Source organism: Eleutherodactylus coqui, chromosome 11 (assembly GCF_035609145.1).
Source record: "Eleutherodactylus coqui strain aEleCoq1 chromosome 11, aEleCoq1.hap1, whole genome shotgun sequence".
NCBI classification, from domain to species: Eukaryota; Metazoa; Chordata; class Amphibia; order Anura; family Eleutherodactylidae; genus Eleutherodactylus; species Eleutherodactylus coqui.
In genome coordinates this window covers 82,630,138-82,701,883 of record NC_089847.1, presented here as the reverse complement: position 1 = coordinate 82,701,883, position 71,746 = coordinate 82,630,138, and the positions used below count along the sequence as shown (strand labels likewise).

The 71,746-nt window shown below is 44.7% G+C and overlaps 3 protein-coding genes across 6 annotated transcripts; 1 reads left to right on the top strand and 2 right to left on the bottom strand.

Moving 5' to 3' along the window:
• Positions 1 to 12,397: 12,397 nt before the first annotated feature.
• Positions 12,398 to 26,008, bottom strand: PRDX5 (peroxiredoxin 5). The gene is made up of 6 exons (XM_066582835.1): positions 25,866 to 26,008; positions 22,546 to 22,680; positions 20,665 to 20,796; positions 16,872 to 16,910; positions 15,337 to 15,401; positions 12,398 to 12,630 (listed from the first exon to the last, which is right to left on the bottom strand). Exons 1-6 carry the CDS (start codon positions 25,956 to 25,958, stop codon positions 12,525 to 12,527), a joined length of 570 nt encoding a protein of 189 aa, XP_066438932.1. The 5' UTR covers positions 25,959 to 26,008; the 3' UTR covers positions 12,398 to 12,524.
• Positions 26,009 to 26,144: 136 nt separating this feature from the next.
• Positions 26,145 to 39,108, top strand: TRMT112 (tRNA methyltransferase activator subunit 11-2). The gene is made up of 4 exons (XM_066582834.1): positions 26,145 to 26,315; positions 34,425 to 34,526; positions 38,733 to 38,825; positions 38,912 to 39,108. Exons 1-4 carry the CDS (start codon positions 26,241 to 26,243, stop codon positions 39,011 to 39,013), a joined length of 372 nt encoding a protein of 123 aa, XP_066438931.1. The 5' UTR covers positions 26,145 to 26,240; the 3' UTR covers positions 39,014 to 39,108.
• A 63-nt stretch (positions 39,109 to 39,171) lies between these two features.
• Positions 39,172 to 65,354, bottom strand: ESRRA (estrogen related receptor alpha). 4 transcript variants are annotated; one of them, XM_066582831.1, is made up of 10 exons: positions 65,126 to 65,354; positions 63,918 to 63,982; positions 63,360 to 63,460; positions 61,125 to 61,260; positions 55,038 to 55,355; positions 53,048 to 53,164; positions 52,373 to 52,498; positions 51,774 to 51,941; positions 50,655 to 50,924; positions 39,172 to 47,905 (listed from the first exon to the last, which is right to left on the bottom strand). In XM_066582831.1, the coding sequence occupies exons 4-10, from the start codon at positions 61,159 to 61,161 to the stop codon at positions 47,658 to 47,660; spliced, it is 1,284 nt and encodes a 427-aa protein (XP_066438928.1). In that variant the 5' UTR covers positions 61,162 to 61,260; positions 63,360 to 63,460; positions 63,918 to 63,982; positions 65,126 to 65,354; the 3' UTR covers positions 39,172 to 47,657. The 4 variants fall into 4 exon arrangements, with proteins under 4 accessions (XP_066438928.1, XP_066438926.1, XP_066438930.1 ...); XM_066582829.1 differs by lacking the exon at positions 63,918 to 63,982; XM_066582833.1 differs by lacking the exon at positions 61,125 to 61,260 and having other exon boundaries at positions 65,126 to 65,352.
• Positions 65,355 to 71,746: the final 6,392 nt, after the last annotated feature.

Genomic DNA, 71,746 nt, shown 5'->3' with positions numbered 1-71,746 from the left:
ACGCCGGCCGATATACGGCGTCTCTCTCTGCAGGGGAAGGAGGCTGGAAGAGGCGGGAGCAGTGCACTGAGCTTCCGCCCCCTCTCTGCCCCTCTGCACTATTTGCATTGAGAGGAGGCAGAACGGGGTGGGGCTAAGTTCTGGGAATTAGCTCCGCCCCGTTCCGCCTCTCCTCATTGCGGTCAGCGCTCCCATAGAGAAGAGCGCAGCTGCAACAGAAAAAAAAATTCACATGCTGCAGCCGGGGAATCCACGGCGCAGCGCGGGCCTTTGACAAGTCTGGTCCACAGGGCTGGCTAATCCCGGGATTAACGGCCGCAGGCAGACTTGTCGCTGCGAAATTCCAGATGGAATCTCTGCGGCAAATTCGCCCCGTGTAAACACAGCCTTACAGCTCTGTCTGCTCAATCTTTTTTTAGCATTAGTTAGATACGAAGGATATACAAGTTATTTACTAATACAGACATACCAGGGGAGCTGACAGGTCCTCTTTAGTCCCTTTAGTCCAGTTTTTGCTTTAGTTTTTCTCTTTTGACGGAAGAAAATAGGTAGCAATAGGAAATGTTTAATATAAAATATGCATATTTTTAGGCTTGGCTTGAATTGGCCCACTGGGGAGTTGGTGGATTCCCCAGCGGGCCCCTGAGCCAGGCGCATGGGTATCTTCTAATGAGGCGCTTTATTAATTTTACAGGGCAAGTGTCTGTGCCGAAAGTCTGGAGAGTGGAGGGGCCATGAATATAAGAAAGCCTCCCCACTTACTTCCACATCCCCCGGGCACATGGCAGCGATGTGTAGAATAAGGCCAAGCTCACACGGGCGGACTGGATTCTGCATGCGGGTGTCCTGCAGCAGATTCTGGCTGTGAGCCCGGCCGGTCACCACGTGTACCTGTTATTTCTGTAATGCGGATGACTGCGGCAGCTCACCGTCGGTTATGTGCAGTACAGTTTTTTTTTCTTTTCAATATTTGTATTTCCTGCGTCTTCGCTAAGCCGCCGTCGCTGACTGGGTACCCACAGCCCATACGCAATGTTAATTACCACTGATGCTTGACAGCTTTTCACACTGCCTGGTAAAAGACTTATTGAATGCAGCAAAAGTGATTTGAAAAAAATCCATATGCACCCCCAAAATAAAAACTACAGCTTGTCATGCAAAAAAAACATCCCTCACAGAGCTCCATCGATGGAAAAACAAAAAAGTTATGGGAATTTAAATGTAGCAAGGCCAAAAAGTTTTTAAAAAGGGGTATTTACTGTGCAAAAGTAAAAAATATTTTTTTCTCCCTGCCCTCCAAAAAAAATCAAGAAGAGTAATACAAAACATTATATGTACCCAAAAAGGTAACAATAAAAATTACAGTTCGTCACACAAAAAACAGAAAAATTAAAAAAGTTGCAGCTCTTAAAAAGTGGAATAGAAAATCCCCCCAAATATCGTCACTTGCCAAAATAGGCCATGTCACTAATAGATTTCATTTTCCATCAATTTAGCCAGTATGAAAGCTAGTTTTTATGAGAGTTGGCGGAGAGGGGAGCTCAGAGCACTGCTCCTGGCTCTTCCTGCCTCCTCCCTCTGCAGAGAGAGACGCCGTATATCGGCCGGCGTGAGTACCCGGCCGATATACGGTCGTCTGAATAAGCCCTTTTAAGTGATGGAACGGCTTTCTTTCTTTCTGTTTAGGTCCCTGACAGTCATCCTGTGTAAAAGGACCCTATGGGCGTGTTCCACAATTATCTTATACCAGCATAAGCAAGGCGCTCAAAATTCATAATCCAGTTAAGACCAATCATACATAAACATTCCACATGTATAATCAACAAAAAAAAAAACAAAGCTGATTGAAACATTCTAATCTAAACAGGTCAGTGGTTCCTAAATGGTTAATACAGAGTTACTACAATTAGGTATGAAAAAAAAAATATGGGGTTGTGTCGGGGTCATGGTCGCAAGTCTTTAGGGGCATAGAATACGAGCTGTGTAATAGGTATTGTCGAAATAAATGATCTACTCAGTTTAGACTTTATGCAATTCTCACGAGACGCTCTATCCTCTATAATGCATTTTCGATCATTTTGAAGCTATTTATATGCCATATGTCACAACATTTTGCAAAAGAAAGACATTTTTCACACCCCAATTTTTTTCACTTGAATAACTCACTGAGACAATTCAAACAACACCTCACATGACATGGTAGCATGCGGAGTCCAGGTTGTGTCATGTACGCCAGGTGAGTCCTGTCCTGTGTGTTCATTTTTACAAATATTGCTCTATACTACTGGTAAAGGCACTGTCCTGACAATTTTTAATCATACTGCCCCCATTGCTGGTGTGATGGTCTGGGGGCCATCACATATGACAGTCGGTCCCCCCTAGTAGTGGTACGAGGGACAATGACCGCTCAGCGATATGTTCAGGACATCCTGCAGCCACATGTGTTCCTCTCATGGCGGCTTCCAAGAGGCGTCCAGCAGAATAATGCTCAGCCGCACACACAAGGGGGTCACAGGAATGTCCCCACAACATTGTTACACATCTGGGGCTGCCCAGTCGCCAGGTTTATCACCAATAGAACATGCCTGGGACTGTTTGGGATGCCAACTTTGACAGCCCACTAGTTTGCACGATCTAGAGGCTCAGTTACAGCAAATGTGGAGCGATATGCTACAGGATACCATACAGAACCTGTATGTCTCCATGCTGCCTGTATCACATCTTGTATCCAAGTTAGAGGAACCTAACGGGCTACTACAGCCTCTATGCCCACCAGTATCATATCTTGTATCCAAGCTACAAGCAGTACAACAGGGTACTAGAGCATCCATTCCCGTATCTATCTTGTATCCAAGCTGGAGGCAGCTCAACAAGGTACTAGAGCCTCCATTCCCGGCAGTATCACATCTTGTATCCAAGCTAGAGGCGGCCCAACAAGGTACTAGAGCGGCTGTGCCCACCCGTATCACATCTTGTATCCAAGCTAGAGGCGGTCCAACAAGGTACTAGAGCCTCCGTGCCCACCCATATTACATCTTGTATCCAAGGTACAGGTGGCTCAACAAGGTACTAGAGCCTCCATTCCCGCCAGTATCACATCTTGTATCCAAGCTACAGGTGGTACAACAGGGTACTAGAGCGTCCATGCCTGCCCGTATCACAACTTGTATCCAAGCTAGAGGCGGCCCAACAAGGTACTATAGCCTCTGTGCCCACCCATATCACATCTTGTATCCAAGCTAGAGGCGGCCCAACAAGGTACTAGAGCCTCTGTGCCCACCCGTATTACATCTTGTATCCACAGTACAGGTGGCTCAACAGGGTACTAGAGCCTCCATGCCGACCTGTATCACAACTTGTATCCAAGCTAGAGGTGGTACAACAGGATAGTAGAGCCTCCATGGCCACCTGTATCACATCTTGTATCCAAGCTGGAGGAGGTACAACAGGGTACTAGAGCCTCCATGCCCCCTGTATCACATCTTGTATCCAAGCTAGAGGTGGTACAACAGGATAGTAGAGCCTCCATGGCCACCTGTATCACATCTTGTATCCAAGCTGGAGGAGGTACAACAGGGTACTAGAGCCTCCATTCAAGGATTCATTTTTCTGCAATAAATTCTCCTTTTGCTCTGATATTGTAATCACTTATATCAAAGTTACAATCACACAGAGAAAGTTTCATTTGATTCTGACAACTCCTTCTGGGAGGGGATCTTTTTTGGACAATGTATAATACCAGACTCACTCCAAGCAAAATTCACTTTAATTTACAAACAAAAGTAAAACAATGGCAATATTAATAACCCTGAAGTGAGGGCTTCCTCCGGCATAAAAATACAACTAAGACTCCATATACACTGACAGATGATCACTCAAAAGTTGCTGAAACGCCAGTTTGAGTGACAGCTTTGAGCGATCATCTTTGCATATCTTATAGTACAGCTGTATTGTTCTGCACGCTTACAGCCCGTGCCCCAATGTGAATTCACAGCAGGACACAGGCACAGAGTATCTTATCAGCGCAGCTGGCCGTCTTTTGAGCGATTCTCGTTGTGTCTGAATGGGCAATAAGGCCTCCTGTCCACAGGCGATATTGCACTGTGTTACCTGTGCTGATAATATGCATGCGGGCAACGCAGTGAACGCTTTCCATAGCATTAACTATGGAAATCGCAGCCTGATGTACATGAGCGGAAAATCGGAGTAATTTTCCGTTCGTGTATAAAAGTCGCAGAATGCCGCGATGTGCCACGATGAACCTATCATAATAATAATAATTTTAAAAATTATATTAAAACAATAGAAAATTTGCATATCCGCTCAAATGAGCGGACAGCAATTTTGATTTTTACTTGCGGGAAAAAAAATGGCAGCGTATTCTATTTTTGTGCGGATTTCACATGGACGACTTCAATGGAAGCCATCCGACCCGCGGGCCCATCCGCAATTGACATTTCAGATAGGTCGCGGGTACCCGCGTCATCGCCTAGTGACGGCGTGGGAAAAACACAGATTTCAAGAAAAAAAAAGCTGTTCTGCTCGGACCAGCGGCGAACTGCTGCAGTCATCCGCAATACATAAAATCAAAGGTACGTGCGGTCGCTAGCTGGGGACAGGGCTCTCGCATGCGGAATCCGATCTGCCTGTGGTAGACCTGCCTAAAGAAAGGTAGCCCACAATCAAATAAGTGCACGAGCAATGGACACCCAACACAATAGTGCCCCAGACTGTTCAGCCGTCAACACAGTGGCGGAGACCGCAAGGCGAAAATTCTGAGCATCTCAGTTGCCCAACAACCATGCTCTCTCAAGTCACACTGCATCTTAGATGGTTAGCCGGACAGTTTGCAGACTGCATTCACATCTGCATGTTACAGAAAGGACCAAAACATAAACCGAGGGACCTGCAGTCTTAGGGCTCCCACCCACTAGCGTTTTTTTACTGCGAAATTCGCAGCGGTTTTTTTTTCTGCAGGGGTCTTTGGGCTATGGGAGTTGTAAAGCTAAAATCGCAATTGCGCAAAATTGCGATTTCGCGGTAAATCGCGATTTTGCGCGATCACGATTTTAGCTTTACAAGTCCCATAGACCCCCTGTAGAAAAAAAAAACGTGCGAATTTCGCAGTGAAAAAAAACGCTAGTGGGTGGGAGCCCTTATGCCCAATATAAACACATATAAATCTCACCCACTCAGAGGGAACGTGGAAAGGTTACAGTTGAGTAGCAGCACACAACATAAAAGCCACGCAGGTTTCAGTTTCCTTTTTGTGAATTGCTTAAAAGCAACAAGAATTATTGCAGCAGAATGGAAGCATCTCTTCAAGACTAAGACCGGATTCACATAGGCGATATTCTTGTTTGAGATTTGTGCGTTGCGAGCTGCACAAATATGAACCCCATTTAAAAGAATGGGGTTAATAAGGGAGATGGAACAATACCTCTGCAGTGCCACCTATTGGAAGGCAGCGTTCCTGCAAGTCAATTTCAGACTCTATGTAACAATGACTGGAGTCATACACATGAACAATTTCTTTCCTGCATTGCACTGCGATGCGGGAAACAAATTGCAGCACGTCCTATCTTTGTCCGTGCTGTCGCATCTTCTATTGTTTTCAATGGGTCTCTCAGCAGCATTGTGCCACTTGCTAGGACGTCATGTGAGGTTTCCCTATTCAAAACATTGGGAGAAACTCCACATTCCTCCGCCGCGGCTCAGTGATGTGAGGCGGTTTTGAGATAAATGCTAAGTGACAAAAAAGAAAAAGCCAAAAATAGGGGAGTGACTGATCAATACATATTCAAATGTTGAGGCCCTCCAGACTGATTTTCTGTATGCTATAAGTCCAGTAGGCCTCACGCCTATTTAACAAACTAAGAGGGGGTGTAAAAAATGTGGACTTAAAAGGCGTAACCCTCAAATAAAAATATTTCAATGAATTATATACCTGGTTCTTCTTTATTAAGTGATTAACAACAGCCAATAAATACTATAACGCATTTTGGGGACGCTGCCACTTCTTCAGAAATGACTGTAAGGAGCACAGAATGTGTCAAGGATTTCTCCTGTCTGCGCTGCAAGTCAGAGGAACAGGGGATGTTCACTGAGTAGACCAGGTGCGATATTTCACTTTTGTTACACCTCCTCTTATTCTGTAGGCTATGCTCCATTGTATATGGTTGGCGACAGTGGACAGGTAGCACCTCACCCTATTTCCTATAAGGATTATTCACATGGCTGAGAGCGAGTTGCTCCCAAGATTCTACAGTGCAACTCAAATTGGAGAGCAGACGGACACCCCATCTGTGTGCTGTCCGATGTGAAGGTCACCGCACATCCACATATACTATTCTCATCTGAGAATCAGACCAGAATAGGACATGCAGCAATTTTTCAAACTGGGTCTATCGGTCTAAATGAAAACCAATTGTGTGAATGAAGCCATTTAAATAAATGGGTCCTTTTTAGAGATGCGCGAGCGTACTCACTAAGGCAAACTACTCGAGCGAGCAGTGCCTTATGCGAGTACCTGCCCGCTTGTCTAAAAAGATTCGGGTGCCGGCGGGGGAGAGCGGTGAGTTGCGGGAATGAGCAGGGGGAGTGGGGGGGGGGGGGGGGGGGGAGGGGACAGAGTGAGAGAGAGATCTCCCCCTTCGTTCCTCCCCCGGCTCTCCCCCGCCGACACCTGAATCTTTTGAGACGAGCGGGCAGGTACTCGCATAAGGCACTACTAGCTCGAGTAGTTTGTCTTAGCGAGTACGCTCGCTCATCTCTGGCCTTTTTCCCATGCGAGTTCTGTCCATCTCTGAATCACACAGAACTCCTAGTGTGAACAAAGCCTAAAGTCTGTTTTCTGTTCATTACATGTGTAGATATTTGTTCAATGGGAGTAACCTTAATCACATGATTGGCACATAAGTGGCTAGACAGGCTTTGGTGGAAGGAAATTTTGTCCTTGTGTCTGTGGTCATTCATCCGTGCTCACAAGCTCCGGCGGATGCGGCCCACAGACTGAAGGCTACAGATACAATCAACCAAATAGATGGCAAACTGTGAATCACAACTCAAAGGTCTCGTCAACTGAAATTCCTCTGGGTTATCATGTGATGTGAATACTTGAGAACATTGTGAGCAATATTATAAAAGAAAAAAAGGCATTTTGGTTTATTGTATCTGAAGGATGTAGAACAGTATGGGGTCCTATGGGGATTAACCCTTTCCAATCCACTGACATCTGAAGACATTCTAATTGAAGGCTCTACAGCTCTGATGTCGGAAGATGTCCAGCAGGGTATTCTTACTGTATTTTACTGGCTGCTCTGTTGTCGGGGGCCTCTCCAGCATGTCCTATACCACAGTACTGGCTCTAGCCAGTAGACGGTGCCATTATATAATGGCAGAAAGAGAAAGCCCCCTAGGAAACCCTGAATCCAAAGTTGGATTGCAAAAGGTTAATAGTAAGAAAACGTTCTAAGGAAAAGGGAGGAAACAAAAATAAGTAGGAAAACCTTAGCTCTGCCCCGTCCCGCCCCTCCCATTGTAAATAGTGGCAGGGGCAGACAGGGGGCGGGAGCTCAGTGCACTGCTCCCGGATTTTCCAGCCTCCTCCCCCTGCACAGAGGGACACCGCATATCAGCTGGGCATGAAAACCCAGCTGAAATACGGTCGTCTGCAGCCGCCCTAAAGGTGATGACATTAATACGTTGTTTGGGGGCGTTTGACACGCACAAGCTGCCCCGTCTCAGCACCATGTCCCCATGAAGCTATCACAGTGTGACTCTTCAGCCAACTCCCTTATTTGCATATTACCCAGAGGAGCATGAATGGCCTTATGAGTCTCCTCACTCACCGTCTAGGTGCTCTCCCTAAGGAGAAAAGATAGTGTATCTGATCTCTATGGTAGAGCATACACAAAATGCTGGCTGAACAGTCAAGCTGTGTGAGTGTGTCAACTTCACGGGGACACAGAGAGTCCCTGTCTATAGAAGTAGTTTTTGGGGTGTTTCTTTTAATACACCTAATTATAGTAACTATGCATTAACCATTTAGCTTTCACTGACCTGTTTGGTTTAGAATGCTAGGTGCAGCTATCAGAAAGACATTTGCTCTGCTTTTTGCATCAATTACACATGTGGAATTTTTATGCATGATTGGTCCTAATTGGATTATGAATTTCAAGCACTGTGCATTCCTTGGTAAAAGATAATTGTGCAACACGCCCTTAGTGTAGCTCACAATAATACAAAGTACTGCTGAAATGTGGTCGTTTTGCAAGTTAAATATGGTTTCCCTCTGATAAGGTGTAAATAAAATCACAAAGTTTATCTCTCATAGGATTGCCCAACGCTGCAAAATCTTTTAGAAACCTATACATTATTATGTATCGTACAATACTTTATAGATGTTTTACAAATAGTCCTTGATACTGTTTTAATATTGTTTTATTAGCACATGGTTATTACATGTTACTTGCATTTATTTACTCTTGATTCATCTTAAAGGGGTTATCCCGCGCCGAAAGGTTTTTTTTTTTTTTTTTCAATAGCCCCCCCCGTTCGGCGCGAGACAAACCCGATGCAGGGGTTAAAAAAACAAAACGGATAGTGCTTACCCGAATCCCCGCGTTCCGGTGACTTCTTACTTACCTTGCAAAGATGGCCGCCGGGATCTTCACCCTCGGTGGACCGCAGGGCTTCTGTGCGGTCCATTGCCAATTCCAGCCTCCTGATTGGCTGGAATCGGCACACGTGATGGGGCGGAGCTACGGGGAGCCGCTCTCCGGCACGAGCGGCCCCATTCAGAAGAAAGAAGACCGGACTGCGCAAGCGCGTCTAATCGGGCGATTAGACGCTGAAAATTAGACGGCACCATGGAGACGAGGACGCCAGCAACGGAACAGGTAAGTTAATAACTTCTGTATGGCTCATAATTAATGCACAATGTACATTACAAAGTGCATTAATATGGCCATACAGAAGTGTATAACCCCACTTGCTTTCGCGGGACAACCCCTTTAAGTGTTTATATTGATTCTTAAATATTGTGCCAATCTTGTTTATATTTTCTTTGACTCTTCCTTTGGTCGAATGCAGATGGCCGGGTCGGATTCCGACTGCGAGATTCTCGCAGCAGGATGCGACCGGTGACCCACGGCTTACCTGTCCGGCGTCTTCGCTCTGCTTTTCAGATGTGCCGGCTGGTGCACAGCCGCACATGTGCGATGAAATAGGAGATTTTTATGGCGTGAGTTTTCCGCGATCAAAATCGCGGCTGTCTACATGGGATTGCATAAAGCAATGCAATCCTATGGCAGCGTGCAACGGCAGAAATTTTGCCCTTTCATATAACCACACTTGTGTGTATCAAGGTTTTTCATTACTTTATAAATATACTTTCCCATCCAGTTGCCTGCTGAAGAGGCCACCACAAAACACATTACCCGCTGCTTTACAATAAGGCCAATCTCACACGAGCTCCTGGGTAAAATTCACCTTTTTATTTCAATTTAAAAGCAAAAAGAAGTCTCCACCACTTCCCTCATTATTAGGTATCCTACATATACAAGAGTTATTTTACTGCGTAATATGTGGCACTACAAAAAAAAGTTGTAACATCAGCTTGCATGCAAAAAATGCATGTATACACGCACAAAAACGCAGCTCTGCATGCAGCAAAACGCTGCATGAGAAACACTCATGAACAACATATGAATCTGGCAAAAACATCAATAGAAAGTTGGTCTGGGTGAGAATGTGGGTAAGTAACCGGCTCAGTGATAGGAAGCAGAGGGCGATTATAAATGGTACATACTCTGATTGGGTCACTGTTACTAGTGGGGTACTACAGGGGTCTTTTTAATATATTAATGACCCGGTAGAAGGATTGTGCAGTAGAATATCAATATTTGCAGATGATACAAAACTATGTAACGTAATTAACAAGAGAGGACAGAACAGGGCTACAAATGGATCTAAATAAGTTGAGGGCTTGGGCAGGAAAGTGGCAAATGAGGTTTAACACTGATAAATGTAAGGTTATGCATATGGAAATGAGAAATACATGTCACCAGTACACACTATATGGGAAACCACTGGGTAACACTGATCTTTAAAAAGGACTTGCGGATTTTCAAAAACTGTAAGGCTGGGTTCACACTAGCCGTATTCCCGTCGGAAATCTCGTGGTTTGGTCGCAGCAAAAACCGCGACATTTCCGCCGGGAGAACCGCCGCGGTTTAAGCCGTTGCGGCCAGCGCTCCATAGAGGAGAGCGCGGCCGCGACGAAAATAAACAAAAAAAAAAAAAAAGTAAATAGACATGCTGCATCTTCTGAAACCGCAGCTGCGGCGGCCGTTTCAGACGGACTTACCGCAGCGGATTGGCCGTCCCGTGTGGACGAGATTTCTGAGAAATCTCGTCCACATGGATGGCTAATCCCGAGATTAGTGCCCTGTGTGAACCCAGCCTAAGCTTAACTGGAGCAACCAGTGTCAGGCAGCTGCTGCCAAGGCAAATAGGATCATGTTGTTAGCAGTTTAGTCGTTAATGACCCTCAGAGACCCAAAAGGTGAGCTCCCTCCATGTTTTTCGGTTTTGCATTGCTTCTTTCAGTTGTCTGATATCCATGCTAGTATCAGCTCTGACAGTATCAGCCATCGTGTCCTTTGATGGGCTGATCTTCTTTTGCCACTGATCTGTCCAAGCATTATAGATTTTTCTAGCGGCTTTGCTCGCATTACATGGCCAAAATACGTGAGCCCGGTCATCTTGCCCTCTAAGGATATATCGGGTCTTCTACGATTCAGGACTTTTCTGTTTGTTACTCTCACCGTCCAGAGCATACGGAGCAGCTTTTACCAGCACCACAGCTCAGAAAGAAGGATCATGAGATGCATCAAAAGAGGTCTAGAGGCTCATGAAAAGAACATTGTTCTTCCTCTTTATAAGTCACTGGTCAGACCACACATAGAATATTGTGGACAGTTTTGGGCACCGGTACTCAAGAAGGATATATCAGAGCTTGAGTGGGTACAAAGGCAGGCAACTAAAGTAATAAGTGCAAGGGACGGACTACAATACCCAGAGAGGCTATCAAAATTCAGATTTAGTTTAGAAAAAAAAAAAAGACAGATAAGAGGTGACCTAATAACTACCGGTATGTATAAATATATCAGGGGACAATATAGAGGTCTCTCCCATCATCTATTCATACCCAGTACTGTGACTGTAAAGGAGGCGCCCTCTACATCTAGAGGAAAGAAGGTTTCTACATAAACATAGAAGGGGGTTCTTTACTGTAAAAGCAGTGAGACTATGGAACTCTCTGCCTGAGGAGGTGGGGATGGTAAACTCACTAGAAGAGTACAAGAGGGGTCTGGACGCCTTTCTTGAGCGATACAATAATGTTAATCATTAATAACTTCTGATGTGGCAGTGATCCAGGGATTATTCCGAATGACGTCATGAAGGAATTTTTTCCCCTTAAATAGGGAAAATTGGCTTCTACCTCATTGGGTTTTTTTGGCCTGCCCCTGGATTAATATTGGGGGGGGGGGGGGTAATAGGCTGAACTGGATGGACATATTGTCACATCTGTCTCCTGAGATCTGTTGTACTACAGGTTCTCTAGAGTTCTCCTGCTCAGCTGTGGGGTATTGTGCTGGCTGGGCGTGTGTCCTCAGTCAGCTAATCACTGCAGGTCAGTACACATAAAGCTGTCTTTCCAGGTGTGAGTGTGGTTAACTTTCTCTGTTCTCATTTCTCTCTCTGTGTGGTGGTTGCGAAAAAAGGTTTATGTCTTGTGGTTTTGTTTGGTTATGTCGCTGGACTCCTGGTTCCTTGGTCATCTTCCTTTGTAGAAGATAGGGAGTTGTGTTAATCAGTGGTTTGTTTCACCTGGTGTTCCCCCATCATTGGTAACGCTCATGTGGGCACGGTGCTCACTAGCCCACATGGACATAACACATGCCTTTTTTCAGCCTTACATACTATGGTATGTAGTATGCAATCAGTGTGTACTGGAATCATGCGGCAATTGCATGACTAGTGAGATATTGTTCTTTTATGTAGGCATAAAATGTAAATAGGCATTAGGTACAGAGAACAAGCACAAAGAAGAAAAGACAAGCCCTCTGTTAACTGAGAGAAAGTATAAAAAAGGGAAAAAAAAAAATTAGCTATTGCTACTGAAATATCGTTTGAATGTTAACAACTCTCTAGGTTCCTGATCGGCACTTGGTTTTACCAATCTATTGTGAAATGTAAAATGACTATAAGTGAAATTCTTTCTATTATTGTCTTTAAATCTACAAACCATAATAGTAAATAATGAAGAGCCCCTACACAGCACAGACGCCCCCTAGTGGTACACCCCATACAAACAGACAGAACACTCAGGCAGAAGTATTGTCTTTATTGTGTAGTATGGTCTATTTCACCATTTATGAAGACACTGGTCATTGTGTAACGCTACACAGTATTACTCCAAGCAGTTAAACATATACCAGCTCATGTGCAATTCCAACTCAAAGCTGAGATGTGATGTTTCCAGCCAGACTGCATGTCAGGCCCGTCCCATCTTCTTCTACATTAATTGCTTTCACCTTCCCACCGTCAACAATCAGAGAGAACCTAAGAAGAAAATGAAAAGGAACATAAGTGGTTGGTCAAGAACCAGTTAACGGTGTACCCCCAACTATGTCACATACCCACAGAATATACCATAAATGACTGAAAGCTGCAGGTGCCAGAGGTGCGACTCACACCCATCACCGAAATAAGGATGCCAAAACTCTCAAAAAATGAACCACCCCTGTATTCATTCAACGGTCTGTCATGGGACCCACACTCTAGAGACGGGTGGCAGATATGGGATCGCATATGCTGCAATTTTGGTGGAGATTTCATAAATCTCTATGATGTGAATAACACTTTAATATGGCAAATACAGCTAAAACTAAAAACAAAACTTGCATATTCATCATCTATAAATACATTTATTTTGCCATTGCTGCATTCATAGGCCCAGAACATTTATACTTCTGTGACCACGGAGCTGTGTGAGGGTTTGCGGGACAACTTGTAGTTTTCATTGGCTTCATTTTGGGGTACATACAACTTTATCACTTCCTATTGCGTTTTTTGGAGAGTCAGATGAGCATCAGAATAACGAATCATAGAACATTAAATATATGAATTTGGTGGGCGCAATTTTGGCTCCTTCAATCAAACTATCTTTCATAACGGACTGCTTGCTTCTGCAGCCGGGAGATCTCCACGCATAACCACTAAGTTCACTGGAATCTTTTATTTGTGAATCTTCCCGTTGACAGGGAGCACATTCTACCTTCCTGCGTAGAATTTTGTGGCTGCGCAAGTATTCAATAGCTGATAAATCATTCTTACAAATCCTATTCATTTCAAATACATTCATTTTCGCTTCTGCACACATTTTTCTGTCACTATGGTACTTAGGTTCCCGCCCAAGCGATTGCCTCATCCAAGCCCCGCCCCAAAGCACGGTCCACCAATCCCATGATAGAAAACGCCGCCCCCAAAGCTCCTAACCCGACCCAATTCCCAGCTTCAGTAGAGCCAGCCCCGCCCCCTCGCAGGTTCTTCAACCACGGTCCCCTATACTGCAAGTATGCCATGCAGGGTCAGGGTATATATAAAGGGAGATCGCGGGGCGACCGCTCTTCATACAGCACGGGGGTTAGCTGTTTATTACAGCTGACACCCGCGGGCAATAGCTGCAATAAGCCACACGGCCGATCGCGGCTATTAACCCTCTAAATGCCCCTAACCCTTTAAAATCCCCCAAACAATGATTGGAGGTCCTGTACAGGCCCCTGCGATGGGATCGCAAGGAGCTGTGCAGGTGTCATGGCAGCTGGGATCCTTCTGAAAGAACCCAGGGCTTGATAAGACTGCCTGTCAAATCGTAGTATGATGTCATGCTATAGCATGACCTCACACTGCAGGAGCGATCAAACCATCGCTAGTTGTGGTCCCCCAGGGAGGAAACAAAATACAAAAAAAATAAAAAATCAGATCAATAAAGTTTTACTTGTTGAAAAAAAAAAGGAATAGTTCAAATCACCCCCTTTTGCCATATTTATAATAAAAAAAAAAAAAATCTAAAATCTTAAAACAAAAAGACATATTTGGTATTGCTGCGTCCGTTAAAGTACTATCTATTAAAGTAGCGCATTATTTACCCCCGCACTGTGAACGTCGTCCAAAAAAAAAAAAAATTTTTTTTAAATACCAGGAATGCACTTTGTTACCCTGTCTGCCAGAAAAAAATTCAATAAAAAGCGATCAAAAAGTTGTATCTCTTTCGAAATGGTACCAACGTAAACTACAGGACTTCCCCCCCCCAAAAAAAATGAGCCCTGGCACAACTATGTTGGCGGAAAGATAAAGACGTTATTGCGCGCAGAAGATGGCAGCAGAAAATGTAAAAAAAAATGTTTTTGAAAAAAAAATAATAGTACAGCAAAAAAAAACAAACTATACAAATTTGGTATTGTAGTAATTGTACCGACCCATAGAATAAAGGTATCATGTCATATTTGTTGTAGTTTGTGCGCCGTAGAAACAAGATGCACTGAAAGATGGCGGAATGTCTTACTCCACTTAGAATTTTTTAAACGTTTTTCAGTACATTATATGGTATGTTGAATATCACCATTGAAAACTACAACTCGCCCCGCAAAAAACAAGCCCTCATACAGTGACATCGATGGATAAATAAAGGAGTTATGAGTTTTTTTACAAAGGGGGAGGAGAAAACGAATTTTTTTTTTTTTTTTTTTTTTTAAAGAGGGCCGCATCATTAAGGGGGTTAAAAACTGAATTAAAGTCACAAATCACTTGCAGAACAGTAATGCTAGGGCTATACAACAACTTTGGCCATGACAAAGATCACAGCGCCGCTCTGCTTTCCTTGCATACAAAGCAAGTGCGTGCGGCCACACAGCGACTCGCAACTTTCTACCACATGGCATCTGCAAGAAATCTAAAGTTGTTGGATTATTTGCCGTTAGCGGGTTGTGGTAACTCACAAGTAACATGCAAACAAGGAAGCATGACGCGTCACAGCTGAAGTTGCCTGGTGACCCTAGTGTATATAGATCATATGTCCACACACAATAAATGATAGTATACATGGAGCAGTTTATAAGCTCTATGCTGTGCAGTCAGATTACCATCCTCTTGTACTGTGCTCAAAGTTTTACATTAAAAAAGTCGATGCTCCATAGTGATAGGTTAAACAAAAGTGAAAGACCCCCTTATATTTTTAGGCATTTTCTAAATTCCTGACAGACTCACCTTTTGCAGCGCCTATTTCCAAAGAGATCTTCCAGCTCCTTTTTGTCCAGCAGTAATCCAGAAGCCTGAGAACACAATATATGGTTAAGCCTTACAGGCCTGCAGCGACAGAACACTGCAGAGGTATGAATATACAAGTCCATGCAAGTAAACACTAACAAGAGATAAACCTTCAATGACATGGCCTGCCAATGGATATGGCCCCTTTTACACAGGCTGCTAAATAGAATTCAGCGGTAGGGCTCCCGTTGCAGGAGTACCGCATTTAAAAATGCAAGTGCCCGCAAGCGATTGCATAATTCCGCTGCGGAGATCCCGAGGTCTCCATTAACACAACATTAATGGAGACCTCCCGCAACTGACAAATGCGGCGAATTAGAACGATTTTTTCCCGTGACAGAAATCCGCAGCAGAATCACGCCTGTGAGCACTGAGCCATTGGGTTCAATAGAACCTAACAGCTGCGTTATTCCGCCGCAGGAAACGTGGCAGAAATCTATCCATGGGAATTAGCCCGTAATCTGAACAATTAACAGTTTAATTCAAATGCATGCGCCGACTTCTTGTTCGTTGGTCAGTTTAATGCATGCAGAAAATGAACAACAGATAGACCCGTGACACCTGAACGGCCCGCTTATGGCTCATATCCATGGGCGGGTTTGCATTCCGGGATCCGCGTGGGGCACCAGCGCAGATGGTCCAGATTAAACTATTCACGACCCGCCCGTGGACATGAGGCCTTACTGTGAATAGAGGTGGGCTGGAAGGTTTCCCGGCCGCTCCGCCTCCATTTACTCAGTGACGATTGGCCCAATGTATAAGCACAGGAACAATTATCGTTTGGATGGCCCGTCAGACATCTGTTGCCCAACAGGCCGTCCTGTGCAAAAGCTACCTATCCCACTCCCACCTATAGGAAGAAAGGGGATCCAGTGACAGTAAGTGGAAAAAGTAAGGATTTCTGCAAGTAGGTGGATTGTGCAAAGAAATTGGTAACGCCTCCAAGGACGAGTCAGAAAACAACGGACACGAAACCCAACTTTCCTTTATCGATTAAAGCCTGCACTAAGACGCGTTTCAGGGTGAAACCCCTTCATCAGTTACACTGGGGCAGAAGCTTCTTCTCGGCTCGGTTGGACCACCTGCTGATTTTTTATTATTATTTTTTTTAACCCACCAGTGTTCTTCTGTAGCCAATCAGGCACAGACAATTGTGGAGTATTCCCTTTCCTATGTACGGATGTCCATTGTTTTCCGACTCCTACTTGGAGGCTTGCGCAATCTTGTATCTCGCTTCACCACGCTCTCAATCCTCAACACTTTCAGTATTCATATTGGCTAGTGCTGTATGTATGAAATGGGCCGATATGCAATATATATGTCCCGCTTTACTGAGTAGAAAGGATCATTTAAACTACACTACAATTCACTCCCTTTGGTCACCATTACATACTGTAGACGGCGCCGGAGAGATGGCAGCTACAGACATCGCTACAGTTATTTATAGGATGCAAGTCGAGACTCATTGCACTTACCTTGGCAAAGTCTCCGCAGGGATCAGCTAACATGCGGACCTGCAAGAGAACGGCATCATTAACCATGGACTAGGCTTACTACTCATATAGGTTATTTCTAGGGGATCACTTTCCTGGGTCACATTGGCATCTTCTTCAATATGGTTCCAAACGATACATGAACAGGTTGCAGTTAGACAACATGGCCGAGGCTTTAGGATGTATTTTTATACTAAATACCCTCATTTTATAAGTGTTTTTAGCACTTTCTTGTATCTCGGAGTGTCTTTTCACTAGTTCTACAAAAGTCCATGAATGGTGAAGGTAAACATACTCCAAAGTTTATATATATAGTTAATCAGTTTATGTACTTTTATCTATTCCAGACCGATTCAGAATTACAAGTTTTATTCTCCAATGACAACCAAAGTAAAATTGAATAACTATGATGATTGACACTTGGAATCAGTTTATCTGCAGTCCACGGATAGTCAATTGTCCCATTGGCCCAGTCACATGAGCTCCAGCAATGCCTGTACGCTGTTAAAAGCAAACACATAGGACTTTGGATTTAGCTTTGGTTGGGAAGAGAGAGGGAAGCCTCACGCGACAAGTCATGCACAGCGCAGTGACATTTCCTTAAAGTGTCACTGCTGATTTATAAAACTTCTGACAAGTTATGGCCACGTGCCAGAAGTTTTTGACTGATCAAGGTGCAGGTGCCGAGGCCCTGACTGATATCTGTAATGGAAGGGTAGAAGCATCGCCGAGACCTACGCCGCTGCGTCTCCTCTTCTTGGAAAGCCAAGCAAAGGGGTGTATGGGCTCACTATCTATAGGCCACACATGGCTGGTCACACCTCAAGGGCACAGCTTTAAAATGGGGGCTTCTACTGCTTCATTACAGTGATCAGCAGGGGTCTCAGCACTTGGACCCTAACCAATCCCAAAATTTTGTGTCACCATTACATGTCACGTTTTGTGCAACAACAATTGTTGTTAATCCGGCCCCCAACGGTCCGTAAATTCTAATAATTCGCCATTTCTTTCTAAAATAAATTTGGAATCTCTCCAGTAAAGAGCCAGTCGTGAGACTCCTCTGACCACAGCGAAAGCAGCACATTTATGTGAACGATTACTTTTAGGCGTCTTCTCCACACTAAGGGCCTTTTTACACGGAACAATTATCCTTCATTTAAAATTGGTGACTTGTGCAAAACTGAACAATCATTCAGTGTAAACCCTGCCAACCACTGAATGATCATTCGCTTACTTAGCGTTTATATTGTGCAGGCATACAAAATGGTTTGTCGTTTGCCAGTTTAGTGTGAAAAAGGATCGTTTGGTCGGTAGCAGACTATTCCCAAATTCCCCTTGCAGGGCAACAATTGACCGAATGAGCAAAATGACAAACATTTCAAGGATTTATCTGCGCGTGTACAAGGACGTCGTTTGAGAGTAAACAACTCGGCCATGGTTCGCTCATATTAACGATTATTGACCCCGTGTAAAAGAACCCTTACAAATAAATTTTATATGCTGAAACCGTCCTATAAATGTAAGATATTTGATAATTCGGCATTTCCTAGACCCAAAGTCCCGTATACAGAAGTATGTACTATTTTAGGTAGATTTAAGTTGTGAAATATTGCTAAATATTGCTGAAAGAAATCCTTCCTCTCCTATATGAAGAGCGATTCGTCTTTCCATATTTCAGTGACCGGCTGATGACGCTGTGAAGCAGAAGCCTCCCGGCACACCGATGTTACCCAACCCAACTGTGGGGTTACACAACCACTACCCGACTAACAGTGACTCTTGGAATGCAAACACGCCTCGCCTCTTGTTCTCGCTCTCCAGGCTTCTGCTGGCAGTGGCAGGATATGGCATGTTAGGGACAGTCACAGCGTGGACCGGTAATCGGGCAGTATTCCAAAAGAGACAACTATTGTGCTTCCACGTAGACAGTGAACTTTCCAGAAGCCTAATTGGTAATCCGTCTAGTTGCCCAGCGGTGCTGGGCCGGGGGTGTACTGCAGCATGAGCTATACAGACTGGGAAAGATACTGGTCATCTAAGTGGTCACTTGGCTAGGAATCTCAAAGATTTCTTGACTATTTTGATACAAAAAGTTTATTTCAGTGTTAGTATAGAAAAGGACAAATGAAACCAAGTAGACTATCTCAATGCTGCAGAACCCATCGCCAAACTTGTGGTTGCAGCGAGTTCCTTTCCATGCCCATCAGGCTGGTCTCACCATTGGGCACGGGGCTTGGACCAGCAGGTGTAACCAAGTTAGATTTGACAAATCTGGGAACCCCCAGACAGATGCATTGTGTATAGTACAGACTGCATTCATGCTGATTGTCTAGAATACTGCAGATGTAATGGCTAGGTTTAAAAAAGGTTTGTCCTGACTGGTAACCCCTTTACAAAAGCAGGTCTGCCCGGCTGTAAACCTATCGTTCTAGCAGCCAGAGCATGTAGCCAGGACGCCATACACATAGGTAATGTATATAGCACCCATTCTGAAATGATGCTATACTCCTTACCACAGTGACCTATCTGTGCACAATATATTGAAGGGAGAGCAGACTGTCTACTTCAGGATATGATAGAAGGAGCCCTTTTTTGGAAACTAATATTTTTACAATGCTGCATTCAGAGTCCCATAACTTTATTTTTCCATGACGAAGCTCTGTGATGGCTTTTTCTTTGTGTCACGAGCTGTAGTTTTTATTTGTACCATTTTGGGGTCCATATGGCTTTTTGATCGCTTTTATTGCACTTTTTGGGAGGTAAAACAAACAAAATAAATATTTTGCTGCACGGGATAAATAAATAAATAGTGTGCTCAAAATATAGTACAGGTCATTACACACAATGATACAAAATGTGTGGGGGTTTTCTTAATTTTTTTTTTTTTATACAAATAGGGGAAAATGAGCAAAAGTTTTGTTTTTTTTTCCTTCCTTACACTCTTTATGTCCCTGTAGGGGACCTGAACCACAGCAGCTAAGATAAGGTATTGCAGGACTTCTGTATTGCAATACCTTACCGCTTGTAATAGCAATAATAGGCAATGGCAAGCCAGGACACCAGTATCTAGCATTCTGTTGTCATGGCAACCCATCGGCCCTCAACGATTACAATGCGGGGGTCTGATGACGTCCCAGAGGGAGCGCCCTCCTTCTGTGAACCCTTTACACGCCGGGATCTAGAGAGATTGCGGCATGTAGTGGGTTAAAAGCGAGGGTTGTTGCCTTCATTTACCACCCTTCCGCTGCAACAGCGGGGGTATCAGTAACCGCCTGCTCCCGCTGTGGGATGGCACTGCCTCATTTTTGAACCTGCCCAATCCACAGGGCATGAGCTTACATCCTGTTATGTTAAATACCCTCTAGCCAGGACGTAAACTTACGCCCTGTGGCGTTAACGGGTTAAAGCAGAACAAAAGCTTCAAAGAAAAAAGTGATATATTAGAAGTTTTGATTGGTGGGTTCAGGAGCAGAGATCCCCAATGATCTTTAAACTGAAGGGGTAAGAAGCACTCACACGAGTTCTGTTCCTAGACAGCCTATTTCGACTCTCCTCGAAGTGGTGTATAGGCTCAATAGAATATCTGTGCGTCCATGTACCAATCACATGTGCAGGGATACAATGCTCAGCTCAACACTTTTGCCCCTTCATTTTCACAATCAGTGAGGATCTGTGCTACGGGACCCCCACTGATAAAAACTTCTGACAGGTCAAAAGTTTTTTTGATTGTTTAGTTGCACATCTGAATTGAAAGTAAAATGAAAATGTTCTTTACCTTTCCTTCGCCTCCATGCACTTTTCCCCACTCACTCGCAACAAAGGGATCATTAACTGATATGCAGGCGAGAACTTCCACCCCACGGGATTTCAGGTCATCAGCCTGAGACACGTATCCAGGCAAGTGCGTCTAAGAAAATCACAAGGGACAACAACTAAATACAACAACTAGCATTGTTATCTGCACGCAAGGTTCCTCTATCTAAGCCTATAGACTTCTCACTATGGAGGTGATCAAAATATCCATCCACTGTGCATAATAGGAATCGGAGTCTTTTCCTACATGGTAACATCAGTGATATGTGAAAGGAGTCATATCTGGAACATCTCATGTCCATGTGGAGTGCTCTCACTCCCATTCCTTTCAGTGGAGTATGACCGTAAGAAAGGGCCCCTTCTTCATTAATGATTAACACTCTTCTTGGGTTCAGCTAGGATCAAGTACTACATTTCTAGTTTTTTCCCCATTTAGGACGGTCTTATCTGTTAGACATCTTAGATCGTGACATGTCTTTCAGAGAGATATTACTTACATGACATTTTCTTCAGTGATGCAACATAAAATGCAATAACAAATACAGAAGATTCGTTTTGTAAAAGAATTGCTTCCTCGATCTCCGTCACACTGCTCGTTACTCCATCAATTATGAAAGATTCTTCCAATTACATGTTTGGCAATAAAAACCACTAGTCATTTCTGTTAAAGCCAGATTAACTGTTACAAAAGTTGCTGAATGATCCAACTAGACATTTATTCTTGAAGGAAATGATTGGCCTTAAATGGACCCTCCTGTTCTGGACAAAGAAAGATGGTTATACCAGATTCTCGTACTAACTGATGCACACAGTGAATTAGGTATAAGATCCCTTTTACACAGGCGACAAAATTCTGCGATGTTGCCGTGATGAGATAGCATGAGAAAAAAAAACATGTATGTGAAGCTCATTCCTTTCAGTGGGTTCCTTCACATTAGCGCTGTGCTATCTTGTGAGCAAAGAAAAAAAATCGTAGCATGCTGCGATTTGTGATTTTTTTTTTGTAGCCCATGTTTCCCTATGAAGCCTTCGCAACACACGAAATCACGGTTTTCATCCAATCCAACATCATCATTAGAAAATAAGCCCTACCTCAAAACTAAGCCCTGGCTGAACTCCAAAAAAGAGGGAATACTTACCTAAAAGGCTCGGTCCATGTCCTCCTGCTGCTCTCCGGAGCTCTGTCGTCCTCATTCAGCCACAGAAGATCACTTCCAGGTTGCAGGATTCATAAATCCCGCCTCCAGGAAGCAATGGCTCTGAGTGGCTGAGCAGTGCTAGAAGAACCAATCAGTGCAGCGCTCAATGAATCAATGCAATGTCTGCGATTGGGACATCCAGCGCTGCTTAGCCAATTAGGAGCCATCACTTCCTGGAGTCGGGATCTATGAATCCTGCAACCAGGAAGTGATCTTCTGTGAGCAAACAAGGACTGCAGAACGCCTAGCGGAGCTCCAGAGCAGCAGGACCAAGCCTTTTAGATAAGTATTCCCTTACTTTTTGATTTACTTTGATATTGCTGTCGCCTGTGTGAAAGAGGCCTAAGACGCTACAACGGCTTTGATTAACCAGTGCTGGCCAGTCAGGGCAGCCATGTAATCTCTTCGGTTTAGCCACCTTTGTTTGTCAAGGCCTGAAGGATTTCTTTAAAGGTCCTCCGGGGCCCGTCCTATTAGGACTCCCACGCTGCTCTCCAATACCAATTGTACTGGGCTGTCTGGCAGCCTTTCACCACAGTGCTACCAGAGGAACAAATACACAAGAGGATTGGAAGGACAGCTGCTGGCTGAGCAACATAACGTCTCCTATACTGGACATACTGTAAGACTAGTGAACAAGTTACCTTAGAGCATCCTGGAGTAAAAGCTCCTGGAACGCCAAAGAGCACACCCTTCTTGTTTCCAAACACATCCCTGACACTTGTCTTGTTTCCAGGACCTCCATCATAGATCTGCACATCTGGAAGAGGATCTCCAACCTTGAAGAGAATGCCATGGATTAGACAAACTTTGAGAAAACCCCTTTGACTTTTGTTGGCCGCTTGACACAAGTCTGATCCTCTGATTATAATGGGCCAATCTTCTAAGTACGGAGTGAAGTTTTAGGTAAAAGGAGCCACATGCTTGGAAGAGGGCTGGAATACCCCCTGATCAGACATTTATAATACACTAGCAGAATTACCTGGCTTCGCTGGGATCCAGTGCTGCAGCCCCGCTCTGGTCCCAGTGATTGCTGTGACAGATGTCAGAGGAAATAAAGGGACTGCTGAGCACTGTGATGTCAGGAGTTCAAGAACGTGACGCTGCAGCCCACCAAACGACTGCCAGTGCATGCTAGGGCACTCAGACACCAGCTGACACGTAACTTCGCTGCCCATAATGACTTCTTAATTGGGCATAAAATGAGTTTTATACTACATTCAAATTACCTGGCGAATGCTCCAGGTTACACAAAGGTTACAACAGTACAGACTAGGGCTCCGAAGAACTAACTGGATCGTGTCGGAGATGGAGGTGGAAATGAAACTACACTCAGGCGGTATATACACAAGGGGACCAAAAAGAAAGAGGCCCCATACACCTGAGGGGTAGGAAGGGCACTGGAAAATTTACAAATGCAGGTACCACTTTCCCGTCACCGGGACATCTCTAGGAGGAGAGCGCCTGCCAAAGGTCCAAGGAGCCAATCCAGACAAGCTGTGATTGACAGCGCCAACCTTTTTTATTGTGAGATTTTTCAACCCAGAATAGTAGCATGCGTCGTTCATTCCCGTCTGGCCCATGCGCGGTGCACTCTCTACTGTAGGCAGAAGGTTCGTAGACTTATTGCGCATGCGCCATGGCCATTTTCGCTAAACCTGGAAGAGCAGTCAGAGCGACGTCAATGAGAAAGAATAGTGCATGTATGAGCGCACACAGACACAATAACAAAGTCTGGCACTATTAATCAAGGCAATGGTGGACTGCCAAGCGAGAACAGGGGAACTGGCTGGCAATGAGTCCGCCTCGGGGGCACTCACCAGCTAATTTGCATATGAAGAAAAAAAAAAAAGCAACAACGTCTATTCTCCACAATGAACAGGGTATAATGAACCACAAAGGCACGAGGCAACGGGTGTCTAGATGTCCGACCAAGTGCTGCCAGTTGTTTGGTAGGCATCATTCTGCTGATAGACTATTGGGTCTATAATTGGGGTACATGCACAATGGATATTTTTTCAGACCCCCAAAATTGCTCCCCTTTATTTCAATGGGTGTATGCACAGAGGTTTTTTTCCCCTCATAATAGAGTTTTAAAAAACCAAACGCAGAATGTCCTATGCTTGTCCAATTTTCAGCTCATCGGACAGCACAAGGATGAGATGTCCAAGTGCCGTCGGCTGAGAGTTGCTCCTGAGAATCTCGGGCGCAACTTTTAAGACACCCGTGTGCATGCACCTTTATACTTCACTACGAGGATGCCTAATAAAACCAACATATAATGAATTACAGAAGTCGCAGCAGATTCCTGGCCCGCTGCTTGCTGGGAGGATTACTGCAGCATCACACCCCGAAGCAACAATGAAGCCGCGGCGTCACGGGGAGCAGAGGATTCGTAGGCGTTTGCTCTTAATTACATACAACTCCTGGAGGCAAAGCTTTTCATTCCACAAGTCCCAAGTGCAGCTTCCTACATGATATGTCACCGGCAGGGATTATCCTACACATGAGCCTGTGGAGCCACACCATCAAGTAGTAATGCCTCCGAGCTGTGGTCTCTCGCGCGGGTGGGCCATCTGAAGGCTTCAGTTTCCCCTTCTGTCACGTTAGCAGAGCTCGCAGGTTTCATTGGAAAAAAACTGCTACAATGTTTAAAGCAATTTTTCGAGCCAAAGCCAGAAAAAGATTGTTTAACCAAGTCTGAGGACATACCCATCCATCTTCAGGGCATTGAGGTATTGGAGAAAAGCTGATGGGATTTGGAGGGGTGCGGGAGAGAGGTGGCAAGGGGGAGAAGAGGCAAAATATTTAGGCACATGCAAAAGGGAAAAAAAAAAAGTTTCTTTGGCTTTGTTGGGGACGGGGTGATCATGATTTGCTTAGATCTAGTTATGATTGATGGTATTGCCTGGGGTGATGATATGTTCTACATTTATTATATATGTATAAACGTCTACCGGTCGGTAACAGTATTGTCCCATGTATGTAGAGTCCCGGCGGCAGCGTTGTGCTACATTGTTTCCGTATCTCCATTCCCTTCACGGAGCGGCTGGAAGGAGGGCTGCGCTGAGCGCTCGGCTGCATCCCACAGGCGCTCGGCGGACAGTTTCTGGGTTTTCCAATCTTGGCCACAAGATACCTCTAAGGCCAGTGACAACGAGCGTCCTGTAAGGTGGATCCGGCGTGGTGCCGCGGACATGACGGCCCCAAGTCATCAGGACTCGCCTCCGTATTTTTCTACCGGACAAACACTGATCCGTATTTGTCGGACAGAAGTATAGCGATACGGAGGCGAACGGCTCCCGTGGAAGATAGGGCCACGTGAACACATACAAAGATCACTCCGTATGATGGCGCCCTAAAATAGGATTGCCTTAAGGCTCGTTCACGCGGACGGAAGCCCATTTTGGTGACGTAAATATGCGGCGTATTTATGTGCTAGGAAAATTTTTTTAATTTGCTCACATGTATATTTCACATGCAGGTTTTGCGCGCCCAAATACACTGCATACACAAAAAAACAGCATAGGCGGCACATTGATATGCTGTGCAAATACACAGCGGATACACCCGGCATATCTGCTCCGGACCATTCGCTTCAATGGCCTACGGCGTTATGTAATACACACTGGAATCGGACATGATTTAATAAAATCCGCTCATGTGATCGCACCCACTGACATCAATATGTTCTAATCACTGCATATTACACACGCGGCACAGATACATGCAGGATAGTGCATAGTTTATAATATGTTGCCAGTTGTACAGAAACATCTGTGTTTGTAACCAGTTTAATGACACTAATGAGTTCTGATGCTAAACATGACGTCACAACGTCTTGTATACTGTATGCTAGCAGGTGAAGATCCTGTACAAGCACGTGACCTTCGGCCCGTCACACCCACACTGCACTGATTGCGGACTAACACACGGCGCCCCCTGCGCCCCGCGCAGACCTTACCTTGAGGGACATGGCTCTGCTCCACGCTGCGCTCCTTACTGCTAGCCGCGGCGGTGACAGGAGGAGGAATGATACGGGGAACCGAAAAGCCATGACAACTAGGGGCGGGGTTACCAGAGGGCGGAGACATACCTCCTGCTGGAGGTCACGCCCAGCTTAGGTAAGCACTCGGCAAACGACAGTGCGCATGCGTCTTCCAAATTTGGACCGACGCATGCGTATGTCAATCAGGAAACGACGCATGCGCTTACAGCTTCCTTGTCTGCTCCGCCCACTTTGACGGTCGCCTAGCGCCGGGAGCTAGAGGCGGAGCTATAGACGTTCAGTAACCTGGAAGAAGTTGTAGTGTGAACACGTGGGTGCCGGTACCGGAGGATGAAGCTTCTGACACATAATATGCTGCGGAGCCATGTTAGCGGGGTGACTCGAGGCTTCCCGCTTATTATCCGGGTATGTAAGTGTATATACTGAGTATGGCCCTCAGCGCTAGAACTGTCCCTGTCCACAGGGGAGAGAGGGGCATTATTTGTGGCAGCTGCCATGTTGACAACAGTTGCTATGCTGCAGGAAGGCTCCAGGTTCATAATATATTCCATATTGTCTCTTATTTCCCATACTGAGTAATAAGAACAGGACAGCGGCTCCCTGTACAACATAATACACTGACCGCTGACCGCACTAGCGCCCCACGTGCAACTGTGTAAATAGCGGAAAAGTTTATTTTTACTTTTAATACCTTTTTAGTTTTTTTCCACTAAGTAACTTTTTTTTAAAACTAACTTTTACAGTTATTTTTTTAAGTCGCCAATAGGGGACTTGAACTTGCGATGGTTTGATCACTCCTGCAGTATAATGTAATATCATGGTATTACATTATACTACGATCTGACAGGCAATCAGCCAGACGGTCCCAGGCTACCATGGCAACCAATCAAAACCCTGCGATCTCATCACGGGGCATCTAGGACGCCACAAAATTGATTGGGGGATTAACAGCCTTAACATTGATCGCGGGTGTCATCTGTGAGAAATGGTACATGCCGCAGGATCGGCTCCCCATCTCCCTCCGTACAAACCCCGAACACAGAGGAAGTGAACTTTACATCTATTGTCGTTAAGAGGTTAAATTTTGCAATCCTTTCTAGAAACAGAAAGCCAATAGCGGATTGCTGGATCCCTGATATGACGGACACCGGCGGCGCAGACTCCGCCCACTCTCCGTAGTAGGTGCCATGGGGTATCCTCGTTAATATCCGGACTGCTGTGTCTATATGTATGGTAATATAATGAGGTCTGTGGTGGGTGAGCAGTGAATAGCCTGCTTCCCTGAAAATAAGTCCTACCCCAAAAGTAAGCCCTGACTATACTACATAAAAAAAGAATACATTACCTAGCAGGCTCAGTCCAGGTCCCAAACTGTGTTCCACGGAGCCGTTGGGGCTCCACAAGTCATAGTTAGGGGCTCCGACTGAGGGTCTAGGTTTGTGGTGGCAAACCTATTGCACATGTGTTGGAGGGGGCACACATAGCCCTCTCTGCTGGCATGCGTGCCAACAGCCGCTCAGCACTGTACTGATTACCGGCTGGGATGCTGCGGCTCTCCTGGTGGTAATCACACAGGGCACTGATCTCTGATGTCAGTGTTTGCACCCAGATCCTCCTCCCCTAAGGTATTCTCTGTAGTTCTGCAAGAGAGGAGAAGGAAGGAAACGTTCCGGGCTCACCACTGACGTCAGTGTGCAACAGGGATCAGTGCAGAGGAGAGGAGGAGGAGCGGCTCTGACTACAAGGAGGAGGTGAGTATATGGGTTGGGGGCTATTATTACTGGGGTTAATATTCTGGGGCCACTGTGGGGGTCGCTATTACTTCTGGGGCCACCAGTATAGGGGACACCATTACTACACGGGGTGGAATTTACAGTTGCTGTAGCAGCACATACGCTGTGGAAAAAAATCTGCATAAAACGTGCGGATATTGATTTACGGTTCGGGATTTAACTTTAAATATAATGTATATCAATAGCCCATCCAGCGTTTCTCCCCCCTCCTTTTTTTTATACGGCCCTGTCCTCTTTATAACAACCAAGGTAAAAATCATATGTCATAATAAGCCACGCCCCTAACCCTTCCCTTGACCACACCCTCTGTCTCACTTTGGGGTTCCACGAGAATCTTTTGATTCAAAAAGGGCTCCATGGCTGAAAAAGTTTGGGAACCACTGCTCTGGAGGTTCGGCGCTTTTCCCGCAGTCCTCAGATGCTCGTACAACGTCACTTCCTGGTTACGGGATTCATAAATCCCACCTCCAGGAAGTGATTGCTGTGATTGGTTTATCCAGCGCTGCATTGATTGGCTTTGCAGCAGTCAAAGAACCAATCACAGCCATCGCATTGGCTCATCTAGTACTGCATTGATTGGCTGAGCAGCAGTCGAAGACCCAATCACAGCCATCACTTCCTGGAGGTGGGATTTATGAATCCCGTAACCAGGAAGTGATGTTATATGAGTGGCTGAGGACTGCGGGAGAGACCTGGGCCGAGACTGCTAGGCAAGTATAATTAGAAAATAAGAAACTGTGCTTCTTTTGGGGGCAAAAATAAATATAAGACAGGGTCTTATTTTGGGGGAAGCACAGTATGTGTTAACGAGCTGCAGCGGACATACTCTGCTACTTGCTACGGACTTTGAAATGGAAGTTTTCAAAAACTCCTGTTGTGATCAGTAGAAGAGACAGGCCGCTGAAATCAGCATGCCAGTCTCTACACTGTAGTGCCTGCTGCCTGGGCACCATGGGGGACATGACAGGTTCCTTTTACGAACTCGGCTGCATTCCATCTGCTCCTCAGCTTTGTTCACATTTACTTTATTTAGACCCATAATGCTATAGGATTCACGTCCTGCAGGTTCGGGGTGTGAATGGAGGGGGATCGCATGTCGATCTTGCTCCATACAACACGGCTGCCGGCTGTTTCTTACAGCTGACACCTGCCTGCAACAGCTCTGATAAGCCGCGCTGTTAGTTGAGCTGTTAACCCTTTAAATGCCGCTGTCAATTCTGACAGTTGCATTTAAATGCCCCGACCAATGTTGTGGTGTCCTGTAGGGCCCCCAGCGATGAGATCATGGGTTGTCATGACAGCTGGGGCCTTCTGAAAGGCCCCAGGGGTGCCATCGCAGAGTGCCTATCAACAGAGTAACATAGTATGCTAGGCTGAAAAAAGACAAATGTCCATCCAGTTCAGCCTGTTTCCAGCCCTATGTTGATCCAGAGGAAGGCAGAAGCCAATTTATCCCACCCTGGGGGAAAATTCCTTCCTGACTCCAAAATGGCAGTCAGAATAATCCCTGGATCAACGCTCTTCAGAGAAGGTTCCCTCCTGACTCCGAGTATGGCAGTCGGAAGATCCCCGGAACAACAACCGTTCTGATTATGTAATGTCTATATCCTGTAATATCATTGTGCTCTAGAAAGCTATCTAGTCCCCTCCTAATCTCCTCTATCAATTTTGCCATCACCACGTCCTTAGGTCCTCTAACAGTAAAGAACCCTCTTTTGTGTTGGTGATGAAACCTTCTTTCCTCTAACCGTATAGGATGTCCTCTTGTTACTGTCACAGTCCTGGGTATAAATAGACTAGTAAATATTAGGAAATTATATAGTACCAGTGTTTTTGGTGGTGCACTGCGCCACACAGCTCTGCTACATGCACGTCACACACACACACACACACACACACACACAGCTCTGCTACATGCTTTCTTCATCCCATACAACAGGGATCACAACCAGCACAGCAGAGTCCTGCACACACCGATCACCCCCTGGTCATGTGACTCCTCCCACACATGTGACTGATCACATGATGGTGACATCACAGATGCTGTAAGCACATGGCTGCTGTCCGCTTCTGTAGGTTTTTAACAAAGTGAAGGACCTGTGATGACATCATCGTCATCTGATAAGGGGCGGAGCTCAGAGCCTAGGTGACTAATCCCATGACTGTGGCATCTACACATGTAACTCACACAGTCACTCACTTGTGGTTGTTAGTATTTCATAGCAACTGACGCCGCAGTGGTTTGTAAGGGATGTAGTTCGCTTGTAATCTGCACAAGGATGAAGGACCTGTGATGATATTACTGTCATGTGATCAGGGATGAAGCATGTAACTCACTCAGGATGAAGGGCCTGTGATGACCTCACCGTCAATCCAATACACCAATCCAGCGGTACAACCCCGCTCCCAATAGAGTCCCTAAATATATATATATCACTTAATTCCCTTAGAACTTTTGGGTGTATTCAATCTGGACCCGGTCATTTGTCGATTTGAATCCTTTTTAGCTGACTCTGCACTTCCTCCTGCTTTAGGCAGGTGATATTTGGGGTGTGGGTGGGTCATTTTATCCCCCTGCATCTCGTGTGATATTTCTTTTTCTTTTGTAAATGCGCTTGAGAAAATGTAATAGGTTTACCCCCCACCCCCACCCCATCATCTTCTATGGTTTCTCTTGCATTATTTGTTAAGGGGTCAATGCTTTTTTAGTGCAAATCCTTTTACCGTTTATATAATGGAAAAATACTGTTTCCCTGAAAGCAGGCCCTACCCCAATAGTAAGACCTATCCCGGTTTTCAGGGGAGGCTTTAAATATAAGGCCTCCCCTGAAAATAAGACCTAGCTAACATGCCCCCCCCCCAACAAAAAAATCAATACTCACCTGGTCCGTTGCATCCCGATGGTCTCCGGCGGCACTGCGGCAAAATGCAGAGTCCTTCCCATCTGCCATCTCTGCTTCTTCTGGTGACGGGGCTTTGAAAACCCAACCTCCAGCAAAGCGAGCGCTGTGATTGGCTAATCGAGTGCCAGCAGCCAATTACAGCTGGCGCTAGATGAGCCAATCACAGCCATTCAGTCATGTCATTCACTGAGTGGCTGTGATTGGCTCATTGAGCGCCGCTTTGCTGGAGGCGGGGTATTCAAAGCCCCGTCACCAGAAGAAGCTGATATGGCAGACAGGGAGGACACTGCAGTTTGCCACAGCGCCATCGGAGACCTTTAGGACGTTGCGGACCAGGTGAGTATAAGGCACCCCCCTGAAAATTAAACACTGTGCCTCTTTTGGTGCAAAAACTAATATAAGACAGTGTCTTATTTTCTGGGAAACAGTAGTTTAAGGTTATTTTTGCTCTCTTTGGCAATCAGTCGCTCTGCCTCCTGCTTGGCAGTTTTTATCTTTTTCTTACATAAATATTTTTTCCCCTTTTATGTTTTTAGCGCTTCTTCACTGTCTATCAAGCCCTGCCTGTGGTGTGACTGTCTGACAGATCGCGGTATGGTGTAATGCTATGGCATTACATCATACTGCAGGAGCGATCAAAACAGTACAAGTTGTTGTCCTCTCTGATTAAAAGTTAAAAAAAAAAACCTTTTGCCATACTTATAATAAAACAAAAAAAACATATTTGGTATCGCTGCGTCCGTAAAAGTCCGATCTATCACAGTAATGCATTATTAAAACTCTATAATTGTGCTTTTTTTGGTCACCCCATCTCCACGAAAAAATGTAATAAAAAGTGACCAAAAGGTTGTGTGTACTCCAAAAATGGTACCAATAGAAACTACAGGACATCCTGCAAACAATGATCCCTCGCACAACTATGTCGTTATGGCTGTCAGCAGATGGTGGCAGAAAGTAATTTTAAATTAAATATCTTTGAGAAAAAAATAAAAGTAGGACCGCCAAAAAATAAACTATTTTGGTATCGACTCATGAACCATAGAATAAAGTTATCAGGTCATTTTTGTTGCAGTAGTAGAAAGAAGACGCACCCAAAGATGTCGGAATTTTTTTTCCCATTTCCCTCCACTTCGAATGTTTTAAGCTTTTCAGTACATTACATAGTACCAGTGAAAATACAACTCGTCTCGCAAAAAAAAAAACAAGCCCTCAGACAGCGATGGCGATGGATAAATTTAGGTTAGGATTTTTTAAAAGTGGGAAGAAAAAAACGGAAAGGGAAAAAAAGGGGCTGCGTCCTTGAAGGGTTCAAGTTGTAGCACTTCCCCCAGTGTATATAGGTCAGCTAGTGTTACCTGGGTTAGCTATTCCTTTCTGTCTGAAACTTCCAGCCTCTTTTTCTCATGCGGTCATCTGATACTGTTACATGATCCCTACTGCAGAAACTGTTTAGGGCTAATACCCACGCGTTTCTGACGCGTTTCCCGCAGTGGAATAACGCAGCTGTTAGGTTCTGTTGAACCTAATAGCTCAGTGCTCACGTGTGATTCTGACGTGGATTTCCGCCTCGGGGAAAAAAAATCACAGCATGTTGTAATTCACTACGTTTTTCTGCCGCGGGAGGTCTCCATTAATATAGCATTAATGGAGACCTCGGGTTTTCTGCAGCAGAATTACACGATCGCTCGCAGGCACTCGCGGTTTTAAACGTGGTACTCTCGCAGCAGAAATCCACAGGCGTTTCCCGCTCCATCCGTGGTCATGACCCCTAAGAGGGGAAGACAGACAATCCTATCACAGTTACTAGTGATGATCACACAGTTATAATGGAGGAGATCACAGCTCATCCTCCTGACTGTGGTCTTATGACCTGTAGCTTATTTAGATGAATATAGACGGTAATGATAATGAAACTGCCAACGGCAAAAATGGTATAGACTCAGCTAATGCTGTCCTGATGCATTATGGGATAGAGTGGCGTTTTTTTTGGCCTTCCTCTGGATCAACATTGGGGGGGTAATAGGCTGGACTGGATGGACATATGTCTTTTTTCGGCCTTACATACTATGTTACTGTGTGCCTCAAGATGGTGCCTGATAAGTATCATACGGGGCTGCACTACTGGTAAGACCTCCAGAGTGTGACAGCCAATCACATTGGGGGGAGGCATGGAAAAATGTGTTTTTGCTGGAGTTGCCCTATTAGCTTAAGGCCCATTTAGACCCAACGATTCTCACTCAAAGCCGTCTTTTGAGCGAGAATCGTTGGCTCTAACTGTACAGACATTGTGCAGTTTTCGTTAACGAGTCGTTCATTGTTCTCTTTCAGCAAGCTGAAAGAGAACGATGAGCCTTGTCAGTGCCACGTGCTGACTTCACAGCAGGATACTATTGTTTCAGCTGGTATCCCGCTCAGAGAACACAGCAGGAGTATGAAGAAGACACCTGTCCAGCTGTCTTCTGCATACCCCGCACAGAGCGCACAGCTGTATACCAGCTGTGCGCTCTGTGAACACAGCAGGAGTATTGCCGGCACCCCTGCAGTAAGCCCTTCCCTGAAAATCATCCATAGCTGGTAAAAAAAAAAAAATTATATATACACACACACACACTCACCTCGCCACCACTGCTGGGGCTCAGCCGTGTGTAGCCGTTTCTTCTCCCTGAACTGCTCTGAAGTTCTTTCATTAGGCACTGAATGAGCTGTATCTGATTGGCTGAGCGCTCAGCCATTCAATGAATGACAGCTCAGTGCTGCCTGTGATTGGCTGAGCGCTCAGCCATTCAATAAATAACGGCTGAGCGCTGCCTGTGATTGGCCACAGCGCTTAGCCAATCACAGGCAGCACTTGGCCATTCATTGAATTCAATGAATGGCCGAGCACTGCCTGTGATTGGCTGAGCGCTGTGACCAATCACAGGCAGCGCTCAGCTGTCATTCGTTTAATGGCTGAGCGCTGCCTGTGATTGGCTGAGCGCTCAGCCAATCAGATACAGCTCTTTCAGCAGGCAGAGATTTTAAATTCCCACCTGAGGAAAGAACTTCAGAGCAGTGCAGGGAGAAGACGCGGCTACACACGGCTGATCCCCAGCAGCAGCGGAGAGGTGAGTATATTTTTTTTCTTCATTTTTTACACCAGCCATCGAGGATTTTCAGGGAAGGGCTATATGCGGAAGATAGCGGTCCTGCTTGTCATCTGTATACAGCGGGAGCCTTAATTTACACACTTATGACGCTCAAAGCTGTCACTCATACTGCCGTTTGAGCTAATTTTGAGCGATCATCTTGCCATGTAAATGCAAATAACGATTATTGCTCAAAAGATGTCTTGTGAGGGACTTTTCAGCGATAATAATCGTGTCTAAATGAGGCATTAGCTGGGACCATGTCTACGTTCAGAGAGATAATTCTGTTAGTTGATGTATTATCATATTATCAGCACTGCCGTTCAGCTTTCCGCTATTTTATATCCACTATCCTACCAAAAGTAATTGGACACCTGAGCAAAATCCCAAGTAGGATTTCCATATGTAAATAGTTATTGGGGCTCCTTTGGCCCTAATGACTTCGGTCACTCGCCACGGAGTACTTTCTAAGCTTCTGATGCACTTCAGCCGGTATTTCTCTCCATTTATCCTGAGTTTTCATCCTACAGTTTGGTCTTTCAATAAGTTTGGACTAGTGATAAGGATGTGTACACACAGCAGTGCCTTAGTATGTATTTCCCTCTTTCAGCACTAGATGGCGCTATAGGGAAGAACAGTCTTGGCTGCAGGCTGTATTATGTGTAGCTCATGTTATATTTTCTTTCCTCGCAGGCAGATGAGGTGAAGCTTAATTCTGTGGACTTCAATCGAGAGTTTGTGACGCGTATGATCCCTAAACTGGAATGGGAGGCGCTGGTGCAGTCTGCAGAGAGCGTGAGTACCCCTCATTGTATGTTTGCTGGTTTCTATATACAGCAAAAATATTGTGGTACTGTGTTAGCCAGAGAAGTCTATGTAATGCCAAACACTCTGGTATAGAAAGACAAACATATTATACAGATGATACCATTTCTCTGGTCAATAAAAGGTATTGCAAGTTCTCGGAGCACCTTCATCAGATAATCATGCCTGATGAAGGGGCCTCTGTGCTTTGACAGCTTGGATATTTAATGTTACTTAACACCCATGACAGTCGGCATCAGTGAGAGATCGCCTCCCATCCAGACGGGAATCAGAACCTCACAGATCTCTTAAAGGCAGGCACACCCTTCACCTGGCCATAAGACAGGTTGGAGAATGTTGAGGTAGCTGCTGCTGCCTGTCTCTGTTCTTTCAAGGATTCTTCCAGATCTCTAAAGGTGGCAGACTGCAGGGCATCACTTCCAAAACTCTATGGCATGAGAGGTCCCTGGTGTTCGTCTCTGCGGAGAGCCGCTCGGTAAGCCTGACCTCATCCTCTCGTCTCCTGCTGTGCTCACCTGGCTCTGTGGGGATTCTTCTCCCTCCAGTAGTGGTCTACTCTCTGTGTTGGAGCACCACAAACCTCCAGGCCAGGTACGACATTGTGAGATAGGGTTCAGGTATGTACTGCTTCAGGCAGTGTCTAGTAACCACTGGGGAGCTGGGAGAAGAAATGAGCGCTTTCTAAGAGGATCTCCAGCGAGTCGAATCACCCTGCATAAGGGATTGAATTCTGCCTATGCCTCAACCCTTCATGAATGAAAAATTTAAAGGGATGTCTATATGCGTGCTCAATAATCAGACTGAGGATCTGTATGGTCTCTGGGCTTTGCCTATGGTCTAATAGCCCTTGTTGGCTCTTCCTATAATAGCTATGGATGGCTCTACCTATGGCATTATAGCCCTTATGGCTCTTATAGCCTTCATTTCTCTACCTATCACGTGATAGCCCATAGGACTCTGCCTTATAGCCAGTTGTGGCCTTTGCCTATAGCCTTTGTGGCCTCCACCTTATAGCCTAAAAATCTTTTAGGACTTTATCTATAGCTTTGCCCGCAGCCTTTATTGGGTTTGGGCTTTTAACTTTTTTACCTATGGTGTTTTTCCTATGGTCTATTGCCTTTTTGTGTTTTAATTAGGGCCTTTGTGCCGAACTTAGGTATTAATAGCGACTGTGCTTGGGCTTTTGGCCTCTGGGCCTCACCTATGCATGTAGGCTCGTGGCTGCTGAGTTTTGCCTATGGCTCTATGATGTGCCTTTGATTTGTAGCCTCTAGGCTCAGCCTATGTCCTGTTTACTCATACCCTCTGTGTAACAGGTGATCGTCAGTAGAAAGACAATAGATGTAGCCTCTTTTTCCTCACCACACATCTATAGTAAAGAATACCTTTGGAAATCTTAAGGCTGATTTACACGCAATGATGATCACTCAAAATTCGTCCAAATGGCGACTTTTGAGCGATATCCGTTGTGTGTAAATGTGTGCCCATCGTGTACTTACCGTACACTCTCCGTTCATCGCGGACTTCAGGTCTGCATGAAATCTGTCGTCCCCGATAACAGGGACGGCATGCTGTGTTCTCCGCGGGCACCGCGGATAGCATTGTATGCAGAACAAAGCAGATGTATTTAGAGAACAGATCATCTGCTGTTCTCTGAATACATGCAAATGAAGCTAGTTAGCTACTAATGGGCTAATTAACCCACTAGTAGCTAATGCAAAATGATCGCTCAAAACTGTCAGTTTCTGATGAATTTTGAGCGATCATCTATGTGTGTAAATGAGGCTTTAGGTAAAGGCCCTTTTAGACACAACGATTCTCGATCAAAATACGCTCAAAGCCGTCTTTTGAACGATAATCGTTGTGTCTAACTGCACTGACATTGTGCGTTTTCATTAAGCCATCTTTTCAGCGATCAGTTATCAGAAATTCAAAGCAGGATACAACTGATACTATTGTTTCAGCTGTATCCTGCTTCCTGAAGGCGGCTGGGTATGAAGAACACAGCTGTCCAGCTGTGTTCTTCATCCCCTGCTCGGAGCGCTCGGCTGTATAACAGCCGGGCGCTCCGAGGAGAAATGCTGGATGCAGAAGACAAGCAGCCCCGCTTGTCTTCTGCATCCCAGCTTGGAGCGCATGGCTGTATAACAGCCGGGCGCTCCAAGCGGGGAACGGCTGGATGCAGAAGACAAGTGGCCCCGCTTGTCTTCTGCATTCCCCGCTTAGAGCGCAAGGTGATCGCTCAACGTTTGAGCAATCACTTTGCAAAAAGCACACAATGATTATCGCTCAAAAATCGCTTGAAAGATTTTTTTTTTGAGCGATAATCGTGTCTAAACAAGGATTTAGACTTCTGATCATTGTAAGAACAAGATGACAAATAGATTTATATAAGAATCTTTTTTCCTGAGGTGGCATCCGTCTGTGCAGGAGTTATAGGATGCTTTTACACTTTGGAACAGTTATTTTTGATAAGCTATCTTCACGGATCCTCCTAACTTTTTGAAATCAAGAACTCCAAGCGAGAATTTTGGCTTAGATTCATCCTAAATACAATATATTGGTGTAATGTTGTGTAAATGGTGTGTTCCTCTTTGGGAATCATACTTCCTACTGCCTCATGCCCCCGGCCGGGTGGGAATCGTGCTGGGAGATTCACACAGCGGGATGTGATCGGTGCCCCGGCATTGACCTCATACTTACCTATCCAGCATCTTCTGCCTCCGCTCAGCAATGTGCCGGCTGGCGCACAGCCGCACATGCGCAGAGAAGAGCCGTCGCGTCAGAGGTGACGTTTCTTTGTGGATGGAACTTGGACACTTACCATTTACCTAAACATCTTACAACCAGGTACATAATGACATGTATTCCCTAATGGCAATGTCCCATTTGAGTAGGACACTGAGGTAGAAGCCAATTTTCCTCATTTAACCCCTTTAGTGGCACACCCAGAAAATCTCCTAAAAATCTGTGTTGAAATGTGCTGAAGACTACCTAAACCTGCCACTGAAGGGGTTAAGGGGAAAAACCTTCTTGACTCTAAAGGGTGTTTGAACAAAGTAGAGTCGTAACTTGAAGCTCCTGGGCCCCAATGCAAAACCTGTAGCAGGGCCCCCAACTATAATGTTTTATTCATAGTACTGAGCTTCTTATATGAAGAACAGAGGTCTGATGGGGCCCCTAAGGCTCCTGGGCCCGGTCGCAACAGCATCCCCTATAGTTACACCCCTGGAACAAAGATCTTTATCTCCACAGGGTGGAGTGCAGTGGGCAGAGCTCACTTGTGCCCCTTCCCTGTCGGATCTTACGTGATCATGTGACACAAGGAGCTGTCAGTCTGCACCCCATTGCAGTGCCGAGCAGGACGACCACCCAGCCAACAAGGGGGGGACGTGGATCTTTGTCACGTGAGGCTGTGTCAGCTTCCTGTGCGACCGTAGGGGCGGTTGGATCAGCCCAGCGGTGGGTTACTTGGCGGCAGCATTTATAATTGTAAGTTTATGCTTATGAAGCTGCCTGTTCAGTCAAATACATTTGTGTTCCTCCGGATAACTTTAATGTGTTTTTGCGTACACTTAAAGGGTAACTCCTGCTTAGTCCAAAATGTGTACGAAAGTAGATATTAATTTCTGCAATCTACTCAGTTCTGCTGGAAATTGAAGTACATTGCCACCTTCCTCTTGGCAGCATGCTGTGCAGAAACCTATAACATGTCTTGCCCTGCCCCTTTTAGAATTAGTAATGCCGCCCTAGGTCTGCTGACATTATATGCATCATTGGCTAATTTTTCCTTTAATTTTTTTTGTGTGTTTTTTGCCCTTGTTTTATTAATGTTCTCATGAAAACTGCTGCTGTCCGGTATTGTTTTAAGTGCAAATTAATCACGCCATGTCTGTGCCTTTTCGTATGTGTATTTATATATATCTCACACATATGCCTTTTCTGATCTATTCTCTTTACACCTTAAGAAGAACCCTGAGTAGGTTGGAAAGCTCACTATAACATCATGTATTTTTGTTATCCATTAAAAAGTATCATACCTACAAGATTACTTGGTTTCTCTTGCTGAGAACAATCACATTTTGCTCTACTGGCTAACACGGTACCAAACTTTTTTCAGAATACATGTAAGTAATATGCCTGGTCTGGATGACTCTGGTTTGCTATTCTTTACAGCTGGGACATGGCTCAGACCTTCCACGGGAGCTGGTGTCTGGATATGAAAATGATGAGGAGTTCTTGAAGAAGGTTCACCATGTATTGCTGGAGGTAAATCCCCATAACCCCGTGCTAAAGGCAGGGGCTGAATACACACTATGTTATACCAGTGCACTTACCTCATTTATCTCTACCAGGTCGAAGTCCTCGAGGGTGCCTTGAAATGCCCAGAATCTGGCACAGAATTTCCCATCAACAGAGGAATTCCCAACATGCTCATTAACGAGGAAGAGTCCTAACGAGCTGTTATGTCCACCAGCCTGTAAATAGTTGAACGCACTGCCCTTTGTTATTTCTGTTCCTATTAAACGCTGTTTTGTTGTTGCTCATCTGAGCGCTGCGTCTCTTTTGGTGTAAGGATTGTAGAGGGGGGTGTATAGAAATAATCGGCACAGCATGAAATCTCCCTGATGTTTATTGCGGTTCAGGCCCAGAAGAGCCTTAGTTGTATACAATGCTCTGTATATATGTTTAGAAGCAATGAGGTATATTACATATGCACATTATTCTATAGGCTATATATACAAAAGTAGAGGGCACCTGCAATTATTTGGGTAACAAGAACCAAACTGTAAAGCAAATACAGAGGTATAAGAAAATGGGTGATAAGAGAACACGATGTGCTAAACACAGAGACAACCATACCAGCAATGCAGGAGCCATACCCCGAATACTAGAGCGCAGAACAGCAGAATGTAGTGTAGTCCAGTCCGAACTGCAGTGTGGATGCCTTGCCTGTCTATCTGGTCTTATAGGCAATGCAAAACTGACCCACACTTAACAAATCATGGAAAAGACAGGATTTACAGTATGTACCATATCATAGCTGCCCAATATATCCTGTAAGCACTGCCCTCGGTAGTCTTCTCCGTTCCATGTGGGTAACATGTAGCGGACAGAAAGTTAGCTACTTTATCAGTTTTTATACATTGAATGATACTTTACATCTTATGGTCACTTTTATACATTGTGTGCAGAATTTGTGCCAACATTCTGCAGCTACGTGCAATACGTTACTGAATGGGCTTTAATAAATACTATTCGTTAACATCAGAAGAAATCGGCTGCAGATTTGAGTCAGATTGCAGATTTTCAGGTCCGCAGCGTGCTGGATTGTGGAAAATTCAATGAATTGCATTTATATCAATGCACACAGTGAAATCTGCAGTCAATCTGCTACAAAATGATGGGCAGCTTTTGCTGCAGTTTTTCTTTGTATGGTAATGCAGTGGATGTTTCCTGCTGTGTGTGAAACTGGCCTAATACTGGGAGAAAAGGCATTGGGCATGTTAATTAATACAATTGTAGTGTGCAACGGAATAGTTACTGAAAGTTACCTATGTACAGCACTACACCAAAAGTGTATGTTTGGGGGGGGGGGGGGGGGCTTTGGTGTGGATATTATCACAGATTGCAGGTTAATTCCATCTGTGTGAAAGCATCCTCAAGTACGTAATGGTACTGAGCTGTACCTCATCCAGGGTGGCACTGAAGTGCTCCTCCTCAGCACCAGTAGTAGGTTGTCAGCTTCTTGGCCATGATCGCCCACTTTCATTATTACCAATATACTAATACTTCCTCTTGTGTCTTTTTTACTGGTACGGTCTTTATATGTGTATCTGTAGAATGGTTTTCCATCTCCTATTATTCTTAGACATGTCTGCAGCCATATTATCCATCTGGATTAGGTTTGTATATTCCTTAGTAAAAAAAAAATGCCAGTCCCTATATATGCTCAATGGCCGAGCCGTGTAAAAAGTCTCTTTTATAGGTTTGTCAGTCTCCAGTTTAGTCATGCCTTCAGCTCAAAGAGAAGTTGTCACTGAAGTGGGGGCAGAGGGGTAACTGGGCTGGGTAAGAGTTAGACCGGCTTCACTCGGGCGAGAAAATTGCACAATAGTTGTGGGTTGCGAGACGCACAAATAGGAACCCCCTTTTAAATGGGGCTATACACATGAGCGGTGTTCTTTTGGGGGTGGGGGGTTCCCCCCGCATGGCACCGCTATGCAATAATTGCCAAATGTCCTATCCTGTGCACATGCTGCGAGATCTCCCACTAAAAACAATAGGAGAAACTCTGCGCACCATCCCTAAAACCGCCTCGCATCCTCGGGGATTACATATGAATGGCGAGGGCGATATTGGGCTGTGATGTACGGCCCCATATTGCGCTCGCCCGTGTGAAGTTAGCATTAGACTGTATTCACATAAGGCAGCTATAGTTTAGTAAAAACCGTATGCTTTGTTGCAGTAAAAAAAAAAAAAATATGCAACCACACACAAAAATGAGTTTGCTTTTTGCTGCATTATGTGAAATCGGCCTCAGACAATATTCAGCAGTTTTGTCGCAGAAACGTTTTTGCTCTATGTGCATGTAATAAGGCCCTTTAACATGCAACAATTCACTCAAAATTCACCCAAATGGCCAAAAGCGAGCAATCATCATTACACATCAAGGCAGGCATCGTGCACTTTTCATTTGAACAATTGATTTTAGTTCACTTAAAAGCCATCGTTCTGCATCTGAAAGACTGAGCAAATACATTCCATTTGAATCTATTTCGCTCATCTTTCAATAAACTGGAGGATGTTCTATCTGTGGCCTGTTTACACTACCCATGAGAAGGATGCAGCTGTTTGCATAGCTGGGTGTGTTTAAACACATGCTGGGCTCTGCAAACAACTTCTGCAGGTCCTTTTACATGCAAATGAAGATGATAAAGTGTTAATGGCTATTAACACTTTATGCAAATTGATCGCTAAATCTTTAACACTTTCAGTCCTTTGAAAGATGATCTCTGCGTGTAAAACGTCCTTTAGTACAAGCCACAGTCTGATGACTGGCAACGAATTTCTGCAACAAAGCTGCCATGTGAGAGTAAACCCTTACTAGACTGTCTACTTTAGATGCATGTGATGGTAATTGGCCCTAGCAGTGAGCTGCACCAAAGTGCATCGGCCAGCTGTTTCTGCATTAATCAACCTCAATGACCTGCTAGGAAAATGTAACATTTGCTGTTCGATGTGGCCTAAATATTAGAAGTCTAGACCCTCACCCATGTAAAGGGAAAGGTCTGAAACCCTGCCTGGTCGTCCAGTCCCAATGCTAGCTTCCTTACTCTTTTCCTACAGGGGAAGTTTTGATTGGTGACTGCAGTTTAGCTGCATTGTCTCTAGGTAGAAAGTAATCTATGATTCTCCCAGCACTCCTGTCTCCATTCTTTACACTGCAGCTCTACTTCCTCAGCTGTTAATACAGTAACTGTATAATAGAAAGATCTGTCCATCCTTCCTGTTCTGTCTGGCAAATATTAGGGCTCATTCACACTTGCATATTCTATATTTGTATTAACACCATTTTTTTAAATTTAATGTATGTTGCCAATACAATTCAATTGGTTCTATTAACAATGGGCTAAATCTATAACCGCCTGTCCTGTGTTTGCTTAGTTTCCTATGTGTGTATTTGCTACACTTGTTTTTTTTTGTCTTTTAGTGTATATACTGCTGCAGCAATACAAACAATAGTTAATCCTTAAAAGAAACAATGTCTGTGTTCCAAATTTCATATGCAAGTGTGAATGAGCGGCTATCTCTCACCATATTATGGAGGGGCTCCTAGAAGAGGGCCGCTCTCTACTAAGGCTATGGACGTCTGTAGTCTGACAGCAAGAAGAGAGAACTAAAAATAGCAGGTAAATCACTAGTGAGATTAGCGGAACGGCCAGGTAATTGCTGATCATCTGAGTCTGAAAATCCCCTGTAAACCATGGCCCTCGCTATAGGATACTGGCGTGTTAAATATAGTGTTGAAAAAAAAATAATCTTGCTTTAATTAGCTGCCGGCCTGATCCCTCCAAGCAATGACTAACTGTGATCAGAACTAGCATTCACCCTCGCTTCCTCACCGATGTTATTACTAAACCAGGGCACACCCTGGCATAGGCAGGATCTAGTGCAGCCCGTACCATGGCTACATGGCCCACAACAGATGGCAAACAACTAGCAAGCATGTTGGTTATTTGCTTGTCCTGTATAGAATAGCATAAGGAATTGAAGGATCTCCCACTGGGTCACTGCCATTTTCCATGTAATTATTCTGCGTTGGCTTGGGCAAGAGGTGGTGTAATGTGTCAAATTAAAGTAGCGTTACAGGAACATAGGATGATGGCCTGTCCTTAAGCCATCAAAATATGGACAGACCCCACCTCTTAAAAGGTGTTATCCAGGAAGCGCTCCCCAGGATACACCAGGGTGTGGGCGTCCAGCACTCATAATTGCAAGCGTAGCACTCATTCAAAACAGTGGGAGCTGCACATGCACTTACAAGCGCCGGCCACTACATAGGGATCGGAGCAGCGCTTCAACCCAAACCCTGGCGTATCCTGGAGAATTAAATGGCAACACAGACATGTCACCTTTGAAAGTGGACGCCAGAGAGGCGCTCTGTACAGGTAATTCATCATGTTTTTACTGATCGCTCCTGCAACTGATTGACAGGGCGCTGTGGCTGCATGCTACTACAGGAAAAAAAACTCATTCATTGGAGAGAGCAGTAAATACTCCTCTGCCCCTTTAAGGCTGGGGTCTCACGGGATGGAAATCCTGCGGAAATTCCACGAGATTGCGGCAGTGGAAAGGCTGCTTCAAAACGTGCACCATTTGTCACAGGGTTTGAAGCAGCTTTTCAGACTATTCAGCTGCAGAAATCTCTCCCCTTAAAGAGAAGAGAGTCCGCAGCAGAAACTGCGCCAAAAATCGGCATGTTGCAGATTTGAATTCCGCACAGCTTATCCGCAAGTGACCGAGATATTTGCAAATCTCATCCACTTTGCTCCTCAAGCTTAGTTTTTAAAACTTCTTCTGTAATTTCAGTGCGGAGGGTCTGCACGGAAATTCCAGTTTGTCAGACTAGCTGCACTTTCAGCTAACTACTGAGTGACAACCGCAGTCTACAAGACAGCACTCCCTTCCTACAGCTTCATTGTTCAAACTGGGTAGTCACGTGACAAAGCGTCCATGTGGTCCCAGCGTAAGGATGTGGCCACACGGGATGGATTTGCTGCAGCCACATTCTGCAGTACAAAACCCACAGCAAAAAAACTGGCACCATTTGTTGCGTAATTCACTCCATTTGAAGTGGTGGATTCTGCACCAACCATCCAGTGCCAGCAATGGCATGCTGTGGCTTTACAAGTTGTTAATTTTGGCATGTAGCCATATAAAAATCCACAGTATTACAAGCAGATTTTGGTGTAGACTTTACCCTAGGCATTGCAAAAGGTGAAGAAGTCAGCAGCAAACAGCTGTAAATTCCACACTATGTCCATTCCACACACCGCAGATGAGATGTACTGAAATCTCATCTACATGGCTTGGGCTGTAACTACTGGAGGTTTTCTGTGCAGTATTTACAGTACGTGCGACCATACCCCGACGGCAGGGTACTGTAGAGCCACGTGTATTCACGACTGCTGAGAAAAGTGGACACAGACCTCAGTTTAGGAAAAACTTGCACAAAGTTCATCATGGTTAGTATTTTTGCAATCTCAGCAAGTTAACCATGACTTTTTTTCTCATAGGAAACACCAAACTTGAATTAATATCGTACTTTTACGAACCCATAAGCAAAAAAAAAACCCAGGCCCCAGCCATAATGAGGTTTGCTCTGTTGGAAGACCTTTTCACAAGCCATACAAAATAGAGTTAGAACTTGCTGAATGAATTATTAAAGCGTAACCAAACAAGTTACAGAAAACTTCTGCCATAGGACATGGATCAGTGGGGGGTCCATGCACTGAGATTTCCACTAATCTCTAACACAAAAGGGCAGAAGCTCTCAGCCAGGCGCTGTGATCAGCAAGGTGGGTACAGGCTCAGACTTTCTATTAGGCCTGCACACCCCCCTATGATGAGAGGGGGTGAGAAGTTTTTTTGTGACAGTTCTGTTACTCTTTAACCTTCCGTGGAGCACGTGAGTATTCAATTCTATATAAAGCTGGGGTAGAATCAATATTCAAATGAACTATCAGGTTGCATTTACATGTAGCAGTATAGTTGGGCACAGGGGTTTTATAAGAAAACAAGAAAAACTCAGTAATGTGTGGTAGAATTGCATACAGTTTTTGACTAAACTGCTACTATGTTTAGATGCAACTTAAGGGGGGGGGGGGGTTGGTTCCAGGACACTACTATTGATTACCTTAAGGCCTATTTACATGCAACGATCACTCAAGATTCGTTCAAACGACTAAAAATTGGCAATAGTCGTTACATGTAGACACTGGCATCACACACCTTTTATTTGAATGATGATTGTAAGGTGAACTTAAAGTATCTCTCAGTAGACCACACGCTGTTATATCCACAGGAGTTGGCAGATCACAGATTACAATGTTGACAGCAGCGAGCAGAACAATGCAGCTACATCGCACTCTGGGCTCTGCAAACAGCTCCTGGAGGCCCTTTTACATGCAAATGAAGATGATAAAGTATCAATGGCCATTAACACTTTATACAAATAGATTGCAAAATCTTTCAGTGGTTTGAAAGATTATCTTTGCATGTAAATGGGCCTTTAGATTTGCTCATTGACAGTCGATTGGCCAGGGTGCTGAGCGGCAAAACGCAGCCAATTAGTGGATTAGGCCTATCCACTGTCAGCGTGGCAATGTTGCTTCCGACGCTGGTGTTGTGGCCGATGCTTGTAACTGCAGGCACAGCTCTCATTAAGGGCTGTTTCACATTGAGAACCACGCTCGTGTAAAAAAAAAAAACAACTCGTGGCTATAAGAACCAATGGTTTCCTATAGGAACGTTCAAATTCTTTCATCTGAACATACCCATAGGATACCATTAGTGCTAATAGCTGCATGTTTTATAAGCATGTGATTTTTGTGAAAGAGCCTTAAAGTGAACAGGAGCTGCACCTGCAGTTATGAGCACCGGCCACTAACACTGGGGTTTGAGCAGCCGTGTAAAATATAAAGCATGGCAGCATAAATGATGCAGACAGCTGTCTCCATAAAGAAGGGGTTTGAGCAGCAGCTTCCGCTCTGCGGTGCTGAGAGCGAGCACCCAATCAGCTGCTCGGCCGGGGTCCCGAGTGGCCAATCTGAGCTGCTCAATAGTATTTTCCTGGAATCCCCTTTGAGTGGTCTTTCAACTGTAATGATCATACAGTGGGGCATTAAAATTTGTGAACCTTTCACAATTTTTCATATTTCTGCTTGTACCAAAATAGATCTTGTATGGAAGAGGGCACATACGGGATTCTACAAAGAGGCAGGGCTTCTTGTGCCACACGCCCTTCACTGACTGACACTACTGGATTGCAGCAGTGGTCAAGTATGGTGGTAGCATCATGGTTTGGGCCAGTTTTGCTGCATCGGGCCTAAAACAACATATTGTTGGAACAATGAATTCTACCTGCAAGTCCTAGAAGGAAAATGTATGTGTGCTCAATCTCAAGAGAACGTGGGTCATGCATCAAGACAAAGACTCAAAGCACACAAGTCCTTCTACAAGACAATGGTTAAAGAATAAAGTTAAAGTTCTAGAATGGCCAAGTCCAAGTCCTGACCTAAATCCTATAGAAATGTGGAAGGAACGGAATTAAGCAATTCTTGGGAGGAAACCTACCAACATAGAGTAGAAGCTGTTTTTATATGGAGGAATGAGTTAATATTCCTCCCAGCCGATATACAGGGCTAATGAACAATTACCGGAAACATTTCGATGCAGTTATTGCTATACACAGGGGTCACACTAGAAAGCAAAGGTTCATGTACCTTTTGCTACTCACAGATAAGAATGATATTGGATCATTTTCCTGAATAAATAACCAAATCTAATATTTCTGACTCATTTGTTTGATTTGGTGCTATGATAAAATAGAAGCAGAAATATGGAAAATTCTGAAGGGTTCACAAACTTTCAAGCACCACTGTAGATCCTATAAATGAAAAAACAGGCATGTGTAGGAATCACTGATAAATGCTACGGTCCTCTCACAACATATGAATGGTGAACCAAGCAAGTAGTGGGGTGTGTGCCACAATCCACGCTGTGGTCGGAGCAGACAGGTTTGCTGTACAGAAACCATCCCTTCTTTTCTATCACCTTCGGTATAGGTTCAACACGGAACGCACCAAAATGTAGCCACATGTATGCGCCGCTTGCAGTACTTTCATATTAAGTACACAAATGTTTGCGTAAGGAATAAAATAAAAAGTGCAGCTTAAGTTATATCCCCGGATAGCACCTGTCACCCATAGGGTTCCAAAAATGTAATTATTGAACCATATGCTTTCTCCTCCTCTAGGAACAAACTCCCCAAACTGGACTTCAAATCCAACATTTTATGGCGATCGTTACTTGGGCGTACTCTTTAGCAAGAAAAATAAATTGACCAGTGTAAAATATGTGCAATAATGAACAATAAGAGAAAAAGAGGGGGCACATAACACCAAGTTATCATCCAGTAACTTTGTGTTGTGCCCTATTGCTTGCTTATGGGAGCAGGTTATGGCTCGAGTATGGTTCAAGGATGGAAGGACTCCCAGCATTTCTTCCTATGGCTTATCCTACCATAGGATATCAGCACTAAATTAAATAAAAATAACTAACACTTTGATGCTCCATAGCTCATTCTTTGCTATGTTTGCCAATGTCCATGTATATGCACATACTGCATACATGCCTGCACCAAATCTGTGGCATCTTCCTTCTCGGTCTATAATGCATTACAGAAAGAATATGTGCATTAAAAATAAAATTGCTTGGTTTGCTTGTCCTATACATTCATTATGTAGTCCCAGCTTGCATCCCTTGGGTCGTTACACAGAAAGTACGTGGGATTTCCGCTACACGGGTTCATCCATCTTAATCCATCATGGCTTCCAGCATCTCTAAGAAAAGCTTGTGCATAGGGACAGTCCCTTCTTCTCGTAGGGCATGGAAGTGATGGAGGACTCTGCCAGCAGTCTGGCGAAGTAACGGGAGTGTAAGGAGCAATTTCCCATCACGACAGGGTTCCTCAGGGTGTCGACTTGATTCATATTCACTGAGTGCTTCCTGGAGAGCATCACGGAGACGTAAAACTGCATCAGGATCTTCAATGTGCACAGAGTCTACAACAGAGATAGTCACAATTATATAGGACTGCGTTTACAGTATCTAGCCAATGTTAAAAAAAGATATATATTTTTTTGGAAAAGAGCCGAGTACTTCTATTGGAGGTCATAAAAAGCCCTTAATACCAATTTGGTTAGAGGTCATTGTGCAGCAGATGGGGAGGAGGTAAGCTGTGACCATGTATTGTGAATGAAGGATGCAGCGTTATCTCATATCACCATCCATTATCTCATGATAATACGAAGACTACAGAAAGGTGACCTCTGCAGATCAGGAAGTGTCAGACTAGTATAAGGCTCAGTAAACAGAGTGAAAACTGCAATCTTTCAGGCTTGCTTTTTAGCTAGAGCCACAGAAAGAAATGACATCACCTGCAATTCTTAAAATAGATGAAAACTTAATTTAAAACAAGTCATTTTCTGATGACACATTTGCTTTACGAGCCAACTACATACTTGTTATGCGCCAAGCTCTCCCTAACAGTTACTGCAGACAGTTCGGGTATGAAGAAAAAAAAAAATGATCTGTAGCTCCATTTACTATAAAGATATAATGTATTAAGAAAATGGCACAATGTTTTGGAAGTAAAAATGACATAGTATTAAAAAGGCGAACATTCTTTTAACCCCTTAACACTCCATGATGTAATTATACATCATGGAGGTTCGGGGCTTGTATGGAGGTGGAGCCAGAGCTGATCTCATTCCATACAATGCGGGTGCCAGCTGTTTCTTACAACTGACACCTGCTGGCAATAGCTGCAATCAGCACTTCTGCTGATCGCGGCTGTTATCTCTTTAAATGTCAACGGCAATTTTAACAGCGACATTTAAATGCCCCAGTCAGAGTTCAAGGATCCTGTACAGCCCCCCCATGATCAGACCGCGGGGTGCCGTTTGGTTGCCATGGCCCACTGGGGGGCTTCTGAAAGCCCCCGGGGCTGCCATTGCAGATTTCCTATCAAGCCACGCCTACGGTGTGGCTTGATAGATTGCCTGTCAGATTGCGGTATAATGTAATATGGTATTACATCATACTGCAGGAGCGATCAAAGGATCGCAAGTTCACAGAGACTTAAATGGAAAAATCAGTTTAAAAAAGTATTAATTTTTTTTGTTGTAAAGTATTAAAATTTTAACCTTCCCATTCCCCCACTTTGTTATCATTTCACTCCACTTGGAGTGTTTTAAGCGTTTTTCAGTATATTATGTGGTACGTTCCATAGTATCATTGAAAAATACAACTCGTCCTGCAAAAAAACAAGCCCTCATACAGCGACGTTGGATGGATAAATAAAAGTGGGGAGGAAGAAACGAAAAAAAAAGCCCACGTCCTTAAGGAGTTAAAAGGTTTTTCTCCAAAATTGAGTTGAGGTCTAAAATATAGAGCATGTATATGGATGTTGAGCATATATAAACAATCACTCTCCTACGTTGTCACTGTAGTCCCCAACGCTGACTAACAGGGGACCTAATTTTAACCCGGGTGAGCACTGCATGTGCACTTTATTTTTAACTCTGTTTAGAACATCATGAAACCTATTTATGAACATACATGTAAACGGCCTTATGGATCTTCTTAGAATGAAGCTACACAAAGATCTTGCTGCAGCTTTCTTGCAGCTGAAGAACAATACATGATAATTCACCTTAGGTACTAAATGTTCTGGCCTTTAAATTCTGTTAACTGGTGGCCTCGTCTACAAGTAAGGCCGTCTGCACACGAACAGGTCAGATTCTGCATGTGGGAGCCCGCAGCGGAAACCAACCCTGTGCCCGGCTGGCGTCCGTACGTACCTGTCATTCAGCTTCTGCATCTGTGCTGCAGATGGTCGCGGCGAGCCGCATAAAAATAGAGCATGCTGCGATTTCTCCTCCACTTACAGAAACCGCAATTTGTTTCTGCGAGTGTGCAGGAAGTGCTTTTCCATAGCATACTATGAGCGGTATTGGCTGTGGGTCCGCAGTGCGGACGCCCGCCACGGATTCCACAATGCAAATCCGTTGGTGTGCAGGTGGCCTTACATCTATATATAAAGACGAAAGGACTGACTGACTCGCCAAAAATGCTCCAACTTCCCGATGTCGCAGAAACATGAAATTTGGCACAAGCATAGATCATGTCCAAAATAGGAAAAGTAAAGCGGTCCCAACTTGATTATTCAATTCTAAGCGCAAAAGAATTAGCATCCAAATTTTACGTACGTAATCTAATTCTCTCACTTTCCGAAGTCACACAAACTTGAAATTTGGCACAAGCATTGATTAGGTCATAAATAGGAAAGCTAATGGGTCCCAACTCGATTATTCAATTCTAGCGCAAAAGAATTAGCGTCCAAATTTTACGTACGTAATGCGATTCTCTCACTTGAAATTTGGCATGAGCATTGATTATGTCATAAATAGGAAAAGTTAATGGGTTCCAACTCGATTATTCAATTCTAATTGTAAAATAATTAGCATCCAAATTTTACGTACGGAATCTAATTCTCTCACTTCCCGATGTCATTTTATATAAAGGAAAGGTCGCATGGTTACCATCACGTGGTGTTTTCTGGGTAACGCAGAGAACTATGCAAAATGGTGAACATATTTTTTCCTCGGTATCTCTAAAGTAACAACGACTTCATAAGATTTTGCGTGTGAACACCAGGTAAACACCAGCACCAAATTAACTCGGGCGAAGCCGGGTATATCAGCTAGTAAATTCATATGTGTTTAAAAAAAAAACTGAAGAACACCACACCTGAATTTGTAAGAGTAAGAGCTTTTAACATGACATATTCCTCTCGCTCCACACGCAAAGCCCGATACTTGCGCACCAGATGAAGAACACAGGAGCAGAGGTCGGAGAGACGCGCAGAATGTGAAGACTCCTCATCCAACACAAAATCCTCAGCAAACACAACTTCATCTTCATATGGAAGCGAGCGGAACACAACTCCCAAAAGGAGAACCTCCATCCAGACACTCTGCAAGAGACTCATCTGGTCCGATAAGGAAAGGGAAGAAAAACCTGTAAAAAAAAAAGTAAAGCTGTGAACCTTTAGCTATTTAAAAATTGCTGAATAGTTGATACACTCTCAGGATGGGTTGTAAATAGCTGATTGGTGGGAGTCTGCTGCCAGGGACCCCATCGGTCAGTTTTTAGCTTGACTGCTGCACTATGGTATGAAGCAGTTATACTGTCAGAAACACACAGCTCCATAACTATGCAGTGGTACGCTATGGTATTGCGGACAGTTTCCATTCACTTTGTACTCTGAACGACGGTTTTTTTTTTTTTAAACAGTAGCCAATCTGAGGTTCGCTGCAGTACTCGGAAAGGCCACTATGAAAAGTACAGCTTCTTCTCACGGGGAGTTGGCACTTCATCTCCTCATGCAGCATGGCAAAGTTCAGACTGCGGCAACAATAAATCCCAGCACTCATGTTGCTAGTTACGATCCTTTCAATTCATTTAGACATGAGGAGGAGTACAAGTCAACGAAAGAGCATGATATCTGAATAAAGGCTGCTAACAAGCAATGTGACGGCTGGTATTTACTTCTATTGCACCATGTACAGCGTACAAAGAGAACTGCATTCAAATGGAAACATTGAAAAGTCCATGTCATGAACACGGCGGCCTCTTCACATACCGGATTGCCGCTGCCGCCAGGAGTCGGCCCTTCACTAATCAAATATTAATGGTTTATCATGAGGATAGGCACCGATTTATAAGACATAGATAACCCTTATAAGCATTATTTAATAAAAAAAAACAAAAAAACAAAAACTGGAGGGGAAAAAACAATTTACAGCCAACAGCATCATAAACGAGAGAGATTACTGTCATACACTGCCAGTGGTACTGCTCACACACCTGGGATATTCTTGGCCCAGCTGATAATAATGACAATCTCCCGATCTGCAAGGTCACACAATGTACTCATAGACTTCAAGTAACCATCAGGAAGGGATGGGTCCGGCATAGCAAAAAGCTTATCAGGCTCCGCTACCAGTAGATGGGAGACTACCGTGTTCACTGGAGCTAGAGAGCAGAAAACACAAAAGGTCAATCGACTGAATGATCATTTCTATTCACAACACTTCATTTTAATAGCAGTGCAAGGAAAATATGAATTCAAGTGGTCACTCCCGTCACAAGCTCAAAAAAAAAAAAAGTCAGCAATATAAAAAAAGTTAAGTATCAACATAATCCATGTGATTCATCCCGAGTCTCTTAAGGACCCATCACAGTAAATTTACGGCGTTTGGTCCTGAGCTTTAATACGGCACGGGATTAAAGCTCCTGCAATCTAGCAGGAGCAGGTCGTGTTTTTGGGTGTTATTCACAGCCAAGGACCCTGAGGAGAAGGTAGAAGCCGTTTTTAATCGCTTCTGCCTTCTCCTTTAAGGCTACATAGCGCTAAATACTGCATTACTAAATAAGAGGAGCGAGTTCAGACTAGAAGTCATTACCTTGTTTCTTGACTATAGTTGTACTCTGCTGGGATTGGTGTCCTCCTGGTGTATACTGTAGGAGGTCTCCTTCTGGTCTCCTCTTATATTTCTGCCGACCTCCTCTTACACGATCTAAACGCACCCCTATAAGCAAAGATTAAAATGAGTCCATCTGTAGAACCTGCTGACCATCATTTCAGGCTCAAACATAGTTTTTTCATTTCAAGTCACCATTTTCTTAGTCTGACCCCTACAGTGATTAAGTACAATTCAGTAGAACTGCTGGTGGTCCAGATATTGCATCTATAATACGAATGCTAAAACTCAATTGTAGAAAATCAGTCTGAAACTGGCCTTGTAATGAAGAGGAATTATAAAAATATAACACAGGAACCCATCAGATTATATTACCAAGCCATTTAGGGACACACAACAGAGATACAGCATTCTGCTGCAGTTTTTGGCATGCATCTGCACATGGATTTTGCCCACTATGCGGAAAGCAGTGTTTCCATATCAAGAATCGACACGGAAATACAATTTTACGAACCAAAATTCACACGCATTTTACACATTGCCCGGACAAAATCTGTGTGCAGATCAGTGCCAAAAACACGCAGATTCTGATGCAGCTTCTTGGAGGTAGAACTCGTCGTGGTGAATTCCGACGTCCGAACATAACCTTCCACTCACCTTCCTTGAGCATGCCCACCCGAAGACACTTTGTAAATCGGCAAGCTTGGCATGCCTTCCGTCTTCGTTTGGTAATTTCACATTCGTTGGTGGCAGGACAGCTGTACTCAATATTGCCTATGAACAGAAGCGCAAATACAATTAATCTACGACTAAAAGTTCAGTTAGAATGGGAGCATAATTCCCTACAGAACGCACCTTACACAACTTATTACCAACTCGGATGCTGCAATTTGGGATTATCATTAAACATAAGGAACTTTTATCATTCTCAACTAGGGTTTAATGGATGACTACTATTATTTGTATGTCTTTAGAGAGTTGCTTCCTTGATGCAGGTATTAGGGGACCAGTTTTTTTGGACTGTGTATTGGTTAATAGGACATTAGATTTAAAAAAAAAAAAAAACACTGAATTTTTTAAAAATGGAAATACTCTTTGTTAAATAATTTTCTGTAAGTGTATTTATTTATTGTTGGGATTACGTGTAGCCTACACTGGCAAAGATGCTGTATTACAAAAAGTGTCTTATGGAATATCAACTACTGCAGACATGATTAAAAAGTCTGATCCATGGAGATCCCACCAATCCTAAGTACAGTGATGCCCGGTCCCCGGCACAGGTGTTGCCATGCATGTATAAGTAAACCACTTTGAGCCCACTGTAATGTCTACCTTAATGGAAGTCAGTCAGTTAATTTTAGCAGTGGAAGCTAGTTGTATGATAACATGTGTGACAGGTAGATCCTTCAAAGTGGAAACATAGTGGTTACCAAGCTGTGTGCAAAGGACATGTAAAACAGTCTGATGGGCGGTTCATGCCCAGCAGTGGTCCGGGCTCTTTTCCGCCTCTTTGGTGTAAATACGCTGCTCCAAGTCTTGATTGACATCTTCAGCTGTCCGTGCTGTAGATGCTGTGCGTTTCAAACACTCTGCGCCGCAAAGCGGACAGCACATGTGTAACATTATTTACAAAGTACACAGCCACTAGATTCACTGGTGTAACGATGGGGGATGCGGTTGCACCCAGACCCACAAGCCTTAGGGGGCCCATAAGGCCTCTCTTTATATAGGCAGCCCAATACTATGAATAAAGCATTATAGTTAGGGGCCACTTTACAGGTTTTGCATTTGGACCCAGTAGCTTCAAGTTATGCCTCTGCGTTAAGAGAAGTTTGCCCCCCCAAAGATAAACTTTTGCACCCGGGCCCATAAGCCTCTAGCGACGCTAGAGTCACTGTGTATACGGTAGATCCTTCCGTGCGGTGCAGAGTGAAACGCACAGCGTCTCCAGAGCAAGCGGCTGGGAACGTTAGTACTTGGGAGGATAACTGCTGGACATGAACCACCCATCAGATGGTTTTAGCTGCAGGATGTATACCACACACGAGGCACAGCCACCATATTTCAAATTTGAAGCGTCCGATAAAAATTAAGCATACCTTTAGGTTGCCTGCACACGGCCAGGTTGGATCCCGCTGCAAGAATTCTCACAGCGGGATGTGACCCTTGCCCCGATACTGAGCTTCTACTAACCCGTCTGACGTCTTCCCTCCTTGCACTGCGATATGCCGGCTGGCGCACAGCCACACATGCGCAGTGCAGAGCCGGTATGTCAGCCGAGACGTTTCTGTGCATGCATGCCGCAATTTGTTTACAGCATGGGTTTTCGCGGCTGTCTGCAATCCTATGGCAGCGGGCACGGGCGGAAATTCTGCGGCAAGTCTCGCCGTGGAATTTCCGCCTGTGTGCAGGAGGCCTTAAGCTTACAGTAAGCTTACAATGCTAAATACAACCGACATACTTCCTTTAATCACCGTGTTAGTTTACAATACCATCTCAGTTTTGAATATCTCAAGCCGTAATTAAAAGAATGACATAATCAGCCTCCCATATAGAGAGCTTATGACTGGAAAGAGATCACAGCTGCTAGAAGAATTCATGCATGTCATGCTGGAATTTTAATTGACCACTTTTGCTGTTGTCTAACCTTGTATAGTACGTTTAAAGAAAGCTTTACAAGCTTCACACGAAGCCACTCCATAGTGGTATCCAGATGCCACGTCGCCACACACCAGGCAGAGCCTTTTAGGGATCGAGTTTAGGACATATTTGCCCCTTCCAGGTGTATCTTCTTGTTCGTCATCACCCCCTCTGCAGCAGCGTGGACCCTGCGGTTCAGGCCCATGTCCGCTACTATCACTAGAGCCACTAGGACTCCGGCGCCCAATGCTTTCTGGAGTCCCTGGTTCTGCCTTGATGCAGAGATCAGGGCGTCTGTCACGAGAAGACATGATAAAGAAGTGTTCTGCAAAATGGAAACAAAGGGTTTGTTAAAATTCAACAGTGAAATGCATTGTGACAATTCTTTATGTTCATTGAGCTCCTGATCACTGGTGATTGTAATACAATAGTCCTGCTAATATATGAAGGCAACGAGTCCAGCCCTCAGGACTTGCACTGCAATTCTTAGCATATAGAGCAGAACTGTGAACTTTTTGAGAGATACAAATATTCACACTGGTCTGTAAAGGGGGGACTGAAGTGCCCAGGGGGAAAAAATATATAAATAAAACAACCTAGCTTGCTGGTGGTGAGAAGATACAATAATGACAATATACAAACATGGAAATGTCCTTTGGTAGATGTTGCTCCTGGACTCAAACCCTAGGCTTCAGCGTTGCAAAGCTACAGTACGACTCAATGATTGATCATTGCTTTATACATTTGGATCCGCTCCTGAAAATTGCTGTTTTTATGCCGTTAGTTGATCCAAAGGCAGAAGTGGATGCAGCAGGGAAGAGAAGTAGAAGTCCTTTCTTTATATTTCCCATATTTTTTCAGTCCATTTTTATTTATATAGTGTATAAATATTCTGAAGCGCTTTACAGCACGTATGGCTTTGGAGCTTAAAAAACAAAAAAAAAAAAAACAAACATAAAAACGGCGGCGATTTCCCAAACTACACATTTTGTGTAGGTATGTCTGTTTCTGGGGAAGCTGGATGATAAGTCTATATGGCTGCCATTACAGAACACAGACACCATCCAGCGTTCTGACACATTATGGAAGCACATCCACAAATACAGATTAGCCATTTGTCAGTCTAGAGAAGCCAGGCAGCAGCCGTTACATCAGCTGTAAGGGCAGCCACTTCCTCAGGTCTCACAACAGATGACTAGTATACTGCCTGGCCACGCAAAGAAACAAACGTCCTCCTGGGGCGGTGTAATTGGCTCCTGAACCTACACAACTTTGTGCACCCATGTTTTAAGTCACTCTAAGGCTACATAAGTACTTCTTTTTTTATTTAAAACAGTTTCATGTTTTAAAGGGGTTTTCCAGGGAAATAATAATGGCCTATCCTCAGTGAGCACACGAGCAGAGGACCCCAGCCGATCAGCAGCAGAACACACAGAGGTATAAAGCAGAAGCTGCACCTCCAACCTCAGTGTAGTCGTCGGCACTTGTAACTGCAGGCGGAGGTCTCTTAAATCAGTGGAGGATGAGTCTACAATTACAAACGCTGGCCACTACACTGGGGTCAGAGCAGCAGCTTCCGCTCTGATCAGCTGGGGTCTTGAGTAATGGACTCCAGCAGATCAGCTATTGATTACCTAGGTCATTACTAGCATTTTCCCCAGAAAACTCCTTTTAGTGGAGCCGATTCCATGAATAAAGTAAGTTATAACATCAAAACTCCTGGCAAGTCTCCTTTTGGTTATTAATGAAGATACACAATGCAGTCCAAGATCAACTGAAATTATACATCTTTCAGTTAACTTTCATATCCCATTAATAAACCATTACTTTATGATCGCTGGAGGTTCTCTGGTAGCTCCACTGGTCCTGAGACCAAAGGGGCCAAGCACTGGTGTAGAGGCTGCGTCCCCTTCACTGCAGCACAACCTTATTCCAGTTAAAGGGAATCTGTCAGCTGGAACAAGCTGTCCGAACTGCAGGCGGCATGTTATAGAGCCAGAGGAGCCGAGCAGATTGAGGGAAGATTCAGTAGAACTTGTATTTTATTAATTTAAACCCCTGCCCCTTCTGAGCCTAAACATTCGATGGCGGAGCCATCAGTGACTGACAGCTACCTCTATATGTACAGTCATACAGCTGTCACTGATTCTGTCCAATGGGCGGAGCCATCAGTGACTGACAGCTACCTCTATATGTACAGTCATACAGCTGTCACTGATTCTGTCCAATGGGCGGAGCCATCAGTGACTGACAGCTACCTCTACATGTACAGTCATACAGCTGCCACTGATTCTGTCCAATGGGTGGAGCCATCAGTGACTGACAGCTACCTCTATATGTACAGTCATACAGCTGTCACTGATTCTGTCCAATGGGTGGAGCCATCAGTGACTGCCAGCTACCTCTATATGTACAGTCATACAGCTGTAAATGATATTCTGTCCAATGGGCGGAGCCATCAGTGACTGCCAGCTACCTCTATATGTACAGTCATACAGCTGTCACTGATTCTGTCCAATGGGCAGAGCCATCAGTGACTGCCAGCTACCTCTATATGTACAGTCATACAGCTGTAAATGATATTCTGTCCAATGGGCGGAGCCATCAGTGACTGCCAGCTACCTCTATATGTACAGTCATACAGCTGTCACTGATTCTGTCCAATGGGCGGAGCCATCAGTGACTGACAGCTACCTCTATATATACAGTCATACAGCTGTCACTGATTCTGTCCAATGGGTGGAGCCATCAGTGACTGACAGCTACCTCTATATGTACAGTCATACACAGCTAAAACAGACGTTATACTGAATTTTTTTTTCCATAAAACTATATATCAATCTGCTCGGCTCCTGCTCTCCGCAGTTTGGACAGCATGTTCGAGCTCACAGATTTAACAGGGTCGGCAGCAATACTGTGCAGGGAAAACGTATAAGGAGGCCAAGCTCTACACGTGTGCTTGTCCCTTCCTTCTATGGATCGGTGGAGATCCCAACCGCTGGACCCTCAAGTGATGGTATATCCAAACGGCATGCTATTAGGTCATAAGATGGGAATACCCCTTTAAAACATGCAGACACACTAAAGAAGCCAGTAGGAGTTGGTTGGTAAGAGAGTAGTTTAAACCTTGGAACAAATCTTATAAGAGCCACATCTACCAATCTCATCACCCAGAGCTGCTATGAAAAGAGTGACTATCAGGCGGTGGTGTCACAAAAGTGTATTGTAACAACGATACATTACAGATGAAATAGTTATCCTATGAGAAGCGTTCACTGTGTTACTCGCATGCAGATCATCATCACGGGTACCGCAGTGAAATATCGCCCGTGGACAGGAGGCCTAAAGGCCCATTTACACTGAAAGATAATTGCTCAAAATACACTTAAATGACAGTTTGAGTGACAGTTTTGAGCGATCACCTTTGCATAACTCCAAGTAGCTAGTTAGCTACTTAAGAGTTAATGCAGGCATAGCGGGATACCGCCTCAATAGCTTCAAGAACAATCCAGCTGCTTTGTATATGCAAACTGCCAGCAGGACACAATCTGAAAGAATACTATCAGCGCCGCCCGCTGAGAAAATCAGCGGACAGTGCTGATAACAGTCATCTGTGATGTCTAGCTTGCTAGAAATCACCAATGAACGAATAGTGCATGATGGCTGCGCATTTAGACAATGGTTATTGCTCAAAAGATGGCTTTTGAGCGATAATCGTTGCGTCTAAATGGGCCTTGGAGTGTATTTTTAACCAAAAATAAACAAAAGCATCCATGTCCTTGCAAAAACTGCATGAGCGCCAAAGTCACCGCTAAGGCCATTAGCAATCAGGCCGAGGGTTTAGAAAGGCAGACATCACTCTGGATCATGGGCTTCTCGCTCAGCGCTTCACATTTGATCCAGCGATGGTTTTTATGCTGACTGGAAGTCAGCAATAACGAACACTGAACAAATAGTAAGTGATTTTTTTGCATTTCCATGGGACGATTATCGCTCATTTGAATCCTGCATTCAGCAGGGGGTTGGACCCGATGACCCTGGAGGTCCCTTCCAACTCTACCATTCTATGATTCTTTTCAACAAATTTTGAGGGATAAACGTCCTGTGTAAACGGCCTTATAGGGCATATGACTGATTTAATTTTCCACAACACTGGCTTTTCGCTGCCTACTGGAGGAGACTGGCCGGCTGAAGAATAGGCAAGAGCTATAGCACTCTCAATCCAGTACTTTTACCAGCCTTCTTCCCTTTATCCTTACACTGAAAAGGTCACAAAAAAAGAGAACTAGACTTTCTCCGCTGTTCTCTGGATAGAATGTAACAAATCGTATGAAGATCTTTCTTTTTGATCCTGAGGATTCATACAGGATAACGGCAGAATTATTTCCCAACTATGATGAAAAGCTAAAAGTAACCTTAGGCAAAAATCCAGATTAGATCTAACAACCACCCTATTGAATAAAAGGGTGGGATGGACTTAGATGTAGCCCAAAGCTCACTGATCTTTTTAGTTGACGTAAGGGCCACTAGAAGTGACGTCTAAAATGTAAGAATTTAAGTTGAGGAATATTCAATAGGCTTAAATGGCTCCTTCATAAGGCAGTTCAGAACAAGGTTTAGATCCCACGTCGGGATTCCATTTTTTCTCAACCAGTCTGGATGTAAAGGATACTTTGAGGAACCTCAGGATCTTTAGATAGTTTGTAGTTGGCTCCTAAGGCTGAAACTTGTACATTATGTACTAGTGGCGAGGCCTTTTCGTTAAGTTTTGAAAAAATTCTAAATTGTCTCTAATTAGTATGATTAGGACATGCTCCTCAGCCAGAATCAAAACTTTTCTCATTTCTCTCATCAGGAACTCAGACCTCATCCTCCCTTGATTGTTTATATAAGACACTGTTTGATCCTCTGATAGCACTCGCCCATCAGTCGATCAACTCCTCACTTGCTGCCATTAAGGCTAGTCTCACCACAGTTAACGCTTTCAAGTGTGATGAATTCATGCTTCTGGCTATTTAGGGGTGCGCAGGAAGGACTTCTATAGGAAACAATTGTTTCCTATAGAAGCGTTCAGATGCAGGATCTGTAGCCGCACAAAGCACTCGCATGTCTCAAACATAGCACATGCGACTGCTATGCCTGCACCCATCTCCGTGGTGCGCACAAAGATAGGACCTGTCCTATCTTTGCTGCATGCTTTCCATAAGCTCCTATGGGATCTGGAAAGCATGCAGCTCGCACAGCGAAATGCGTGAACGGGCTATTTCAAGCAGCTTGAATTAACCTGTTCACATAATCTTTAGAGCAGTGTAGCTGTGAGCTATGCACAAGGCTACACTGCGGGCATACAGCACCCATGTGAAAGAGCCCTCAGAGTGATCCCATTGATCCTAAAATACTAGATCCTTTAAGTGATCCCCCCCTACTGTCTTTCCACCTGACTGCCTAAGGGCTCCCACACACTTGCATTTACGTTTTTTGTTAAAGCGATTGTCAATGGGACTTGCTAATGTTAAAAAAGCAACGCAATGCACCAAAAACGCAGTTGCTTGCATTGCGTTTTTAACATTAGAAAGTCCCATTGACAATCGCGTTAACAAAAAACGCAAATGCAAGTGTGTGGGAGCCCTAAATCCTGTCTAAATGTTTTGAAGGAACAAAAAAGTTTCCTAAAGCTGGGTTCACACAGGACGGATTTGCCGCGGAAACTCTGTGCAGAATTTCTATGCAGCAAATCTGCCTGCAGCTTCTACTCCTGGAATTAGCTAGCCATGTGGACGAGATCTTGCAAAAATCTCATTCACATGGGGCGGCCAATCTGTTGCCGCAAAGCTGGGCGGAACTGGCGATGCGGCGCGGAATTGACAGGCGCAGCCTGTCAATTCTTTTTTTTTTTTCCGTTGCAGCCTCACTCCTCCTTATGGGGAGAGAAAGCCGCAACAGAATGTCGGTGGCCGAACCGCTCCAAAACCCGAGGCGAAATGCTGCGGGTTTTGAAGCTGCGGCTCTCCCAAGGCTTTTCGATGTGGCCAAGCTGCGAGATTTCCGTCCCGTGGGACCCTGCCTAAGGGTTGCAAAAGAAGGACCAGAAAACCTTTTTTGCTTATCTGAGGCCTTCTCAAGGATATCATCCAAAAGACGATCCAAACAATTTTTTTTCCCCAGTTTGTTTCCTGAGTTTGTTAATGTGGTTGTCCCGTCTGTTAGTCTAACAGCATCAGCTGAAGCATCTGTAAGAAAAACAAAAAAAACAAGCATGCTCTCTGAAAGTTTGGTAACAAATTAAGCATTTGATCTCTGAACCTCTTTAATTCATGTGAGATTCTAATTGGTCCAACCAGACAATTCAAAATCTTGCTGTACATGTAGCTACAATATTAGGCTAAAAGCATGCAGCTCCACATTTCCAAGCCCTATTAAGAAAGCTTTCAGATTTTCCTTTATTAACCCCGTATGAGCAAACAGTTGATCAGATTTTCTAGAGACCTTAGCTATCTATAGCTACGTCCATTTTAGGCGCTTTTTCCCCAATTAGCGGATACTTCTTCAAATAGGCATTTCCCTTTAACCCCTCTTGGGAAAAATAGTATCCTGTCCTTGTGGGCACAGTCTCTCTCCTGGTGCGGTCATGAGTGAAGGAAAAAGTTACTCTACTGATCATTGTTTTCTCTGAAATCAGGAAAAAGACAGTTTCTCAGCTCTTCCAAAAGATATAAAAAACAAGTAACCGAATGTTTGTGACTGCCTGCACCCTGAGGGCACCTTCTGCAGCGATACGTGCCACAGGTAAAAGTATAATTGCCGGTTACTACTAGAAAAGCAAACTTGTGACTATGGAAACTGAAGAAAGCCATCTAGTCAGGTAGTGGCCAGATATAGAGGAATGTCAGGACTTCTATTGTACATTGTTCAGAGCAGGCAGAACAGCCGCTAACTATATAGGAGCAAATCACTAAGACGACTGAAGACTAACTTCACAGGAGAAGAAGAGACCATCCTGAGATAATTTCATACAAGTCGAGTCCAAGTCAGAGAAAAAAAACAATCCGAGGAGGTAAGTGGTAGGCAACAACCTTTGCTCTGGTTAGCCTCATGCAGACAGTTTAGTCAGACTGGTTTAGCAATAACCTCAGGGTGTAAAGGACGGGAACAGTGGTGCCGTTGTAGCAACACAACTATGTTGATGGCTTACACAGGAGATAATGTATACTTCTTGCTCAATTTATCAGGATTTGTTTTCAGAAAACAAAGGGTGAAAGGCTTGAGTAGACAGAAACAAGGACTGGACAACCTACTGATAACAGAGGTGACAGGCCTTAGAATAAAGTTACATTATTCCATGTGGTGAGCGGGCTTATGAACCTTTTTACACGGACAGAGAATCTCACGATTCTTGGTTGCCCGTTGGGACGAGCTGGTGACATCATCACAAAGTCATCTGCACATGGGCCGCCCCTTTAGACTGTACAGTTCTCATTGAGAATCATGCGGTCCTCGGGCACTTATCGTTCCGTGGTTCACATTCAGTATGCAATGCATTATGTACTGCTGCGTGTCGACAAATCCCCATACATACTCGTGGCACATAAGCATCAAGATACAGCATGTTGCATTCCTTTTTGCGCACTGTTTGCAAGAGGCTTAGTTGAAAATAATGTAAAGTTTATTACCTCCTATTACACGCGCAAAAGACGCAGTAAAAAAACGCTCATGGGGGAGCCCTAAGGCATGCATTTTCTCTTTTTCGTTCACACTTGTGGATATGAATTGTGTATTCCGCGAGCGGAAGAAAAATCACAACATGCTCTATTTAACGCGAATTGCGTGCACACGGCCCTCATTGAAGTCAATGAATGCAAGAGTCCTGTCGCCCATACACAACTAACATTGAGTATGAGTGGCGGAAACACTTGCAACCGCAAAGGAAAACGGAGAGAAAAGCCGGAATCCTGGCTGGAGGGGAGAGAGAGCACCGTATCCGCTGTGCATAGTGTACATCCACCCGGAAATCCGCTCGCACCTGCGATCATTTGCAATTACTTTCTGCGAATGAGCGCAAGTCTTCCGCTGCCGAAATCCGACCCCTTCGTGTGAGCCCAGCCTAAGAAAGAGACATAAATCTATGGCAGGATACCAGAAACCACAGAAATAGATAAGAGCAATAAAACTTCAGCACAAGAAGAGTAGAAAGTAAGCAACTGGTCAGTTTAACCTTTGACCTGTACCCTTCCCCCTCCACGGTATCTCAGCTCACTGGGCATAGTTCCTGAGTCTATAAACCTTACAATGTATCACTGTACACAATATAAAGCACATGGAGGACACTCACAAGGAGATCCACATGAAGGCAACACTACTACTCCTGCTGATGGGGGTCAGACGCTGCGAGGACAGGTGGTCGGTGTAGTCCTGTTAGAGGAGAAATAGCATCTGTAGACAGAAAAACACAACACCATTATAAGGAATGTATACATCCCAACTTTAGGAAGGACATGTTTTGACTTTAAAGGGGTTGTCCAATTTTTTTTTCCGAATTGCGGAGCCTTAGTAAAATTCCCCACATGTACTTACTGCAGCGCCGAACCGGGCTGCCCTATAAACATGGCAGGTAAGCTTCTGATGTAGAAGCCCCAGCCAGTTTATGATATATCACTGATGATGTTCCATCGCAGGGCTGCTATTGGCTGCAATGATCACATGGGTAAACAACTATGTGATGGCTGCAGACAACATAAACAAAGTGAATGGAAGAAGATGGGAGCAGCAGATCAGTGGGGATTCTATATTTATATTTTGCATATTTCGTCCCCCCGCCACCAATTAAATTCTATATTGGAAAACCCCTTAAATATCTTGTGCTCCTTATGATTTGGTACTAGATCCTTACCAGGAACAGTAGAGAAGTTCTCTGCTAAAACTCGCTTTGTCCTTGAGTTGTCCTTTTCTGTCAAGCTATTAAAAAAAAAAAAAAAAATCTAGGAAGCAAATTTCTGAGATCTATCCGATTTTGGTAAAGCTGAGTAATAGGAACATGGCTGGGGCGATTACCCAGCTTTCTCACACTGCAGATGAAGTTAATATATCATGACATTAGTAGACAAACCTATTCTGTATGCCAAGCAACACCTAATAGAGGGAGCTGTAATGGTAAGTAGTCATCCAACTTTCCCGAGTACACAAATAGTTAATAACTAACTGAGGGCAATCGGTTGATAGAAGAGGACAAGGCAAGGACTTCTTGTTACCGTGATGTCAGGGGATTTTAGAGGTTAATATTCTTTAGGATCACTAATTTGTTACAATTTCCTTAACACCCTGCTGAGCGAAATGGCAAGTAAATATAAAAAAAAACACAAAAAAAAGAGAAACACATGAAACAAAATATCCCATCTAGACTTCTACTACAGGATTTACACATTGATACATTTGTAGCCAAACCCCCAAATCCCAGAGTCAGGTAGCCGTCTGTATAACAGCTTGTATCTAACCAGAGCCCTGCGCTGCAGACACTGACCCAGCGCTCCAAAATCCCAATGACCTTGGCTCAAAGTCACCGCAAGAAGCCGGAGGGATCTCTATAGAAGACGACAAAGGCTGTATAGGATCTCTAGTGTACAAGCAGGAGGAAGGAAACACTTGGACACAAAGTTTGTCATTGCATGGTAAGGTAGTAACGATCAGACCCGCTGGTATGTACACATATCACACAGGGAACATATCACACGGCTGTCTGACATCTACAGAAAGGGCTTATTTGTACATGAGACACATATTAAGATATCTTGTGACAAACCCCACAATCTATAGGGATGTGCCATAAGAACACGCATCACATGCAAGGTACATTTTTTTAACTCTTCCCAAAATATCTCCTACCCCCCTCCAGGACTCGGCAACTGAACTTTCCAAAAAAAAGTTTGCAATAAAAGGTGAAAATGTCCCAAACTGCTTTCTATCAAGGAAGCAAAAGCCAAATCTTGCACCCCACATTGTAGTATGTGTGCAGCTAGCAGGCAGTGCCCAGGTGATGTGGGCACCTTCCCACCCCCATCTATGGCACGGGCATGTGGGCACCACAGTCCCCCGCACACTCACCTCAGGCTGCCGTGGTCATTGCACGGTTGTTAGGCTCTTGCACACTCAGTCGTGCCCCCCGCTGGTGAGGGTGCTGAGCGCTGCCTTCCTCCTGGGCATGAGGCGGGCTGCTGTCCCGGACTTCACCCGACGGTGTAGGACGCGGTGTAGGACGCAGCAGAGGACACGGCTCACACACTCACTCTCACACACACTTCGTGTCACACACTCACACACAAACACACTTCCTACACTGGCTCCTCCCCCCGCCCGTGACCAGCAGGGAAGGGGCGGGGCCTCGCATGCTCAGGAGCCGCTGCCTCTGCTATAAAATGCGCGCCTCGTCGTGAGGGGAGAGCTAAGCGGCCGCTATGGCCGGGCGGACGGCGTGCTTACGTGTCCTCTGAGAGGAGTTAATCCTGTCAGGATACAATGAGTAACAAACACTAAGCCGCCCCCAGAGCCGAGCCTATATATGTATATACACACATATGTATAAATGTATATGTATAGCTATATATAGATATAAACACAGAGTTCCACTAGTACATAAGCATACAGCTATGGTTCACACTCCTGCACCTCTCACTGTTCCAACGACCTTGTGTGTGACCTTGGAGTCACTTTGCAGGTGCTAGACCTCCTCCTGTGCCTCAGAGCGGTCACAAGTTGAGCAGTCACCCTGCCGGTGACCTTGAGCAGCTGATCCGCTCTGTCTGTCAGGCAAACATTTGGATTATGTGCAGCAGACGCGGCATTATAGGCAGAGAAGTACCATGTCCTTCATACGACCTCTAACGAGAAGATCCTCCCTCATGCAAACATCTCACAGCCAAGACATGCCCCGGCGTGAGGGAAGCGCCGCGCTCCCCTCTCCGGCCTGCTTCCACAATTTATACATTAGGATGGTAATTAATCCGGCACACAGATCCCGGGGAGGAATTTGCAGAGAGAGATTTTACAAGGATGGGAAGAATTGGTTCTGAATAAACTGTCATTTCAAGCAAAATAAAAGCAGTCGCTCCGTGTGAGATCAGTTACTGTGTTATTACTGTCAGGCTGGGTTCTCACAGGGCGGAATCCCAGCTTGCGGTTTTGTCGCAACGAAAAAAACACGAGAATTACGCGGGGAAAGCGCTGCTTCAAAACCTGCGGCACTTAGCTGCGGGTTTTGGAGCGGCTTGGCTGCATGCTTTTTCGTTGCGGCTGGCGCTCCCATAAAGAGCAGCATGGCCGCAATGCGAAAAAAAAGACATGCAGCAGCCGGGGAATCCGCACCACAGCGTCTGGCTTCTGCCGACTTTGCCGCACAAGATTTGCTGTCCCGTGTGGACGAGATTTTTGACAAATCTCGTCCACATGGCTGGCTAATCCCGGGATTTGCGGACACAGACGGATTTGCCGCAGGGAAATTCAGCACGAAATTTCTGCGGCAAATCTGCCCTGTGTGAACCCAGCCTTAGGATGATCAGAAGACAAAGTAATGTTAGGTGGGTCGCACATCGGTGTGAGAGCCTCCAACTGAACTACAGACTGGGCTGAAAAGAACAGAAAAGCCGGGAAGCGGACGGACCCCATTATAGTCAACGGGGTCCGTCTGGTGCTATTTGGTTCCATCCTGAGACGGAGCTGTTCGGCCGGAGGGGTTCTTATTTGCGGCTCTACGACCGTAGCAGGAAAGCAGAATTTCCACCACAGACGTAAAACCACTAGAGATGAGCGAACCTACTCAGCCACACCCCTTTTTCGCCCGAGCGCCGCGATTTTCGAGTACTTCCGTACTCGGGCGAAAAGATTCGGGGGAGCCGTGGGTGAGTGGGGGGTTGCAGCGGGGAGTGGGGGGGGGGGGGAGAGGGAAAGAGAGAGGGCTCCCCCCTGTTCCCCGCTGCTCCCCCCCACTCCGCCACGCCTCCTTCCGCCCCCCGAATCTTTTCACCCGAGTACGGAAGTACTCGAAAATCGCGGTGCTCGATCGAGTAATTACTCGAAACGAGTATATTCGCTCATCTCTAAAAACCACCCTTAGCTTGTTCCACATGGGCGATCGCGATTTTGCCACAAGAAAATCGCTTTTTTGTTCCCACGACTTTTGGGCATCAGCAATGCTTTTTTTTTAGAAAAAATCCTGCATTGCATCACTGCCGGCCACGATGAAATCCTGCACTTTTTAATCACAAAAGTCAATAGGACTTTCTAATGTTAAAATCGCAAGTTTGTGGCGATGCAATAAAAAGCAGGCTCCATAGGGAAACATGGGAGATAAAAAATTCGCACACCGCAGAAAGATAGAGCATGCTGCGATTTTTTGCTCTCTCAACATCGCATGAGTGAAAACATCGCAGATGGGAAGGAAACCGTTGTAAATCATTGGCTTCCTAAACTGCTTTTTTACTGACTCTCGCATCACGTGAAAAAAAAAAAAAAGCCTGATTTTCTCACCAGTGTGAAGCAACCCTTATATCAGGTAAAGGTGGTCATATGCTTCACTGGCAGATATTCCTGCAGACAACCCCCTCCCCAAATATACATTTACACTCAGCGTGGCTGATCATGCATGCATACTCAATGGGGAGAGGGGAATACACCACTGCCAGACCCCTCTCGAATTGTAGCAGCTTATCTCCCCAAGAACAAAGGACCAGGCATGTTAAAATCAAACATATCCAATCCCTCCTTCCAAAACATCAGCCGCCGGATGAGAACCAGAACCACACTAAACAGATAGTCAGCCCATTCCACCAAATTCGACAGGTTTGGCCGACATTCATCCAATGTGAAGGATCACCTTAATTCTACACTCCGATAATAACAGTAATTTGGCCTATTTACATGCAGAGCTTATTATTAGAGAGATGACATAAAATCACTGCGTACCATGGTGTATTTAAAGCGACCCTTTGGTTCTGGACAAACAAAAATGGCCGCACCACTTCTCTACCTTATGTACACTGTACACTACCATGCATCATTAGTCTAATACACTACACCTGTTTTGATTGGCCAGTGCTGTGCACATGAGCAGTTCTGGCCAGTCAGAGCAGCATGTAACGTCTCAGACTACCAATGCATACTAGTGCACATCAGGTAGTCAAAGAAGTAGTGCGGCTTTCTTTGTTTGTCCAGGCCTGGAGGGTCACTTTAAAGAGATGTTTCCAGTTTATAATACACCCTTTTTTCACTGTAGACACGCTAAAAATGCTCACTGTTGCCCTCATCCACTCTCAGCTCGATTATTGCAACTCGCTGCTGATTGGCCTCCCCCGCGCCCGACTCTACCCTCCCAATCCATCTTGAATGCGGTGGATTGCTCATGTTCCTGTCCATCCGCTACTCGGACGCCTCTGCCCTGTGCCAGTCACTGCACTGGCTGCCCGTCAAATATAGAATTCAAGTCAAACTCACTACCTTCATCCATAAAACCCTCCACAGCACCGCGCCGCCCTACATTGCTTCCCTCATCTCTATTCACCACCCAGCCCCCGCCCTCCGCTCCACTAACGAAATCAGACTAAGTGCTCCTTTAATTCAAACCTCTCATTCCCACCTCCAAGACCTCTCCAGAGCAGCACCAGTCCTCTGGAACGCACTACCAAAAAATATCTGGACAATCACTGACACACTAAATTTCAGGCTTGCCCTAAAAACGCACCTCTTCAGGGAGGCATGCCATATCCCCTAAACCAAACCCTTTCAAATTCTGCCTGATAACATGCTCCCTGTCCTACCGACTGCAGTTCCTGCTAACCGTAAACAACCGCACCCTGCAGTCATACTGATTCCACCACCATACGGCCTGACCATTGCCTGTGTGTTTATATGTATAGCATCCCTCACTCTCCACCTCGCCATACCGTGCACATCTCCAGCCCCTTTACCTTCTGTACCACCTCACTATTTGTAGTATGTAAGCTCGTTGGAGCAGGACCTTCACCCCTATTGTCTCCATCAATTGATTACTACATGTAACCGTGGTTTTGTTTTATATCCTCTGTCTTGTAAGAGCTGCGGAATATGTTGGCGCTATATAAATAAAGATTATTATTATAAAGTGATACGGTAGTATGTGGCTAGGATATGCCATTACTTGTGATCAGTGGGGTCCAACTTCTGGGACTCCTCTGACCCTGAGAAGAAAGGGGCCACAGTGCTGCTGTAGCGCTACGTCCCTTGTTTTAATCCACATGCATTTTTTTTATAGCGTATACAGTTTCATAAAAGCGGATGTAGTTTTTGAATACCGCATGCAGTTTTTTAATGTTTTTTTTTTATTGTAGTTCAAAAATGAAACAAAAACCATGAACACAGCCCAATGTCGGCTTACCCGGCCTTAAATGTAAAAGGCTGCATGGGTCACGCAGCGTTTTACTGCTGTGGAGCCGCCAGTGACCCAGCCTATCGCTGTGTATCACAGTAAATTGTACCGCACATGACAGCGTATCCCACACATCCTGCCATGCGCTGTCCACCTGGTTTTTTTTGTTTACATTTTTTACGCCTTCGCTAATCAGCGGCGCATATAGATGCCACTGTACGCAATATAATTACATATGGGCGGCATTGATTATGCGTCAATAGAGAACAATAGGCACTCTATCTCATGTAAAATGCAATCCCTACACGCCAATGTGAGCGGAACTGCGTATGGCAATGTATTTGATTGGTAGCGAATTACCATGTATCAAATGCACATACAACGCACGTGTAATACGTGGTAATTAGAGATGAGCAAGCCTACTCGGCCACGCCCCTTTTTCGCCCAAGCGCCGCGATTTTTGAGTACTTCCGTACTCGGGTGAAAAGATTCGGGGGGCGCCGTGAGTGAGTGGGGGTTTGCAGCGGGGAGTGGGGGGGGGGGAGAGAGAGAGGGCTCCCCCCTGTTCCCCGCTGCTACCCCCCGCTCCGCCACGCCTCCCCCCGCCCCCCTGGCGCCCCCCGAATCTTTTCACCCGAGTACAGAAGTTCTCCAAAATCGCGGTGCTCGATCGAGTAATTACTCGAAACGAGTATACTCGCTCATCTCTAGTGGTAATCATACGCTCGTAAGGGGCTATAAACAAATTTTCACATAGTCTAGGAAATGCGTCATGTTTGGAAAGCTTACGTAGAGAGGCTAGATCATGTACGTAAATTCATTTTGAAGCTGTATGCTGCGTTGTTTAGGTACGGGTATGGGGGGAGTGGAGACCAAGCTCAAGTTTTGCACCTGGGCCCCTGAGCCTTTAGTTATGCCCCTGGCCAGAGCCCTGCTGTGCGGGAAAAGATAGTGAACAGGATGCAGCGCTGCAGCCTTTTCATGGATTGGTGAAAATCCTGGCGCAGAGTTTGAACTGCCGGCGGAGGAGAAGGGATTTGCCTCTGAGCCGCTGGGCATAGTTGCGCCTACGGCAATCTGGATAGACACTCATTATTATAGACTGTAGTATGTATACTGTAAACCAGTGCAACGTGTATAGCACATACAATTACATGGATTCTTTATTTTAAGGCTGAACTATCAAGTTTTCCTGGTTGTGAGGACAGACCAGTTGTAGGTTGAAAGAACTAGGTTTATTAAAGGGAATCTGTCAGCTACTTCTTAGCCCTATAAACTAGCAAACAGAGCTATCCATTTTGGGGTGCAAGTCTTCATTCCTATGTATGCTGTACAAAAAAAACCTGTTTTTAAAATGACACAATTGCCAAACAAATGAAAATCATATTTTTTTCCTTCTGCTTTGCTTAGATTCATGCAAAAACTGGGGTCAAAATACAAAGTACATCCCTAGTTGAATTCATTAAGGGGTCTAGTTTTCAAAATGGGGTCATTTGTGGGGGTTCTCTGTTGTTTTGGCCGCTTAAGAGCTCTACAAGTGAGCAATGGGACCTAAAACACCTTCAAGCAAAATGTCTGTTCTGAAAGCCACCGACTACTCATTTCGGTTTGGGCCCCGTTGTGTATACCGACATAATATTAGGGTCACATTGGGTATGTCTCTGAACACAGGACAAACAGGGGTATCCATTTTGGGGTGAAAGTCTTCCTTCATATGTGTGCTGTACAGAAAAAAACTGTTTTTAAAATAACACGATTGCCAAAAAAAATGAAAATCATATTTTTTTCCTTCTGCTTTGCTAAGATTCATTCAAATACTGTGGGGTCAAAATATGCAGTACACCCCTAGATGAATTTGTTAGGGGTCTAGTTTTCAAAATGAGGTCATTTGTGGGTGTCCTCCGCGTTTTGGCAGCTCAAGGGCTCTACAAGGGGGCAATGGGGCCTGAAGCACCTTCAAGCAAAATCTCTGTTCTGAAATCCACCGGCTGCTCCTTTTGGTTTGGGCTCCGTTGTGCATGCAGACATAATATTAGGGCCACAATGGGTATGTCTTTGAACACAGGACAAACAGGTCTATCTGTTTTGCGGTGTAAATCCTCATTTTCATGTGCACTGTATAAAAAAATATGTCTTTGAAATGGAATATTTGCAAAAATATAAAATTTTATTTTTTCTCCTCTAAATTGCATTAATTCCTGAAATGAAACTGTGGGGTCAAAATACTCATGACCCCCCTCAGTGAATACATTAAGGGGTGTAGTTTTTAAAATGGGGTCATTTATGGGAGTATCTATTATTGTGACACCTATGAGCCGTTGTAATCTTGC

Excerpts from the sequence above, each read along its gene's own strand:
- PRDX5 (XM_066582835.1), bottom strand. The coding sequence starts at position 25,958 with ATGGCTTTTCGGTTCCCCGTATCATTCCTCCTCCTGTCACCGCCGCGG. Across the intron at positions 15,402-16,871 it reads CCTGCGGAGACTTTGCCAAG|GCTTCTGGATTACTGCTGGA; the intron begins GTAAGTGCAATG and ends TTGTGTTCTCAG. Across the intron at positions 12,631-15,336 it reads GGAAATAGGCGCTGCAAAAG|GTTCTCTCTGATTGTTGACG; the intron begins GTGAGTCTGTCA and ends TTTTCTTCTTAG.
- TRMT112 (XM_066582834.1), top strand. The coding sequence starts at position 26,241 with ATGAAGCTTCTGACACATAATATGCTGCGGAGCCATGTTAGCGGGGTG. Across the intron at positions 26,316-34,424 it reads GCTTCCCGCTTATTATCCGG|GCAGATGAGGTGAAGCTTAA; the intron begins GTATGTAAGTGT and ends CTTTCCTCGCAG. Across the intron at positions 34,527-38,732 it reads TGGTGCAGTCTGCAGAGAGC|CTGGGACATGGCTCAGACCT; the intron begins GTGAGTACCCCT and ends TATTCTTTACAG.
- ESRRA (XM_066582831.1), bottom strand. The coding sequence starts at position 61,161 with ATGATATCCTTGAGAAGGCCTCAGATAAGCAAAAAAG. Across the intron at positions 51,942-52,372 it reads AACTATAGTCAAGAAACAAG|CTCCAGTGAACACGGTAGTC; the intron begins GTAATGACTTCT and ends TCTGCTCTCTAG. Across the intron at positions 47,906-50,654 it reads TCTTACTCTTACAAATTCAG|ACTCTGTGCACATTGAAGAT; the intron begins GTGTGGTGTTCT and ends TCTCTGTTGTAG.